We start from the raw sequence: 57,482 nt of genomic DNA, 5'->3' as shown, positions 1-57,482 counted from the left end.
GCCACCAGGCAGGTAAACACTGGGGGAGGAAGGGGGAACACTCCAGGCATCCTGGGCCCCAGCTTGGTTGTCCCCTGGGTTCTGCCCACCTGTTCTAAGGAACTTGGGCAGAGGTGACAGGCACAAGAGCCCTGGATTCCAGTCTTACCTCTACCAACTGTGTGACCCTGGGCTCCAGCCTCCCCACCGTACCATGAGCTAAACTGAAGGATCCCATGTTCACCCGCCTGGTGTGTTAAAGCATCTAAAATCACCTTATCCCATTACTCTCTCTCCGTAGTTCCGAACTGGGGCAACTTTGCTCCCCTGGAGACATCTGGCAATGTCAGGAGACATTTTTGATTATCACAGCTTAGGGTGAGGGGACCTTCTAGCAACTAGAAGGTAGAGTCTGGGGAAGCTGCTAACCATCCTAAGATGTACAGGACGGAATTACCATACACTGCATGATACAGAATGCAATACGGAATTATTCCTCACAATACAGAATTATCCGGTTCCAAATGCTCTCCCCCAAAGGAAAGATTGCTCCTCAGAATTCCCATGCTCTCTGACCTCTTTTAAACTCTTAATCATGCACTGATCAGGTGTGGAGGCCGTTGGAAGATACCAGAGTTGGATCCTGCCTCTGTTTAATAGCGGCAGCTAACATTTATTGAAGGGCTGGCCGGCACCATACATGGAGAAACTCATTTTAGTCTGAGAACAACAGCAGGAGGCCCAGGCACTGTTATGATCCCCATTCCAAGCATGAGGAGGCAGGCAGAGAGAGCATGAGTAATCAGCTCAAGGTTACACAGCTGGCAAGGATGGAGCAGGATGTGAACTGGTCATTTTGGGGCAGACCCACAGGGCAGAGTTGTCTCTGGAAAGGAGCCCACACAGCAGGGGCCTGGACAAGTCCTTTTCCCTCTCTGAGCTGCCATTTTTTTTCATCGATCGACTCTGTCATTTCACCCAGCAACGATTCTAGGAGGTAAGGCATCGTTATCACTTCCACTTCACAGGCTAGAAAGGTAAGGATTCAAGATTTAACCTCAAGGTCATAAGGCTAGGAAGCAGTGGAACAGAAATTTGAACTCAGCTCTGCCTGACTCCAGGGCCTATGATCTTAGCCAGATCACCTTCCCCCCGAGCCCCCGACCAGGTGCTATAAAGCAAGAGAGAAGAAGTTCTGACGCTTGGATGACTTGTGAAACACATTGTCAGGCCCCACCCCCAGAGTTTCTGAATCAGTAGTTGGCTTTTCGAAGAAATTCCCAGGTGATGCTGGTGCTGCGGGCCTGGGGACCACATTTGAGAGCAGTAGAGCAGTAGAGCATGGAATTGGATCACTGGTATCTGGGTTCAAATCCTGACTCTCTAACTTGGTAGTATTGCTTAGCCTTTTCCTCAGAAAAGCAGAAATACAGCAATATGTGTCACTTAGGGTTTGCCGAAAGGATTAAAGGTGAGAATGGCAAAGGGAAGGGCCCTCTTATGGTCCCAGCACCTAGTAAATATGGTCATATGCTCACCAGCGCCAGAATAATGATCCCCAACATAGGCAACTCCCTCCTCCCCTAGACAGACCAGAAGCTCCTAGAGGGCGAAAGACTAAACAAAGGACTAAAAACCTGCCTTTTCTCCTGTCTGCCAGCCATCTCCCCTGGCATGTACAAAGCAGGGCACAGAGATGACATCTCAGAACAAACACGTGGAGGGAAGGATGGTGGGATATAGCCCATATCTTCCAAGCATTCCAAGGGTCCTTTGCCCCATAGCACAAGGCCTGGAGTAGGGGTAGCACTGAAGACCTCCAGACAGACCTGGTCCCCAGCCTCTAGGCTCTGCCCCATCCCTGATAACCCCTTTTGAGGCAACTGTTGGACTCCCAAGGCCCTGCAGGGTAGTTTGTATACTCTTACCCAAGCATCTTTTTGGCTACCAACCAACTCAACTCACAGTCTTGCTATGCTGTGTGGCCTTTAGCCAATCCGTAGCCCTCTCTGGGCCTTAGTTTCTTCACCTAAAAAGTCAAACAAGAACTCAGCATAGTGGTTAAGGGTAGGGGCTCCAGCCCCAGAATAATTGAGTTCAAACCCCACCTCTACCACTTACTAGCTGTGAGACTTTAGGCAAATCCCTTCACTTCTTGGAGACAGCTATAGTTTCCTTGTCGGTAAAATGGAGTTGTCCACAGCTCACAAGGATGCCGGGAAGGTTATCTGAGATGACACATTTCAAGTGCCGAGCAGTTTCTAGAACTCAATAGATAACAGCTATTCCGTACAAACAATGAGAGTGTGTATCCTCACCATCAAAGCAAACACAATCTGTTGGCTGCCTTCACTCCCCTCTGGTCCCTCACATATTTAGCTCTGAGACCGTCTTCACCTTCCTTCCCAAAAGGGGCTGGAGAAGGCAACTGGGAACAGTCTCCCAGAAAGGGTAGACCTGAGCAGAAGCTCTGAAGAGGGAGGGGTGTAATCAATTACACTCTTTGATCTATTTCCGCATCTTTGTGCCCTGCTAGACTATAAGCCTTAGAAAGAGCTGCTTTTGCTATTTTATCCTCAGAGCCTATGACAGAGACTAGGTACTTTATAAATACTTGGTGTCTGAATGAAAGAGGGGGCTCAGTTCCTTCCAAGGACAAACTCCCCTCCGTGGAGGGCAAGTGGAAGAGTCTCCTGGGTGAGGCGTGTGGGGAGGGGAGCATCTAGGGACTCCCAGGTTCTGTTTTTGCATGCAAGAGCCTCAGACAGTTGGACTCATAAATTCTTTGAATCCTGGAATCTCTGGGTGGAGAGAAACTTTGGCTGCTGCCCAGCCCCACCTCCTCCCAGTAGTGCCCGGGGCTGGGCTGGGGAGGCCTGACAACCTAGCTAAAAAGGGAGGTGGAGGGAATGGGCAGGGCAAGGGAAAATTCAGGGTGAAAACCCAACTTTTTCACCAAGGCAGAAAATACACTCTAAGCTCAGAAAGGGTTTGATCTGGGCTCTGCTACTTCCTGGCTTTGTTCTCCTACGCAAATTCTTTCACCTCTCTGAGCCCTTAGTTTCCATATCAGTAAAATGGGCTGATAATAATAACACCTAATCACATGGAATTGTTGGGAGGGTTAAATGAGATCGTACACGAAATCAAGCCAAGCCCATAGTAAACGCTGAAAAATGTTAACTGTTGGCATTATTGTTATTGGGGAAGGCTACTAATTCACCAGGGACTCTTGCCCTACTCCTTACACCCATGCTCATCTCTGACAGTACCCCCTGCCCCCCTCCCTATTTACATAGCTGATTTCATGTAGCTTTGAAAGATCAGTGATATTCCAAGCAGATAGCAGACATTTTTTTCCCCATAAAGTGGCCTAAAGAGCAAATAATATGTAAAGAAATAAAAGCAATTGGAGTATTGTCAGCCTTGACCATTCAGAAAAGGCTTGATCCTGGTGTTTGGAGGAAAGAGGACAGGTAATTGGAAGGTGGGGATAAAGAGCCTGGGACTGAGGACCTGGGTCCAGGGCTAGGGTCAGCCCTGATGCACTGTTTGGCTCTAGGAGGGCCCCTGTCCTCTGGCGACAAGGAAAAGCTGAACTGAGGGACTCTAAGCCCCTTCCATTCCCCAAGTCTGAGATTCTTAAACCTGTAATGACCCAAACATGCCCCCTCTTCAGAACCAGGAACAGGCTGAGGTGAGTCAAAGACGTGCAAAGCCGGGATGCTGCCCCTCCTCCCCCTACTCTGGCCCAGGTGTTCCACATTAACCTAAGAGCCCCTGTGACCATGCCCACCCCTCCCGTGGCTGAGCCCCTCCAGGCAGGGAGCTCACCACAGCCATTAATCCTCCCCTGCACATCCAGAAGTGGAGAAAAACAGGTGCCAGAGATGATTACTAACTTGCTAAGCTGGGATGGAACCCTCGTGTAACACCCACCATGTCACTGCTGCTTTTTAAAAAATGATTTTAATCATCAGACCAATCCTAAGTATCTATCATCATTCCCATTTTGCAGGTGAATGGGTGTCATCCCCAACTTAAGCACTTTACAGTAAGGAAGTGGGCTCAAAGAAGTGGCTTGCTTAAAGTTAGAGCTGGAAGTGGAATCTAGGGCTATTACAGCACAACCTGCTGTGTGATAGGCCCCTTCCTCTCTCTAGGACTCAATTTTCTCATCTGTTGAATGGGGATGCTCACTCCAGACTCTAAGATCCAACTTGGTACTTTTTGCTGCTCTTAGCGCAGGTCCCCCCAGAAGCCTAGAACATCTCCGTGGGCCTGGGTGGGAGAGAAGGGTAGGTGTAGATGTGACTGTTCCACAGGCTGGTGGGTTGCCGCCAGACGACAATAACAGCTAAATAAATCAGGACCAGGAACTCCTAATCCTTCCCGGCTGTGGCGCTGCTACCGCTCACCAGGCCTGGGCCTCCATGGCCTGGCCCGCTCCGCGTGCCTGGGAGGGGGACATGGCGCAGCCAAGAGCGCGCAGAATGGGGCCAACAGAATCGGAGTGATGCCCAGCCGGCGTCATGTCCAACCGTCAAGACCGCCTGGGCTCCTGAGGTGGGGGGAAGGCCCTCCCGGCAGGGTGACTCAGGCCTCCCAGAGCCCCTCCTGGGTAGGCACGTTCCCGCGTCTTGGTCTATTTTTAGAGCAGGCTCCAGGCCTGAGCGCAGAGGGGTAGGGGAGGGAGGCCTCGTGGGGGTGCAGGCGCCTGACCAACTCCTCCCGCTCGGGGTTTAAGCCCCAGGCCCTCCAGCCGTCTAGCTAGAAAAGAATGGAAACACTTGAAACTGGGGGGAGGTGCAGGCCCAGAAAATGCATCCTTCCTTCCCCCTCCCGCTCCGCGATGCCTGGCGGCTCCGGGGAGCTGGGTGCGGCCTCCCGAAAAACGACCTCTGTGAAGTGCGGCCAGGAGCCTCCCGACGGTCGGTCCTTCCGTCTGGCTATTGGACTTGGGGCCAGAGCGGGCGGGGCTCCCGGGAGAACGCAGTGGTTGGTGCGCGGGGTAGGTAGGGAGAGTGCTAGGGTTGAGAGGAGATGCTTCCAGGTTCGGGAGACCCGGAACCCACCCCGCCATCGGCCACGCCCCTAGTCGGCCTTGGGCCACACCCACTGTGGCTTTCCTGACTCCACCCTAGGCCCCGCCTCCTATCTGACTCCGCCCGGAAACTACCTTGTATCCTGTCCCAAAAGTCCAGAGAGGCCTGGACGCCCGGCCTCTAACATTCTGGGGCTCGAGCTGGGCCTACCTTTGGGGGCGGGGACAGAAGTGAAAGGGATGGGGGCTTCCTCCCCCAGCGGGTGTCGGGGAGAAGGAGAGCGTCGTGGGAAACAATGGCGCCATTGACGGGGAGACGTATCTGTGGGAGCCGGCAGTCTTGGAGGCTGAAATGGTGGAGGCAGCCCGAGCACAGAAACACCCCGGTACACGCGGGCACAGAGCTGCGTGCAGAGGCACCTGAGGCAGAGGTCTCTGGCCTGATGCCCCTACTACTGGGCCCTAAAGACTGAGGGGACAGTCCAGGGGAGTGGGTACAGCTGATAGCCCCAAATACATACGCCTTCTTGGTGAGTTCAGGGACTCCGCGTATGGAGAGGCTCAAGTGGAGGCCTTCGCACTGAGCGTGAGGGACAGAGGATGGGAGGCGGAGCCGGTCTCCCAGCACCAGCCCTCCATCTAGTGGGAAGTTTGGGAATAGCAAGATGCAGAGATGGGGTGGGGGGAAGGGTCCATTGCACCCCGAATCCTTCCTTTCCTTGGCCTTCACGCCACCATCCTACTCTGCTCCATCTCAGGGATTCACCCCAGATACTCATTCGAAGATCTGTCCTCCTTTCTCCCCAAGTCCTGTCCCTTCTTCCTCATAATTATCTATGGGTAATGCCCTCTTCTGTCCATCATCACCACCTCCAGGGATCCAGGCAGCCACCATCCTTTGCCTGGATCCCTGCAGCTCCTGCCAACTGCTTTCCTGGCCTCCAATCTTACCCTATCCCCTTTCATTCTTCTACTACTAGCCAATAAAGTGGTTTTAAACCAGAAATCTGCTCGGGTCACTTCCTTGATTAAAATCGTTCAGTGGTTTCTTGTGGCCAGATGAACTCCATACTTTGGGTTGGGACTTAGGAGGCTCTTTGCCACCCAGTCCCACCTCCTTCAGTCTTAGCTATTCTCACAGGGCAATTGTCAGTTCCTCACACACCCCTGTTGGCTCTCACCTTGAGGACTTCATACTTCTTGTTTCCTCTTCCTGGGACACTTTTCCTTGCTGTCTTCAGGACCCCTTCTGGCAAAAACTTCCCCTCCTTGGAAGGCTTTTCCTGACCTTCTGACATGACTTGGGTGCTCCTTGTCTAAATTCCCACAGGACCCAGTGCCTGGATCTCTCATGACCTATCCACTTTTGTGGCAGGATAATTTATTAAGATTTTAATTATTTTGCTCCCCTCCCAGTTCCAAGCTGAAATCTGAGCCCTTTGATTTTTCTAGCCTCTGGGAACTTATATGGGGCTGAACACAAAAGCTGCTTGAAGTCTGATGGTTCATCCTGACTTTTGAAAAAGCTAACCTTCTGGAAGTGACTGTGCTAGCTGTTCCCAAGGGATGGGGAGAGGAGGGCAGCCAATGTGGACAGAGAAAGGACAGAGCGCAGCTAGAAGGGCCAGCACTGGGGGTCATGTGAATGGTGGGGATCAGTGTCCAGTAGCCCCTCCCCTGACACATGATGGTAGCTGTAGGGAGGAGGGGGGTGGAACACCTAGGGAGGCTGGAGCCCAGGCACTGGGGTACTAGTCTCAGTGCCTCCAGGTGACACAGGAAAAGCTGAGTTGTTGAACCTCAGGGGACCTCGTGGACTAGTACGACAGGCATCTATTTCTGTGTAACCAGTGTACTCAGGATCAGGACTCCAGACTTAGGCCCAAGTGGGATGGCAGGTCCTTGCACAGGCTTATGGAGAAAGCGGCAGGGGACCTCTGGGATGGTTGAGACTGAATTTTCTGCCAACTTGTGGGAAAGGGCTTAGAGTGAGAGCCAGACTGGAGCTGATTTAATGAGAATACAGAAATAGGGTATTTCTTGAGTTTGTGTGCCAAGATTCCCACCTGCTCCAGCTGTCTGTTGTATGCCACTGCTCAGCTGAGACTGGGTGTGCCTCATTCAGAATCGAATCCTCAGGCCCCAGCGTGGTGCCTGGCATATAGGAAGTACTCAAAACGTATCTGTTGAATTCATTTTTCCTCAGTAACTACAGAAATCTTTCTAAAGCCCAAGTCTGCTCCAGTGACTTGTAGGCAGCCCTAGAAACAGAATCCAAATCCCTCCCGTGGCCCACAAGGCCCACCGTGCTCAGAACCTGGCCCCTTTCACGGGCCCCAGCTCCACAGCCCATCCTCCTCACACTCTCCTCTCCACCCAAACCACACGTTTTGCTGTTCTCCAGATGAGCCAGGTTGTTCCATGCCTCTGTGCCTTTGCTTACATGGTGTCCTCCGCCTGTGGTGCCCTTTCCCCCTTCCCTGCCTGCTGAGCTTTCAATCTGTCTTCAAAGTTCAGCGCAAGTGTTGCCTTCTTTAGCCTTCCCTAACACCTCCCGGCAAAGACAGAGGAGATTCCCTCCTGCTCCAGGCCCTATTACTCATGTCCAGGTCTGGCTCCCTCTTCCCCAAGACCCGTTTTCTGGACTGTGGGTTTCTGTGTGTGACGTCCAGTGCCCAGTGCCAGGTACACGATAGGTTCTCTGTAAATGTTCACTGTTTACTGAGCTTTAGTCCTGATCGCCACCTGCCACCACAATGGACTCCTGGTGTGACCTCAAGCAACATTTTCCCTCTGTGGGCCTCAGTTTTCCTCTCTGCACAATGGGGACAGTGGAACTCCATGGTCTCTAAGGGCCCTTCCTTCCCTCAGTTGAGCTTGGAAATGATGGCATGTAAAATACAAATCACCTGTGTGCACTGCAGGCCGGCTAAGAGTAGAGCCAGCCGGGATAGGCAGCTGCACATGGTAGCACCCAGGGGTCACCTGGGAGCAAGCTCCTGCCAAAATAGCTGCACAAGACACGCTCATACACAAGTGGATGTGGCCTTCATCCCCAATCAACCATAGACCCTGACAGCGAACAATTCAGCAGCAGCTGGAGCTGCCAGGCCAGCAGCAAGTTAATATGCAAGGAAAGAGCCTACTGCAATATGCATGCCCCGAGGCTGGTGTCCCCTGGGGCTCTCGCCTTCCCAGGCCTGCTTGTGCAACACCCTCTCTCCAGCCTCAGATCTAGATGCAGAAACAGTCAGCCTGTGGTGGGGCACCAAGGGCCAGAGCTTTAACTGCTTCCTAGATACTTGCTTCTCAATGTCCTATGGGAACCTTAAACTCCACATTCATTCATTCATCCATTCAACATTATCCATTACGTTCCTATCATGTGCCCGGCAGTGGTATGTATATCAGTGAGTATCACCCTGTTCTGCTTTCAGGGGCTTCCAGTCTGGTGGGGGAGACAGACAATAAACAGGAAACACATGCTATAATTTCGCATTGGGAGAAGCGGTACTATGGCAGGATTAGGGTGATATGATAAAAAATGGTTCAGAAAGGCAAGGCATATGCAAGGAAGGCCTTTCTGAGGAGGCGGCATTAGAGATTTAATCAAAAGATGAGGAGATAGCAAAGCAGATAACCAGGGAAGAGCTTTTCAAGTGGCAGGTACAGCATATGCAAAGGCCCTGGGGTGAGAGAAACCATGAAATGTGTTCAAGAAGCACAAAGGAGGCCATGTAGCTAGAGCTCTGTCCATGAGGAGAAGGGTAGGAGACTCAGTCAGAGTGGTGGACAGGGACCAGATCAGGCCCCGCCTCTTGGGCCACAATGAGGAGCCTTAACTTAATTCTAAGAACAATGGGAGGCCCCTGGAAGGTTTTGGGCAGAGGAAACAAAATTCGTCCCTTCCCCCTGCTTCCCTCCTCCTTGGAATGCTTCTTAGAGACTATGTCTTCCTCATTTTTACATTGTCAGGGCCTGGCATGAGCTGGCATCAGATAATGTTTACTGAATAAATGACCAAGTCAAGCTCTCCTGGCTCAAGGCTTGACTGAGTGGCTCTGATTGGGTCATCTGGGCCGCTAAGGAATCTCTGGGCAGCTCAGGATGAGAGTCTTCTGGGCTAGACAAAGACATTTGCATGCTCTAGTGTTCCCCATACATAATTCATAATAGCAACCCATGAAGCATAATACTTACATGTTTGCTAAAATGAAAACGTCTTCTTTTGGGGTTTTTCAATTGCAAAACTCTGGCTAAGTTCATTGAAGCAGTATTTCTTCCTATTTATGTGTGTGTTCGTGTGTTGCTGCCACCTTGCAGGTGCCTGCTGGACTGTCTGCCTATTAGGTCACCCAGTGCTAGATAGCATGCCTGGCCAACTGTCCCCTTGGTGACGTGGTCTTAGCTCTTGAGCTCAGGATTGCAAGAAACACCAAGGTTGCTACAGTGGCCCAGGCCTAGCTGAGGACGAGCAGCCCCATATCAGCATGTGGGCAGCTTCTCAAGGCTGCACCTGGTGTGACAGCTGCTCAGTGCTGGTAATATTCCCGTGGGTCACCAAGGCTTGTCCCTACCCATCCCTGACCTTCCGGAAACTATAAAAAGTGATCAAGGCCCTGAGAGATTTCTCAGAAGGAGAATCTAAGGCTCAGAGAGGTTATTTAACTTGCCCAAGGTCGCTCAGCAAGGTGAGGACTGAGTTGTGGTTTGAGCACAAGCCTGGCCTCTAAAGCAAATGTCACTCCCTTCCTGAGGGTGGGTGGGCTGGGCTGGGCTGGTGAAGAACGCCAAGGAGCATAGTCTCCCTGCCCATACCTGGATCCACAGAGCTGACAAGAACAAACAGTGGAGCTTGAGGTGAGCCCTGCCTTCCCTACCACCTCTTTCACTGCCCAGCTAGGCTCTAGGCCTCTAAGTTCAATGCTCCCCCAAGCCCTTCTCTGGGGCCTAGACATGGACCCTCATCTCAAAGTCCCCATGTGGATTCCACAGCATCACATGGGCACAGTGCTGGGCAACTGGAAAGGGTTCTAGAAGCTTGAGCCAGCACAGCCATGGGCCTCTGGGTCTCAGGACTTGCCCTTACTTTTATCCCACTGTGGCTACTTCAGTTTCTGTCCTTCCTTCCATTGCTCAACCCGCAACCACACCTGCAGGCCAGTTTGAACCCTGCAGGGAATTAGACTCAGTCCCTGCCTGGGAGGAATAGGGATCTCCCTTCCTGTTTTCCTAGCAGAAGACAGGGCTCAGGAAACTCAGACGAAGTAGATCAGTGATTCTTAGAGGGAATGGGAAGCTCTGTGGCTCAGGGCAAGGCCTCTACATGCAGGCTAGTTTTCTCCAGCTGACCCCAGGCTGAGCTCTGCCTCTGCTGGGTTCCTGTACTGCCCCACCCCCGACTCCACCATGGGTGGGAAGTGACAAATGAGCTTGAGGAAGTGGAGTGGGGGGGTCGACGATCGATGGCATTAACATGTTGCCCAAATTAAATATTGACTTTCTCAGTTGACTCTAGGGATGCCTGGATTGATGGTTGAGGCTGTGCTGTGCCACCGCAGGGGATGGGGACATACCAGCCTGGAGCAGGCCCAGTGGGGAGCACAGGCTTGTGGGGAGAGCTCACTCATGCTCCTGCCTGGTCAAAAGGAACAGGGACGGGGGCTGCAGAAAGCCCAGGACACCAGGTCTGTTTCTTTGTCTTGTACCTGGGAGCTCCCCATGGAGTCCAGATTTCCCTCCTCCCAGAAGATCTTGGAGGGAAGGTTTTGTTGAATGCCCACCCCAACCTCCCCCACCCCTTTTCAGGAACCGTGGCTGGCCTGCAGCCCAACAAATGAATAGAATCAATCTTTGTGATGATATCCATTACCAGGTCTCAGGACCCTGCCTCCCAGGATGGTAGGGCTGGTTATTTTTGGTCTGTCATTATGTAGGATCTTGGGGAAGGGGAAAGGACAGCCTCTCCATTCTTGGAAACATTCCATCATCCTCTCCAGCTAATTCACCTTCAGAGCCAATAGTGGGCCCTGAGCTTTCTTTCCCTCTTTTCATAGCTCTACTTCAAGAACTGTCTAACCTGTCTGAATTTCCTCACCTCCCAGTCACTCTACTACCTGCTCCAATACGGCTTCTGGCCATGTCAGATACTCTAGCCCAGCCCTTCTCCTGACTTCTAGTCCTATATATCTAACCCCCTGCTTCCTACTTGAAATTCCCTCTTAACTATCTCCAAGGTATTGCAAGGTTAACACGCTCAAGGTGAAAGTTATGATTGTCCCCCTCCAAAGCTGGTCCTCTTCCTGGCCTTTGGATTCAATGGCATAGTCATCCATTCAGGTGCAGAAGATGGAAGCCCAAAAGTCATCCTTGGCTCCTTCCCTTACCATCCATACCAGGGGCTGACAATTCCACTGCTGCATACATGTAGATTCCATGCCCCCTACATAGCAACCCCCTAATTAAAGTTTCCTTTGTATGGGTGGTCTCCTCACTGATCTCTCTGCATCCCTCACTCTTCAATAACCACTCCCATCCACCCAGAGCAATCCTGCTAAATCTGATCATAGCATCCCCTGCCCAACACCCTTCTTGGCTCCCCACTAGTCTGAAATGCTAAAACCCTTATTGGAACCTCTCCTGCCCCGGATACTTAGCACATGTTTTGAGGGCCTGAAAGGGTAGGAGTGTTCTTGGAAGAGTGCAGGGAGGAATAATGGGGGGTAATGGGGACTGGCCCTAAAAAGCCTCAACTGTGGGACCCCATGAGCTGCCAGGGTGGGCAAGAGGAAACCTCAAGAGAAATCAGAGAGACAGAAGTTGGCAGCATCCTGCACTCAGGTTCTCCCTCAGGCCACTTGGGCCACCTAATTTCCTTTTAATTGGTGTCTAATGGAAGTGATTAAACCCAATTGAGTTTTAATGTGTCTGTTCAAGTGCCAGTCCTAACCTGCCTCCCTCCTCCCAGGTCTGGGGCTGCAGGTGGGAGGCAGGAAGACAGGCTGTGGGGCTGGTTGTAGGGGTGAGGGGAGGGGGGCACACTCTTCCCCCAGCCCTGCTGAGGTAGCCCTGATACCAATCCACAGGTCTCCTCAGGACCTTCTCCTGTTTCCCCAACACCCCTCCCCTGCCCACCTGTGTCCCCTGAATACCTGGATTCCGGGAACATTGACTTAGGACCTACTTGGTGCTGGCACTGTGCTAGGAACATTCTTTACATCACCTCCTTGAACCCTCACCATGTCCCAGCGAGGCAGGCAGTACTCGTACCTCCTTTTCACAGAGGTCACTGAATTGACTTGTCCAAGATCACCGCCTTTGTTCTGTCTAGAGCTGTGCTGTCCAATATGATAGCCACTAGCCATACATGGTTACTAAGGCCTCAGAATGTGGCCATACTAAATTGAGATGTGCTGTACATGTAAAACACGCTAGATTTCAGAGACGTAGTATGGAAAAAGAATGTAAACTACCCGGCCGGTAATTTCCATATTGATTATATGTTGAAATTGATAATATTTTTGATGTGATGGGTTAAATATATTATTCAAATGAATTTCACCTTTTTTTTTTTTGCTTTTAAAAAATAGCTACTAGAAAAATTTAAATTACATAGGTAATTACAATTGCATTATATTTTGTTGGACATTCCCCAGGGTCTAGTCTTATGAAAGTACGGATGGTCTTATGAAAGTCAGATGACCACCCATGATCTTGCCACAGCCCAGAAAGCAAGGAAAGGTTGCAGGTCTACTTGGGTGAGCTTCTCAGGCTGACCCGTTATCTCTTGGGAGGGTGACGGGTCCCTTTCAGCACCTTGGACAGCATCCAGGGCTGGCTTCCCACTTGGGGTCTAAGATAGCACCGAGGGCCAGGAAGGGATAACTGGGGAAGGGGGTGGATACCACCCACAAAATTCTCCCCAGGAATAATCTCAAGTCACATTCTGGATACCCCAGGAGGAAGGCTGGGTAAGAATTATAGTTATCCCCATTTTGCAGATGAGGAAACCAACATTCAGAGGGATTTGTGCATTCCATCTGTTCACCCAGTAAAGTCACTGATGCCTGCTCCACATGGAAACCTCGGCTGAGTACACAAACCCAAATAGAAGATAGCCATTCTGTGTGAGTAGTGTGAGAGTGAAAGTGTGTGCCAGGGCTGAGGGAGCCCAGAGAGTGCTGACTGCTGAGGCAGGGTGTTCAGAGGCAGCTTCACAGAGGGGGCCACTGGGTCTGGATCAGAAGGGGAATTTGCCAGCATGAGCAGATGGAAATTCCAGGCAGGAGGAATGCCATGTGCAAACGCACGGAGGTGAGAGATATGAGCCAGGAGAGGTAGGCAAGGGCCACATCACCAAGGGCCTTGCATTCTAGGCTAATTCTAGGGTCCTTGTAAGCCTTCTGAGCAGGGAGGGCAGTGGCCTGGACAGATCTGCATTTGGAAAGATCACACCTGGGCTAGGAGGCAGAGAAAATAAGTAGGACAATGAGATAAGAAATTCAAGTCCAGGAAAGACATGACAGGTTGTTAGATATTAGCCCACACGAAAGGGCTATCAGGCCTACAGATAAGGAAGCCCACGTCAGACAGGGCCCAGTGACCTGTCTGAGGAGACACGGCAGGTCAGTGCCTAGGGGAGTGGGGACTGAGGGCAGAGAGGAGGATAGCCCTCCACCCAGGAAAACTCTGCCCCGACCATAGAAGTGGTGAATCTCAGAGCCCCCGGGAGCCTCTGCTGCACCTGCGGTTGCTGCTGGAGCAGAATCAACAAGGTGAATACTAAACCTCCTCTTCAAACCAGATGCAAAGCAAGAAACTACAAGAGGGGAGGAAAATGTACATCATGGCTCAGCCCAAAAGGTCCCTGTGATGGCCATGGAGCCCAGGGCCAGGAAGGAGGGAGGCAGGAACACAAGAAAAGCAGTCAGAAGGCTTTAGGTGGTGCCTCAGAAAAAGGCCTGGCTCAGGATGTGGGGCGGGGTCAGCTGGCACTAGGTCAGGGATGGGGGCTTTGTTTGTGTGAGCCTATTGGCCCTTCTGGGAACAGGCCCCCCTCTTTTCGAGACCTACTCCCCCCCCTTCCCCTGAGGTTCTCAAGGGGGCTGCCAATCACAGCACCCCACCACCTGGGGCCAATAAGACCCCTTCCTTGGGGATTTTCTGATTGCAGTTCAAGAGAAAAGTTTCTTTCCCTCTGGGGGCAGAGTTGAGTGATAGGAGCTGGGAGAAGGAAGCCTGGCAGGCCCAGTGGAGTGAGGAAGCTTTCCTAAAAGAACGGAGCTGACACAGAAGCTAGAAGGGATGGGAGATCTGGCCGCATCCTGACCCTGGCTCTCATCACCCAAGGCCAGCCACCCACCCACTGCCCACTGCCCACCGCATCCTTGCTGCAGCTTGCAACTCCTAAGTGAACAGTTTCTTTCTGCCTGAGCTGGCAGGTACTGGGATCCTGCCACCTCACGCCACAAGTTCCAATATAGCCACTTCCAAGCCATGGGAGTTTGGGAAAGTCATGTCCCTTTCTGAGCCTTGATTTCCACATCTGTAAAATGGGAAAGTCACAATACCTACCTCAAGGATTCAAGTGAGGTGGTGCATGAGTGAGCACCTCATACCCATAAGTGCTGGGGCTGCCCAAAGGGAGGGAAGCCCAGGCAATGAGCGATCACATGCGGTTGGGGCTGGGGGATCTGCTCCCTCCTCTGACTGGGCCCACAGCTGGCAGGGTTCAGAGAAGACTGAGGGAGCCTGTACCACCACAGCCACCACTCCTCCAGCCCCTCCAGGAGGCCATTAGCTGTGATACCACCCTCCTCACCCCAGCAGCCAGTCCCTCTTCCTTCCTCCCCATCCAGGCTCCTAACAGCACCTAACCTCTCCCTCTGACATGTTGGCCACCCCTAGAGACAATCAGCTCTCTGAGAGCCTGCATCTGGGTCTCAGAGTACCTGGGGGCGAGGTGCCCTGAGGTGCCCAAGCTGCTAAATGACCAAGCCGAGAGCAGCACCTGTGGCCTCTGCTCCTGTGGCTGCCTGACCACAGAAGGGCCACAGCAAGATGTTTCCACACTGATCCTACACACTCTCTTCCTGGATTTCCAGGAACTGAGCAGGGTCCACTTATCCCGGCATGTAAAGGCTATGCCCTAGCAATCGCCCTCTGGCACCAAACCAGCCTGGTCCCTCCACCTCACACCTACCCTGAGCCCTGGAACCTGGGTCTCCCCCGACACCCAGCTCCTGCTGCTCCCTTGCAGCAAGGATGGTCAGATCCCCAGAGGCTGAGCTTAAGACTCCAGTCCTACCAGGGGGCTATTGATGAAGGTGAAGTCCCAGTCCTGCCTCTGACTGTGGCCTGGAGCAAGTCACTTCCCATCTCTGGCCTCATTTTCTCATCCACAAAATAGGCCACCTTTCCAGCAAGGTTTTTGTGAGGGGTCCGGGGCTGAGTGTGAGGAGCTCCTAGCACAGAGCACAGCATGAGACAGAGTGCCACAGACAATAGCTAACACTTAAAGAGCTTCCTCTGTGCAGGCACACCACGGGTGCTTTACATGAGTTCATTTGTTTCATCCTCCCAACAGCCCTATGAGGTAGGTCTATTACCATCCCCATTTCACAAATGGAGAAACTGAGGTCACTAAGCTCTGCCTGAGCTCCAGCACTGACAGTCTAGCCTTTAGGTCCCAGTGAAAGGCAGCCACTGGGGAAGGCCAGCTTCAAGGGGCCCCACCCCACATTCCCAATCTGCTTACCCCAGGCCCCAATAGGGGAAGGGATGGTTCAGGGTCACCAAGTGAGTCAAGAGCAAAGATGAGGTCAGAGCCCAGGCTGCCCTCTCCCAGTCAGGGTCAGCCTGACCCCTCTCCCAATTTGACGAGACCAAGAGACAGGAACCAAGGAGACAGAGGAACAAAGTCAGGGTCCCAGGGCTAGGCCTTCCCCTGGGGGAAGCAAACAGCTCAGCAGCAAAATCCACAGAGTGAAGTTTATTCCCAACAAAGTTCCCCTCCCCCCTCCCCAGCCCGGGACAGGGACAGACAGGCTGGGGGCAAAGATGGGGCTCCAGGGGCTGAGAGGCCTCTGAGAAACAGGGAAGGGCCCTGGCCCCCTGGCCTTGCCGTGTGTGTCTGGCCACCCCCAGCCTGGCTGAGTCCACTGTGCCTCCCTGCCCAGCCCTCGGGAGAGGGGAGGGGGCGCTGGCTCCTGGGTAGTTCCAAAGTGGAGTGTGAAAATAGAGAGATATATATATTTATACGCAGTGGGCAGTCCGGCGTGGCACTCACACCTCTGTCTGGAAGTCGCCATCCGGTGGTTCTGTGGGCTCCCAGGCTGCTGCCCGATGTAGGGCCAGCCGTTCTCGGGGCTTAGGGGGCAGCGAGCCCAGCGTCATAGACTTGAAGGTGCTCCAGCTCTGATGTCGCCGCTGCTGGGACAAGCCTGGACGCTCCCCTGGGCTGGGCTTCTCCTGTGGGGGAGAGCGGGAAAGGCCCGTGGAGATGGGCCAAAACCCTCTCACCCATTGTACAGAAGAACAAACTGAAGAGGCCCAGGGAAGGCCAGTGATGCCCAAAGTTACCGAGAAATCAGGTACCAAAGTGAGGTTCAAATCCAGATCTACCTGGCTCCAGGGTTGGGTTCCTGACCCCTGTGCTCAGAGTGGCCCCCAGAGACCGTGTCTCCTTTCTGCCCACCCTCCTCAAGATCCTGGTGGAGCCCCCACCAATACCCCATCATCTCCTGAAAACCCAAGACTGTTGCTTATGCCATGGGCAGGCCCTTGGTGAGGCAGGCTGAGGTTGCCCAGGCTAGAGAGGAGGGCAGGGATGGAGGGAGCGCCTTGCAGCCCACCTCACCCCCAACCCGGCCCGAGGGACTTACGCTGGACACGCTCCGTTCAGCCGCCCCACCCGAGGACACACTCCACCGCTTCTCCCTCTGCAACGGGGGCCACGGGTCAGGGTCTGACCCCAGGGGCCACTGCACCAGGTTGGGCCCCGAGCTTCGGGCAGGAGCAATTACAAGAGGGGCCCTCACCTTGGCCGTGGACTGGCTATGGTAGCGGTCGAAAGTGTGGAATTTCTGGTTGAGCTCGTGGTAGAGTTCTGAGTGCCGTTTTCGGGTATGCATCACCTTCTGGGAGCCACAGGGCGTCAGCATGGGGCACTCAGCATCCTGGGTCCCACACCCCTGCCTGCTGCTGGCCCTTCTGGGCCAAGGCCTGGCTCTCTCTTCACCCCAGAGCTACAAGCTGGGCTTGGGCAGTGAGGGGGATGTCATGGGGTTAGGCTCTGCACTCAGGCTTGGGCTAATTTTAGAAGGGGACTCTCCAGGGACAGACGGTTCCCCCCACCCACCCACCCACACAATCCAACACACACGTACACTGCAGCCCTTACCTCAAAGTCCAGATCTGAATACCGTAACTTCTTTCGCTGGGAAGGAGCAACAAGGAGGCAGTGAAGGAGAAGAAAGCTTTTTACCATGTGCAGGCGCTTTAGAGACAGGAAATCTCTGGCACCCCAGGGTCTGTCCACTGCACCTTCCCCCAGTCCAGGCCCAGGAGTTAGGAATCCTTAAAGGGCAGCCCATGAAGTTGAGGAAACAGGTTAAGGCTGGGAGACAAGGCGCTGAGGCACTCCCTGCCACAGGTCTGCAGCTCGGGCCCCAGGCCCCCGCTCCCTGCTGCCCCTGCAGCGCACATGGCCTGAGGCAGACACCCACCGAGGGGCACATGTGTAGACGAGCAACTGCACATGGGCCAGAAGTCACAGTGCAGACTTCCAACATGACAGGGACACAGAGTCACAGAGCAGACCCTCTTTCCTCTGTGCCCTGGATTCCACCCCTCTGTCCTGCCCTATCTTGCCCCATCCTCTCTGCCACCAACAACAGGCTGCTCCTCCCTCCCCAGAAACCTCCACTCGTCCTGCAAGTACAGGACACAGGGTTACAGAAACCTTCCTTTGACCCCACCTTGTCCCTTTTCCTGGGCCCTGACTCCCTAGCCTCCCTCCCACATATCCCTCTCCTGCCTCTCAGGGGCCCAAGACCAACTTCAAGGCCCAGATGGGAGCCTATGTAGCCTCTGGTGCTGCTCAAGAAGGAGGCCCTAAAGTCTTAGTATATCAGTGTGGGAGCATTCATGCGACCAAGGCCAACTTTCCCAGGCTACCCAGGCGGAAGCTGAAGTCTAGGGAGGAGAAGGGATTTGGCCCAAGGTTCTCAAGGATGCTGCTAAAACCACCATCTAGATCACCCAAGACATGCTCACCACCACTGGCATCCGTGACACCCCTCTCCTGGTCCTCACACCTCCCCACCTGCTCTTTCTCCGCCACCCACCTGGCTACTCCAACTCAAGGCCCTCTGTGCTCTGCCCTGGGCCTTCCCCTGCGCTTCACCATGAATGTACACGTGTCCTCCTTGTTGCCATGTACCACTTTGTGGAGACAGCAGGACACCACTCCCTGCCCTGATGCCAACAAGAACTATATACATGGCTGTGTCCAACTTAATCAACTCGAAATTCCCCCTCCCAAACCCGCTCCTCCGCTCCTGCCCCACTGCAGTTGCCCGCACCAGAATTCTAGACGTCATCCTTGACCCCTCAAGATGCTGCCACGTTTACTGCGACCTTCCACACAAGGAGCCCAGCACTAACCCCTCCCCAGTGGCCCAAACACAGGCAGGCGTCCACAGAACAAAACCTGCCATGACGCTAGGCGCTCCCCTCCCCAGTGCCCCTGTCGAGCTTTCTTTGTTATGCCTTCCTGTTTTTGCCATCTGCAGCAGGAGCAGGCACCAAATGTTCAAGAAACATTTTGGGAGAAAAACTAAACTTGCAAACCTAGCTGCTAACTTAGTTTTCTCTGGGTTGAGGATGGGGAGCAGGTTTTTGAGGCCGAACATGAGCAGCCAATGGTGTCTGAGCTGTGGCTCCTGCCCCTTTGCTCATCCACAGCCTCCTCATCCCTCCAAAGAAAGTTCTAGAACATTCTAAAGTTCTACAGTGGCCACTACCACCTGCTTGTTGTCAGCAATTCCCTTGCAAGGAGCAGGCCTGAAGAGGCCAGAGGGAAGGTGGGGCAGCCACAGAAAACACACAGGCAGGGACAGAGCGGCTTACACTTCTCAGGAAGAGAGGGGCAATTACCACAGGCCTACGGGCAGTGCCTGAGGCTGCCTTCGGGGATGGTAACACCAGCAATCCCTAATTATCTAGCACTTTCTACCTGCTCCACACAGAGAAAATGTTCCATTTCAATTAGTCCTTGCAGCAACTCTACCAAGAGGCTGCTATGTTATCCCCGCTTTACAAATGAGGAAGCGGGGGCTCAGAGAGACGAAGATGAAGAGGGATCACCTGGGTCTCGGGGTAGAGAACACTCCAGATCTCACTGCTGATCAGCAGCACCCAGATCCGAACTCAGGTCTGGGGGACTCAAAGGCCCAGGCACTCAGCCCCTATGATGTGGCCTCCCCAACAGTACAGCACCTGGCCAGGAAGCCACAGGCCCCTTAAAGGAGGGCCCATCTTAACCAGTCACCCCAGAGCAGGCACTAAAGCAAATGTGAGTGCTTCGAGAAGTGCACCCTCAGCATGTGAAGTCCAAGCCCGTGTGAAGAGCTCAGAGAAACCAGGGTTCGGCTGGAACTGCCTTGAACACAAACCGAGGCGAAACACACTGTGAATACACTCCCTGGGACGTAGAGGTTGTTGCCGGCTGTCCCTTCCCAGCTGCTGCCTGAGACTCATACACAGTTACAGGCACAGGGGGGCAGGCCTCCCACCCCAACCCCGTGCCCTACAGCCCCTCACCTCCAGGGAGCCCAGCTTCATGGTGGAGCCGGGCACAGTGCGGGGCATGGTCCGGCTGCGCTCCCCCGGCTCGGGCACTTGGCGGGCGCTGGGCGTTGGCGGTGGCGGTTGAAAGGTCATCCCGTAGGGGTTCTGTAGAGACCCGTAGGCAGGACCCAGCCCCATGCTCGAGTGGTCCACAGACAGGAAGCTGGGGTAGGCTTCAGTGTGGGCCAGTGCCTTGGCGGCCCGCCGGGGGGTGCCCTCGGGCCGGGCCCGCGGGGGATCTTCGCCTCCTCCGCCCCCACCGCCGGGCTGTAGGCTCAGAGTCCTCCGGGGCAGCACCATGTAGTCCCCCTCGGAGCCGGGCTCGGTTGGCCGCAGCCATGTGAGGTCCAGCTGCCGCAGGCCGCCCTCCCCACACATGTACACGGGGTTGGCCTCCTGAGGGGGTGGCGGTTCCCCAAGCCCCGGTGAGGCTGCCATGGGCACCAGAATGTTCCCAGGCAGTGGTGAGAAGCTGAGGCTGCCCTCAGGACCCATGAGGCAGGACTTGGGCTCCTCGTCCTCATCCAGGGACAGGCGGGACAGTGTGCCCGTGATGGTGGACGGGTTGCAAGTGTTGACCTCCTTGAATAGCACTGGGGGCAGGAGTGGAGGGAGGTAAGTTCTGGGGAGGAGGAGTCCCCAGATGCCCTTGCCCAGGCTGGCAGGTACCAAGCCCCTGAGCCTGGGCAGTAGGGAACTGAGTCCTGGAGTGATGGCTGCATGGCTAACACAGGCGTTAAGAAGATGACTAACCCAGAGGCCCACAGCCAGGCAGGAACTAGGATGAAGCCAAGGCCCAGCTCCACAGTGCCCAGGGGCAGGTCCTGACCTCTGACCCTATGGCCCCAAGGTTGTCAAGAGGGCCCGGGTCCTCCCCACTCCCTGGGCAGCTCCTCCCCAGGAGACAGAACTTGAAGAAGACTCTGGACAGAATCAGGGAAATGACAGAATAATATGACAGCCACTTTGTGCCAGGCACTGTGCTAGGCACTTGATGCCTCCTAATTCATTAAGGGTCCCACCCACCGTGGGAGGAGGACAGATTTCCCTCCTTTACAGCTGTCTTAACTGAGGCTCGAGGTGTATGCTGTTTGCCCAAAGTCACACAGTGAGTGATGTTCACAGCCTTGAATCCAACTCAGGGCTCCCTGGTTCTAAAGCTGGACCCCACAGCCAGATCCCTGTCAGGGCCTCAGGGGGTGGGGCTGGGGGCTCTCCCTTCTTGCCCAGCTCTGGGGCCCATCTCCACTCTGCCCTGGCACACTCACCTGTCTGACAAGCCAGATCCACATCCTTTTCAAAGTCTGACTATAGGCAGAGAGGGAGAGAACAGATGGGCAGAGAGAAGATCCATGTATCAGGGTGTGGGACCCGGACCCCACCCTACCCACCCAGAGGTTCTGCCCCCGGCACACTGCCCAACAGAGCAGAGGAGCCCCAGACATGGTCTCCTCCAGCCCCACCTGACTGGAGGGAAAATGAGTTGGGGAAGGACTTGCTCAAGGTCATCCAGCTATCAGTGGCTGAGCTGGAACCAAACCTAGTCTCTGTCTCCTCCCTGCCATGGATGAGGAAGGTAAGGGGCTGTGGGCAGGGGGCCAGGGGTGGCACTCAGAACCCACTTGTGCCTTACCCAGGCATCCTCACTCACCAGGATCTGGAGCTGCCCGTTCTTACATGAGTCGGGGGAGTCTTCACTCTCATCAGCCCGGCACACACCCATCTGGCACTTCACCACGTCCTGGACCTGGGGGTAGCAGGTGCCTATTGGGCCTGAGGCGGCCTCAAGGCCCCTGGCACGGTTGGCAGTGCCTCCCATCCCCGGAACCCAGGCAGGTGTGGAAGGAAAACACATCCAGCTTAGGGGATGGGGGAAGGGGCCCCAGGAGGTTGAGGACAAGGCCAAGCTGGCGGCTTGGTTGGAGCCTTAATCCTCCCTGTCTTTACCATGGGGAGAAGCAAAAGACTGGAGTGGTCAGGGGTGCATGGGGTAGGAGAGGCCCAGCCCACCTCTCGGCGCAAGAAGCAGTGCACAGCCGTGATGACAAAGCCCTGCGCGGAGTTGAAGACAGCGAAGAGGGCCTGGAAGAGGACCGAGCGGCGGTCCGTCATGGCCAGGACAGCGGACATCCAGGTGAGTGCCAGCAGGGGCAGCACCACACAGGAGCTCCAGAGCGAGGCCCTGGGGACAGCAGCGGAGGATCCATCAGCAGAGGGTCCATCAGGGTGATATTCCAATGCACAAGCTGGGCTGAGCCAGGGCCTGCACTCAGCCTGGGGCCCTTAAGTTACCCTACTACAGGCAGGGCCCCCAACTACACGACCTTGGTATCGCCCCGGAAGCAGAGAAACAGAACAAAGACAGAGCAAGCGGAGACCCCGGGGGGACCAGGAGAGGTGGGAGGGACAGACACTGACAGTGGAACTGAGCCATTGGCAGCGGCAGCATCAGGGGACAGAGATGGAGAAGGTGGAAAGAAACAGTGCGAGAGAAGAAGAGGGAGACAGATGCAGATGCTGTGAGTTTCAGCCCCATTGTGCACAGAATCGCAGGTCTGGACCATATCCCTAGAGACTCTAGGAGGGGAGGAGAGGAAGAGGGACACAGAAAGACAACAGACATGGTGAGAGAGGAGATGAGATAGGCAGAGACACATGGGAAGATTAAACAGGCAGAGCGCAGAGAGAACGGAGGACATCACAACACGTATCTTTGGGGAGAAGATGGGGCCTGGGGTGGCTGAGGCTCCTCCCCCTCAGTTCCCCAAGGAGGAGGTGCCAGGCTCCCAGGGGCTGCTCAGAGCCTTGGGCAGAAAGATCAGAGCTGAGGCTAGGGGTCAAAGCCACGGTCAGGGCCAAACCCACACATCCCCTGCCTCCTTGGCAAGGGAGGGCAGAGAAAAAAAAGCAGAGGGGCCCCGGCATCCAGCCACCAGTGCCAGCCTGGTGACAAGCTACAAGGCACAGTTGGGCAGTCTTGCCCTACTGGGCCAGGTGCCACACCCAGCCTGCTCTGTCTCATGAACAGGCCCAGTGGGAGAGCCAGGCAGGGGTGGGAACAGCTCCGGACAAGGCAGAGAGATGGGCAGGTGGCCAAGACTTGCCCCAGGAAGAGTGGTTCTGGGATGTTCAGCCGGGCAGGAGGCGGGCACACTGGTCTCCACTGCCCCCGGGGGCAGAGCCAAGACTAAAAAGTGGGCCTAATCACAGTCATGAGAGCTCCCATTGATTAACCACCAATTCTCTGCCAGGCACGACACGGAATACTTTACATACATTAGTCACACTGTGACCGAAACAACACCAATAAACAGGCATAGGGATTATTATCCCAATTTACAGATGAGGACACTGGAGGGTGCCCAGCTGGGCAGACAGAGACAGAGCTGGGATGCAAATCCAACTTGGCTGCCTCCGAAGCCCAAGGTTTTAACTGCCAGTTCTGAGAGAGTGGGTAAGAGAGGCAGACGGCAGCCCAAGCGAGAGGGAGCTTTCTACCACGTGGAGCTTCCCAAAGATGGCGCTAGCCAGTTTCAGAGGCAGTGAGCTCCCTAACCCTGGAGGTGTGCAAGCACAAAGCTTGACCCCTCATTGGTCAGGGAGGCTCAGATGGACTTCCAGCCCTGCGTGGGAGGTTGGGCCTGAACCCCTTGTGGATTCCTTCATTCACTCTACTTTTGTGCAGCTGGGATTTTCAGAGTCTCAGCGGCCAGGGGACGCCTCTGTGAAATAATTCCCTACCTCCAAGTTTCTCTGTCCTCCAACTGATTGTGAGATTCAATGCCTCTGAAATTCTAAGTCTCAGATTCTATGACAGATGATAAGACTCTATTATTCACTCATTCTAACATTCTTAGCTTCTGATTGTCTTATTCTAAGATTCTATCATTCTAATTCTAAGATTCCATGGGCTCAAAAATTCTAAGGGCCGAAGCTTCTATAAGCCTCCGAAGGTTGGGGGTGTAAAAAGGAGTGTGTGGCTGTGCCTGGATAAATGTAAGCAGGGGGCGGGGGGTGGCGAGCAAGGGGTGGGCACAGGAATCTAGCATTTCCCAAGAGGCACAGACATTCACTCCCTGAGGCCCCTCTGCCACCATGTGTCAAGCCCTTGAGAGCATGTGGCAGTTGCCGGGCAAGGCAAGCTTTCCAGGGCACTGGACTGATTCCCTCCTCCCCCCACCACGGGCACTGCCCCCCATTCTTTTGCCCCCGCCCACCCCCCTTCCCCCCGGGGGCACAATGGGGGCACAACTAACATGGCGTTCCTGGCCGAGGCTGAGCTGAGCAGGGGGCTGGGGACCGCTCCGCACGCTGAGCAGGGGAGGAGCAGGCTGGCCCAGGGGCACCGCTCCGACCTCGGGGGCGGCACAGACATGGGAGAAGGGGGGAAACACATGGGAAGTGGGAAGAGATGGGGCAGTGTGAGCCCCAAATGGGGTGGGAGGGGGAGGGCAGATGAGAGAGAGAGAGGTGGGTTAGGGTGGGCGAGGGGCTACAGCTGAGCACGCCAGGTGCCCACCTTGCCTGCACCCTTGATGCACAAGGTCAGGGAGCCCCGGTCACATCATCAAAGGCCCTGAGTCTCCGAGAGTGGCCGTGGCCCTCCCTCCCTACATCGTTTCCCGTGAGGCCAAGTCACAGGGACCCCCCTCCCCTTACCCGGCCCTCTGCTTCTTGGACTTGTCTGAGATGCCATCACGAGCCATGAGCTTATTGAAGACGATGATTCCGATGAGCATGTTGACCTGGGGACCCAGTGAAGTGGGAAGGGAAGACAGGATCACCAGGTGCCCTCCTGGCAGGGAAGGCTCCAGGTAGAGGAGGTAGACTGCCTGGGGCCATGCCCATCCCAGGACACCAAAGGGGCACATACCAGGACAATGACCGCCGCAGGGCCCACAAAGGCATAAAGCAGACCACCCTCCAGAGAGAGCCAGCAGCTGGGGTTGGGGGAAAGAAGGGGCATCAGACACCCAGTGTCTCGCTCCCACCCTCAAACACCATCCCTCAGTGCTCCCTGAGCTGCCAAGGCACATCACTCACGGGTCCGGGAACCAGACAAGGTGAGAGTGAGCCCCTGGCTCCTGCTAAGCCTTGGTCTCCCCTCTAACAGAGGCCCTGGGGCTACCACGGGCCTTGAACAGGGCCAATCCCTGAGCTTACCAGGCCTGGATTCTCCAATCCCAACACATCCTTTTACAGTCAGGGAAACTGAGGCTCAGAGACCCAGGAGAATTTGCCCAAAGTCCCACGGCAGGCATGGGACAGGATTGCAGCCTGAGAGCCCTAGCAGGTCCATGAATCCCCGCTGCCCAACCCGGGAGGCCCACGTACTAGCTGGATGTACCGTATCCTTTGGTGCGGGTAAAGCCGACGGACACGGCCACCACCAGGGCAGGCAGACCTGGGGGAGCGGGGAGCCAGAGTAAGATGGCCGCCTGTCCTCAAGGTCCTTCATCCTCCCAGACCCCCAGCCCAGCTGAGTCCTGAGCCCAGAGCTCAGGGCCAGGGCCAAAGCTCAACCTCTCTTGCTGCCCCTGTCCCCAAGGCCCAGTGACAGGGTCCAGCACGGGCCCTGCTCACCCCAGCCCAGGCAGAGGAAGCGCTTGCGGACGAGACGGGTGCGCATCCGTCCAATGACAGCCAGGTAGGACTGCCAGGCCTCGGTGAGCACCCAGCAAAAGGAAGAGAGGAAGAAGAAGTGCAGAAAGGCGGCCGTCATGGTGCACACACCCTGCAGGAAGAGGGAAAGGCAAGGGGGTGGCCCTGAGCAGCCGCCAAAGTGGGAGGCGTCGGGCTTCCCACGCCTGCTGCCGGGCGCTGCCACGGCCACCCACCCGAGCTCCGCCCCCCACAGAGCCCTGCCAGGCACCCCCGTCTTCCTGCACCCACACACAGCACGACACAGGCCCGGTGACACGCACACGGCACTCGGCATCCGGAAGGCGGGTGGGCCGACAGCCCACGCACAGACGGGGATGGCAGGGAGGGGGACAAATAGGAGCACCTGCCACGTCATGGCCGGGCAGGCCCCATGCCTGGCTCCAGCAGGGCTGGCGCTGTACAGAGAAAGCCAAGGGGGCATGAGGGACGGCCAGCACAGACCAGAAGCAGGCAGGTGGCACAAAAGGCTTCACCTGGACTCCCACGTGCCTGCCAGCACCACCGACACATGCGCACACGGGTGTTTGGCTCACATACACGTTCATAGATGTACACAGACATCCGTCCCTGGTGTCCACACCACCTCCCACTCCAACTTCCTCATGTATGCTCCCACACACACCCTCACCCAACACACAACTTGAGTGTCTACACACATCTGGCACTTAAGTTCATACACTCGAACACACACGCCATTACCTGCAAACACTCCACCTTGATCCCCTACACCTGTTTTCACACCCCAGCACCCCTGTGAGCCTGCACCTGCCTTGCTTAGTACCCGCGACTGGCCCACGAGGATCAGGATGTTGGATGCCAGGATGGACAGGCAAAAGTTCAGTAAGATGATAGAGCGTTCAGATTTTATGAACCTGGGAGGGCATGGGGGCAGAGACAGAGGAGCTAGCTGCCCTGCCCAACCTGGGGTGGTAGGCCACCTCCCGCCCCGCCCTGCCCTGCCCCGCCCCGCATCCCCCCTACCTCCAGAAGGCAGCATAGATGGCGAGGAGGGTGAGCAGCGCCATGCAGGACACAGCACAGCCAATCACAAGGGGGACCGAGGGGGAACCCGCCAGCTCCAGGGTCTAGGGTCAAGGAGCAGACAGTCAAATGGGTCAGTGGGACAGGGTAGCTGCAGGGGGGCCCTGGCCCTCCCCACTTCCTGCCTGGGACAGACTGGCACCTGCCCCGTGTCATACCCACGCACAGAAGGGGACTCCCCATTGCATTCACACGTGCACGGAGCAGATCTAGTCACATATGTGGATGCATATTTATGCTGTCACCCGCTCTTCCAGACACACACACGTGTGTACATGCATGCAATCGCCCACCACCATACACCCCTGGGCGTGTGTCATCACTGTGAGCATCCCAGGGCCACATCCTTGTGCAATCTCACCAGTACACCTACTTAAACACCATGTGGGATCACTCAAGTCCCCGCCAACACCATCCCAAATGACTGCTGGCAACTTAGGAGCGTCCTCTCTCACCCAGTCCAGGCCCTTCCCTCCCACTCACCAGGTCCTTGGGTGGCTGGGCCAGCACAGCAAAGGTGGACAGGTGCTGGCACTGGCAGCGGGTGTGGGCTGCCTGGGTCTCCAGGGTCTGGCAGCTCTCGGTGTCCCAGTCCCCTGAGCTGGCGTCTCTTGGGTGGGGGGAGAGGTGGAGTGAGCCTCAGCCCAGCTTTGCAGCCCCAGTTCCAGCCCCAGTACTGGCCACTACTCAAGGACAGGTGAAACTCAGGGCAGGGCCACATCCAAGAGGCAGGCAGTGGGACTCCAGGATTTGCCCTTGATCCCTTAGGGGAAAGATGGTACCAAGGAACCCCCGCCACTGGCCTTCCAGGCAGGACATCCCCTCCTGAGGGAGGAGTCCCAGGGCTGCACCCTTCCCCACAGAGAGCCCCTACCCAACTCACGCTCTGGAGTAGTCCCAGCTGGCACAGTGGGGATCCGTGGTGCCCTGGGAAGCAGAAGACATGAGTGCAGGGTGGGGTGGGGAGCTGACCACCCCCGACCACCACCCATCCTGCCATGGTAGCCTCACACAGGTCAGAGGTTCAGCCTGCTCTCAGGGAAAACCACCTCCCCATCAGACAGGCCTTTGGCTGCCCTTGCTGGGTCCACCCAGGGTCCCTGCCTGGGCCCCCACTCACGTTGATGATGTACGAGAGCTCCACTGTGATGAGGGGTTCAGCTGGTGGCTGGGTGGGGGGCCGCACAGTCACTGTCATCACCCTGGATGTAACAGCCAATGGGGGCCTGGGGGACAGGTGCTGAGGTCAGTTCCTGCCAGCAGGTACCCAGACCAAGTCAGGAACCCTGAAGGTGCTTTGGATCAGGGGCAGGAAGCTACAAGGGGGCCAAGGCCAGGGGAAGGCTGAGTTCAGTGGGGCCGAGGACTTTGGGTGAGGTCCGGAGCTCAGTCCAATATCCCCTGGACCCCCTCTAAAGCCTCTAGGAGCTGCATGGATATCTCTGAGAAGCACCTGTGTCCAGAGCCCGGCGAGGGGTCCCCAAGGCTGCAGGAGGCTATAGAGGGATCGCTCCGTGGCCAGCACAGGCTCAGCCCTCCTTCTCTCACCTGGATCTCCCTGGACCCTCAACAGCCCCATCTGCCCCTCCCAGGTGCTTACCTGGGGGGCGGCAGGATGAGGCCGAGGGTGCGGTAGAGCACAGCACCAATCACAAAGTAGGAGGAGGACTCATCAGGGTCCACAGGGAGGAGGCGCTGGTGGGAGTGGCCTGGGCCAGGGGGCACGGTTCCTGGGCCTCTTCCCCTGATGGGGCTGCCTGCTGCCCCAGATGCGGCTGGCTTCCCTGGGGAGGAAAGGCTGAGCACCTCCTTGGGGAGGAAGAGGCGGTCCTCCGAGTGCCGCACCCAGTCCTTCATGCCCCGGCGGCCCCGCATGGGGAATGTGATGTCGCTGGACACAGCCGAGATGGGCTCTCGCTGAATGCTGATCACTGCAATGGAGAGACAGAGATGGAGGGGAAGGTCACCAAGGAAGAGACAGATGTGGGGGACACAGACAGCAGGAAGGCAGATGCAGACACCAAGGATGGTGCAAACACAGAGGTAGGGGGGACACATATATACAGAAACAACACAGAAATGGAGGACAGGAAGAAACAAGGAGAGGGGTACAAATAGAGAGTTAAATGATGGAAAGGCAGGGCCCAGAGAAAGAGAGAGAAAAAGGCAGAACTCCCAGAAACCATCCCTCCCCGATGGCAGACTAGGTTCAGCCATATCCAGCACCCCCACCCCGGCCTGTCTCCCTGTACCCAGGTTGTCTGTGACAATCAGAGAGCTCTGGAAGGCCTTGAGAGCATCGCCCACCAGGTGAATGAAGTCCTCCACGACCCGGAGCAGGTGCACAGAGCCAGGAGACACCTGGAGACAGAAAGGGTGTAAGAGTCCAAGGAAGGGGTGGGTCATGGGAGAAGAAGCCTGGAAACCCAGCCCCTCACCTGCTGAGCATCGTCCCACTTGTCCTTGTTCTCTGCATCCACCATGAAGCTCACCACCTGGAAGAAGCGCTGAGGAGAGAGCAGTGGGTGTCAGGGAGTCCCAGCCTCAGGGATAGTAGTTTCCCTGCCACAGCCACACTTGCCGCCCCCAGCAGACTCTGCCATAGGGGCCTGGCCTCCCTCTTCAGTCTAGGGCTTCTGAACCCTCAGCCCTCCTTCCTCTTTGTGGGGCAGAGTGGTACCTGCACGTCATCAGCCGAGGGCACATAGGTGGCCCTCTTGAAGGTGTCGGTGACATTCCTCAGAATGTCCACGGAGAAAAGCAGGTCCCCACTGTAGTAGGTGCGCCGGGCCAGCAGCTCCTGCAGACTGCGCACCACTTGTGACATGCCCTCGCCTGCCAGCATGCGCTGCCCCTTGGCCAGGTGCTCCCGAAGCTGCAGGGGACAGATGGGCCCCTGTCACTGGAGTGTCAAGAACTGCGACCAGCCCCTGGCCCATCCCACTCCAGTCCACCTACTGCTTGCATCCAGGGGGAAAGGTCAAATAGAGATGCTCTGTGGGGAGACAGAGTCTAAGAAAGAGACACATAAAGAGAGAGAATCCCCAAAGATACTTCAAAACAGACTGAAATAGAAATAGAGAAGGATGGAGCTCAGATGTACATATAAAAGATGATAACCACAGTTCAGGGACAAGGCACCTCCCTAATCCAGAGGTGTCCTTGCACTCTGGAGTGTAACTCTCCCTCTCTTTCTCTCTCTCTCTCAAATACAAGCTCCAAGCATACAACAAATACCAATTACAGTCAGACAAGTACATACAGGCCACATTCGCTAACAACATTCTTACCCCATGGCAGGCCCTGGACTCGGCACTGGGGACACAAACACAATTTCAACTTTGTCCCTGCCTTCAAGGAGCTCCCAGCCTAACAGGACACATTTTGATGAGCACTCGTAACACCTAATGACTGAGAAGCTCAGGGGGCTGTAGGAGCACAGAGGTAGGCACCAGGGATAAGGGAAGACACTTGAGAGTCAGGCATTGAGGGATAAGTAGGAGTTTACCAGACAAGGAGAGGCACAGCCAGGCGGAAGTGGGCACAGCATATGTATGCCAAGGTACGTGGGCATGAGCAGAATCAACTCCCTCCACCCCCACCAAAGTCTAGGACAGATCCTGCGTCGCCCCAGCCCAGCAGGGCGCACTCACTGACAGATACAAGTAGCGGTACTCGTGGGAGATGCAGCGGGCAAAGCTGGGCAGCCCCCAGTAGGCCACGCCCTGGGCACTGAGGAGACAGCGGCGGCTGGCAGACCCTGCCAGGGGACAGGACAGAGGGTTGAGTGTGGGGGCCGAGCTCTCACCCACTTCACTTCACACTTCAGGATGGAGGCTCAAAGAGGCTGGGGACTCAGGTGGCAAGAACAGCAGGGGTGGGGGCCTGTGGGGAGGGCCACCCAGCCCTCACCTGAGGCATTGGGGGGGCACTTGTTGTAGATGATCTCGCCAGCAGCTGCCTTCTTCCACGTCATCAGCATCACGTACTCGTCCCTGCACATCTCGTGGAAGGCTGCGGGTACAGCGGAGGGGCTCAGCCAGGCCCACGCGCTTGTCCCCCAAGCCCCAGAGTCTGGCAGGCAGTACCTGGACACCTCTTCTCACTGCAGGGCTTCACCTCCTCTCCGGTGCCCTCACAGGGGTAGCCCTGAGCGCCTGTGGCCTGGCACATGCGGAAGCGGCGCTGCCAGCCTGTGTCACACGTCTTGGAGCACAGGCTCCACGCGTTCCACGGGCCCCACTTGCCATCTGAGGCTACAGAGAGTGGAGCGGGGGCGTGAGTGGCCCCAGGCACCTCCCCCCACCCAGGGCTAGGGCTGCCACCTGCCACCCCTGCGCCACGCACTCACCAGGGCACTCAAGGTTGCCGCACTCTCGGGTGTCGGTGAGGGCCCCCGTACATGTGGCCCAGGCTGGGCCCGCCACACTGCACTTCCGACTGCGTTGCTGGGTCCCATTGGCACAGGACGTGGAGCATGGGCCCCAGGGACCCCATTCTAGCCACTGGCCTTCCACTGCATGGGGAGACACAAGCAGGGTTGGCCGTTGAGCAAGGGGTGTGGGGACAGGTGGGGGCAGAGCACCGCAGGGAGATGACAGAGCCTCCTAGGTATTCAGACTTCGAATGGGGCCAGGCCTACTGGAGAGGGGTGGATGAAGGGGGGCTGGGTGAGCTGGTCGTGCCTGGGCCTGGGCCTGCCTGCCTGACACCAGCTCCAGGAACGCAGGACCCCTCTCCAGACAACACCGAGGCTCACGCTCTCTTTTGGCTAGGTGCAATGGGCCCCAGGCTATCTTCTGATCTTTGTCCACACTTAAGCCCAGCTTTGTGTCCCCTCACAGCCCAGCTGGCCATGAGTACCAAAGTGCTATGAACAGCAATGGTGGCTCAGGGCTCAGGGGAAGGGGCACTGGCAAGCAGCTCCCTTCTGATGGGGTCACAGGGTGCCAACTCCAAGTAAGGGCTGGGCCACATCACCTCCCACGCTGGCAGGTGGACTTTGCCAGTCTCCCCATGCTTGGTCAAAGTTTATGCCCCCACCCCCAGGGACAGGGCACTGGACCTGACTTCCTCCCCTCTCCCGACCCCCACCCGACTGAGCAGCGCCCGCCTGGAAGCCCACGGGTGCTACTGACCCGGGCAGGCGGCCATACTGCAGAGCTTAGTCTGCAGCTCGGGACCCTCGCAGGCCTTTCCGCCGTGCTGGGGGGGCACGCAGGTCCGCATCCGACTCCGGGACCCCCGCCCGCAGCTGCGGGAGCACAGGCTCCAGGACCCCCACTCCTCCCACACGCCGTGCACTGCAAGGAAGCACGTGGGCGGTGGTTGGGCTGCACCTTGGCCCCGCCCACTGCCATCCGCCCACCAATCAGGAGCTCTGGCAGCTCTGCCACCACTCCTCATTGGCTCTGCCCTGGGCCTCAGGACTCCGCCCTTTGGGCCAGAGGTTAAAGACACAGACTTCTAGTCCCAACTCACACTGGGTGCCACCTGTGGACACCAGAACGGGAGACTAGAATCAACCCAGGAGGGGAGCCAGGGTTCCTCCTCTCCTGGGGACACATGAAAGCCCGGGAAAGGACTCAAATCTACCCCACCTCACCCCCCAACTCCTCCCTGTCCCCAGACCTAGAGCAAGAATCCAACATGGCAGGCCTGGGGCAACAGAATGCCCCTCCCAACCCCAAGCGCATGGACATACAAATAGACATGAACCTCTACATAGACACTGACACAAAGAGCTCACATTCTAGAACATAGCTTTGCCCCAGCCCTTTGCAAGCTCCTGGCACACACCCAGTTGCCAAGACCCCTTCCCAGGTAGCCCTACTCTAAGTTCCCAGCCAGGAGCTGGTCTGGCCTAGGCACTACTTCACTCCCTTGCAAGGAGCAGGACCCGCTGAAGCTGCCGCACCCTCCTGGCAAATAGGCTGTCCCCACAGGCACATGCGCATTCTCAACAACTCCATGCCAAACTGAGGAAGGCTTCAGGGTCTAGGGGAGGCTCCCTGAGGAGTGGGATGGGGAATCAGATGAGGGAGGGAATGGTCAGGAAAAGTTTCATTTTTTTTTAAGTGACATCTACCTTAGATTTTTCAAGGACAGGCTGAACTTTAATAGCCAAGGTGGAGGCAGGGCAGGGATAGGATGAGAATAAGCAAGTGCAGGGATGTGGGAATTGCAAGAGGGGCTGGTGTAGCCAGAGCACAGGGAACATGGAGGGCAGTGAGGGTAAAAAGACGAGCCTTGATTACCACAACATAGGCATCAGGGGAGTGATGTGTCCAGAACCAAGCCAGCTAGCGCGGGCCCTGGTCTGATTCATCTGTGTCCCCAGTGCCCTGTGTGGGGCTAGGCACAGTGTGGGGCACAGTCAAGTTTGCTGAATGAAAGGAGGAGGTAACCAACCATCTGTGGAAGATGAACTTGCCCGAGTCCCAGGCAGGACCTGACCCTGCAGGCAGACCAGACGGGGAGGACGGGCATACCTGGGCAGGTGGCCGAATTGTTGCAGGGCCGGGTCTCCCGCAGGGGCCCGCTGCACAGGGTCCCATAGGGGGAGGACACGCAGGAGCGGGTCCGCACCTGCAGGCCCTGCCCACACGTCAAGGAACACACGCTCCACGGGGACCACTCCTCAGCTGCCGGGTCGCCTACAAGAAAGGGACAGCGTCGGCGGCAGGGGGCATCTCGCAAGCCCTCAGTCTCATGGACATCCTCCTACCCTGACCCCAAGTGACAAGCTCTTCAGGAGGCAACCCCGCCCTGCCCACAGGCCTCACATGGCAGAGAGACACGAATGAGCTCCAGGACGTAGACACAGACGGGCACACGCCAAGCACACATGCCACCAGACATCACATAGTCGGGCCCCCGCCACAGAGGAAGAGGCGGGCCCGAGTTACCTGTCTGCGCCATGTATAGCCCAGGCTCATCTGCAGACCTCGGCCACTGGGTTTTCACCTTCGGTTCCTCTTCTGGCTCCTCACCTGGAACATGGAGGTGGTGGCAGGGGCTCAGCAGAGGCCAGCTCTGTCCTGCCAGTGTGGCGCAGAGAGGGCAGCCTTGCTCGCCCTCAGCCTATGGGTCTGGAACCAACTGCAGGAGATGCTGAGAGAGCATCATGTCCTGCCCCCTGCCCTACCACCACCATTTTACAGATAAGGAAACTGAGGCTCAGAAGGCCACACACAGGGCTCGCCCTCGGCCTCACGACCATCTTTTCCTCTTGCCTCAGCCAGACTGAGGGAGACTGGAGAGGAATGGCTGCTCCTATTAATGAGTTCTGGAAGGCTTCTGTGCCAAGTGCTATCCACACCTATTGCCTCTAACCCTTTCCTGGGAAATAAGAGACAATTCCCCTCCATTTAAAGATGAGAAAACTGAAAACCAAAGAGGTGAAGTGACTTCTCCAAGATCACACAGCTTGGTTAGCCTGAAGTCCAGGCTCTTTTCCCTCACAGGGATGACTCCTAGGACGGACAAACAGCCAAGCTGGGCAGCAGTGACCACCCCGAAAGCCTGCCTCTGGGACACGATTCATGCCAAGTCAGGGGCTGGGCCTGGGATACGGATTCCGGATTCTGCTTCCCAAGCAGCATTGGACTATGACCTGGAGGCACAGGTCAAAACACTGCTCCACTGAGACCCAAGGGCATAGGGCAGGTGCTCACATCCAGCAGACTCTACTCCCCATGGCCCTGTGGCCGGATCTGCTGCTGCTGCCTTGGCCCCTGCCTCACCGGGCTCTTGGCCGCCCTGATTATGATGTCTGGTCTAAGCCTTGGAAGCACCACCAGCTCTGGAGGAGGGGCTGGAAGCTCCCATTCTCCTCCTGCTCAGACATGAGCTCATCTGGGCCCTCTCCCCCAGGCTGGGTAGTGGCGATGGAGGCAGACATCAGTCCAGACGAGAAACTCCCAGCCCAGGTAGAGGCTGCTGGGCAGGTGGGACCAGAACAGCATTTTGGGACAGGGCTCAGCCCATGCTGCTTTCAGACTAGAAGGTACTCCTCTCCCCGACCCCTAGGCTGTCTCCCATTTCTGAAAGCCAGGCCAGCACTGAACAGGAACTCTGTGTTTAAAGGAATCCAGCCTATCCTCTTCCTGGCCCCTGCCGCCCAGTCTAGGCTCTGCGTCTGAGAGAAAGCTCTTCTTGACTAGGATGAAGAGTGACCACTCTGAGCAAACCTGCTGTCCAGGGGGGCCCTGAGCTGCCCCTCAGCCCAGCTTCTGTCTCATCCATTCCTGAGGCCTCCCTCCACTTCAGCCACCAGTCCCAGGACCTGATCTTCATCATACTCAAAACTTCTCCACCATCTCTGAAACCTAGGCTCCCTCCCCTCAACCCCAGACAGCTTCAGTGTCAGGCAACCCTAGTCCCAACTGGGGCGTGGACAGCTGTGTGACCTTGGGCCAGTGTCTTTGCCTCTCTGATCCTGTTTTCTGACCTCTGTAGACCAATACTCAGAAAACCCGCTACCCTGAGGGCTGACTTGAGGATTCCCTGACTGGAAGCCATGAAGCCCTCAGTGCCCTGCTTGGATGTGGGGATGCTCAGAAGGCAGTAACTATCTGGCTTCTTTTCACCATCTCCCCTCCCCTCACCACCTGCACCCCTTCTGCACCCTCACATGCCATCACCCTTCAGTCCCCTGGGCCCCCTCCCTTTGAACAGCATGTGCCATTCCCCTTCCCCCTGGCCTCACTTTGGGCCCTACCTGTATCAGGACCACAGAGTTGCTGGTGCCATACCTGGCAGCTCCTGAACCCCCTCAACCCAGCCCTTCTACCACACCCGCTCAGCCAGTCCCCAGCCCCAGAGCCCTGTGACAAACCGCCTTCTCCACGTCCACACCCAGCCTGCTGAAGAAATCTACAGCCGTGCCCAATGGTACCACCATAGATTCAGGGCCGCACATCCGTTGGGTGCGTGGGGCCAGATCTTGCCTTCTCCCCTCAAGCCCATCTCTGCCTACTCCCTCTCTGCGAGGAGCTCCTTTACAGAGAAAGCGGAGGCCATGGCTGGGAGCCCCCCAGCTTCTCGCCCCACCTCCCCTACCCAACACTTTCCTGTAGCCCTTCTCCTCAGAAGGGCCAGCGCCTCAGCCTGGTCCTGCATCTAAGCCCTCCTGCCTTCTCAGGAGACCTCCATCCATCATCCTTTCTCCCCTCAGTGCTTCGTCAGCATTCTCCTCTCCTCGGGCAGCCTGTGAACAAATCTGGGCCCCTTCTGGTCTGGAGGGGCACCCTCCCTTGACCCTCCTGCCTTCTCTGGCTACTGCCCTCGGCTTCTCTTCACCAACCCTCAGTGGTCCACAGCTGGCACTCCCATTTCTTACCTGCCACTCACGTACGTCCCAGCTCAAATGTCACTTCGCCTGGTAATCCACTGCAGTCTGGCTTCTGACCACATCTTTCTGCTGAAACTGCTCTTGACAGAGTCATCAGTGCCCTCCTTGTTGCTAAATCCTAGGGACACGTTGCAGGCCTCGTCCTGCTTGACCCCTCGGCAGCACTAGGCCCTGCGGACTCTCCGGCCTTGAAACCTTCCCCTCCCTGGCTCTCTTGGTTTCCTCCTACCTCTCTGGCTCCTCTGTCCCCGCCTCCTCGACTGTCTATCCTCCTGCTGCTTCCCCCATCTGGCAACCACACTTTATCCTGTTTTCACAGTACAACACCCTCTCCTCCAGGCTTCACTAATCCCCCCTGAATGGCTGCTCCCAAGTCATTGTCCCCAGGCCCATGCCCCATGCTTTACTCTTCTGTATAGTTTCCTGCCTCCTGAACAGGTCCCCTGACGGAAGCCCTCAAACTCAGCATGCCCAAAACAGGGTCATCATCTCTCAAATCGGCTTGTTCCTCACCTTCTTTGCCTGGAAAACTCCTAGTTAACTTTCAAAACCCACCTCAAATGACCTCTTGTATATAAGTCTTCCTTATCCCTCACTCCCCTGGCAGAGTTGGCTACCCGTTCTGGTATGTACCCTCTCACCACAGATGAGTCCATCTTCTGAGTGTCTGAACTTCCCCTCACCCAAGAGCCCTTTTCGAAGGAAAGCTGTGTGTGAGCCATTTCCCTGACCATGGTGGACACAGGCACAGAATCTGGCTGGGAGAAACATCAATAAACACCAATGAACACACAGCTCCTAGCTTCCCCCTACCCCTTGGGGGTCACTAGAGTATCAGCTCTGCCCTGCAGCCCTCCACCTAGACCATCCCCAAGTCTGACACTGATTTATTAAACATGCTGGAGATGCCATTGGACTTGTTGCATATCCAGCCAGGAGTCTTCTCATCCAGCTTCTTTTTGGCATCTTGGCCATTACTGCTGTCTGTGGCACCCCGCACTCCATCCCCCAGCCTGGCATTCAGTAACGCCATCAAACACGGCCATGGGAGAGACCAGCCTGACTTGCTAGTCGTGGACCCACATTGCTTCCTGTGATGCCCACGTCCTCTACTTTTGCTGGCCAGCCCCACAATATCACCAGAGGTGGTGTCAGTGGTTTCTAGAAGCCACCCCATGTCCCAGGTCCAGCTCTCGAGTCCTCTTCTAGCCTCCTGGGCTGGGCCAGAGAGGGGAAGGGACAAGCCCAAGGCCACATAGCTGGGGCCTGCACTGACTACTCTCCCTTCCTCCCAACCCTGACTCCCTCAGAGGAGAGACCAGCAATGTATTTGCCCACCGGTGAAAGCCAGTTCTCCCTGGGGGGACGAAGACACCTGAGACCAGAGACGTCACCTACTGAGACAAACAATTACTCAGCATACACCACGTGCAGGCCCCAGGCAGCTCTGGACCCAGAGCAGCGGGACTGTGAGAGGAAGCTAGGCCAAGAGGACAAGGAAGGGTCCAGGAAGGGGTGTAAGCACACCCAGGCCCCAAGCGTCCTGCCCAGTGAGCACCGTAAGCTGACTGGACGAGGGGTTCTGATGCTCACAGTCCTACAAGCCACCAGCCTTCCCACCTGGCTGCTGCCTGGGACCCGCTTTCCCGCTCAGCCCTGGATGATCTCTTAACTGTTCTGTTCTGTTTTGTTTTGTTTTGAAGAAGGTAACATTTCATACACAAATCCTACACGCCAGTCACTGCGTGCTCCACATTGCCTCATTTAATCCCCCTTAGGACGGGCTCTCCCATTTCACTAATGAGGTACAGGTTCCAAGGGCTTATCCTGGAGAAAGGCCAATGTAGGATTCGAACCCTGGCCTGCCTGATTCCGAAGACTGTGCTCTTTCCACTGAACTGTGCCACTTCTGACAAAATGCAGCTCAACTGCGACCTCCTCACAGATGCCTTTCCTATTTCCCACGGGATCTCAAGTTACTCCCTTACCCACCAAAGCCCCCCAATACTTGCCTCTATTATCCTGTTTTCTCACCACTCTCCCATTGTTCCTTTGCACATCTACTCCCCCCTCTTCCCCAGGTAAGACTGATTCTCTGCAGCCTCCAAAGTGATCCCCTGGGGCCCAGCTCCAGCCACATACGCTCTGCTGAGGAAACTTCAGTGGCTCCCCACTGCTACAGCCACAGTGTAAACCTCTGAGCCTGGCATGCCCTGGCCCCTGCTGACCTGTTCAGTCCTGGTTCCCTCTCCCAACCAGGCATCCAAGCACACTGGGAGGCCACGTGGGCCAATGGGAAGGACACAGATCTGAGAGCCAGACAGATGTAGGTTTGATTTCCAAGTCTGTACAGTCTTGCTGTGTGTCCTTGGGCAAGTCGCCTCACCTCTCTGAGTTTCAAAATGTCCAACTGAAAATAGAGATGACGCTTCCTACCACAGGTTCATCATGAGAATAAAAGATGAGAGATATGGTCCACCTGGAGCATAATAAGTTCTCAATGAAAAGGGGCTGCCACCCCTGTCATTATCCATTGAACATGCAAATGCTTTCTTCCCGCCACTCATCTGCTAATGGTGTCCCCTCCTCCTGGAATGCCCTTCCTCAGCCTCAGTCTGCCTGCCAAAATCTTCTAGACATCAAGTGCCACCCCCTCCAGGAAGCCTCCCTAGGCTGACTGCACAGAGGTTTGGGTGTGTGGGTTCCTTCTCCTGCTACAGCTGTGAGTCTCCTGGGCTCATCCCTCTCCTGGGTCCTGAGGGAGGGTCTCAATCTCCCTTGACCTTCTAGCACAGATGGCCCCACTCTGAGCAGCCAGACACAAGATGGGCATTTAGCAAACATGGGCCAAATATCCCTGAGGGTTCCTCCACCCCAACCACACAGGGCCTCTAGTCTCACCCCTGACACTGGGTGGGCACAGGCGCTCCGCCATCTGAGCAGAACTGCACACACCTGCTATGCCGTGCTCTGCAGAACCTGCCCCCTAAACTCCACACAGTCCAGCCCCCTCAGCCTCCTTTGTCGTGAATGTGTTAAAAATAACCACGATAATCATCACTTCCACGGAGAGAGAGCAGTGCAACTTACAAAGCAGTCCTCCCTTCCTTGGGCCCTCTGCGTCCTCCCTAATGCAGGCCCCGGAGCCCCAAGCATCAAACGATCCCCTTGAAACCCTTCTGTCATGTCCCTCCTTGGCTCTCACCCTCAGTAGTGCATTAGTGGGACAGGGGCAGAGGAAGGTGGCTCTTGTAAATTCCAGGCTCTACCTCTGCAGTCCAAATCAACTAGGTACCCCCAGCTTGGATGCCAGTCCCCCTCTGATGACTTCCTCCCAGAGCTACTGGCCTATCTGCCCAGCCTCCCAACAGAGCTAGCTGGGTCCCTGCCACCTCCAACATGTGGCCAGGAGCTCCTAGAGAGCAGGGACCACATCTGACTCATCCTGCCTCCTCCATGATGCCAACTTCTCGCTGTCTGAAAGCCCTTGGCCAACAGGGTGAGGTCCCAGCATTTGGGGGCAGCAGTCAGAGCCTCGGGCCCATCTCCCACCTCTGGGGCTACTTTCTAGTAGACGTCAGTCTGCTACAGCTCCCTGCACCCAGCATGTTCACACTGTATACCCCAGCACAGGCTGTTTCCTCTACCTAGAAAGCCCTTCCCCTTGCACCAGGAAATGATCTGGGGAGGCTCACAAACGTGCCATGAAACAACACTAGGCCGTGGTCTGAGGAAGTGATCCCCTTTCCAGGTCTCTCTTTAATAGAGTGACTATTTGCCAGTCTGCCTGTGATAGTGCAGTTTGCTCCTGCCACCTTGATGTAATTATAATCTGGAAAATATTCTGGTTCAGATGATAAAGTATACGGCCACCTTCCTTTTAATCCTTCCAAATGCATGAGAAAGAAGGTCTCTGTGCAGTCTGAGACTTTAACATACCCCCATCACGTGCTAACTTCTCTTTCTAACAGGAGAGATGAGCTTCTAGCTAGAATTTAATATCACTGTTTTCAGTGTGTTGTTTCTCTGGTTATCATCTATTTCAGACAAGTGAAACTCTTTTTCCATTGACGATATGAAATTTCTTTTTAATACGTACAATTTAAAAAGCAATTTGCTTTAAAGAAAAGATTCACAGGCTAGTGAATTCCTATTTACTCCTCAAAACCCCTCAGAATCACCTTCTTTGTGGTTTAATCCCTCACTCTTCCTCCTCCCTTGACATCTGGCTTACGCACATCATACCTATCACATGAAATTATGACAACACACAACTATTTATTAGGGATTGACCACGTGCCAGGTACAGTGCCAAGCACTTACCCACCTTCTTTTGCTTAATCCTCATCATTACTCAGCAGAAGAGCTCTGCTATCCCCCTTTTATAGGTGATGAAATTGGGGGGAGCAAACTTGCCCGTGGTCACACAGCTAGTCAGTAGTGGTGTCAGGGATTGAACCCAGGGCTGAACCCTGTGGCCTTGACCACCACTGTACACTAGTGGTCACTCTCTCCCACCAGATGGCAGAAGGTGTGTCTGGTTCACCTCGGATCTCATTCACTCGGAGCCGGTCCAAGGCCTGGCACCAGCTCCACTCTGATAAAGACATGAAGACATGTGCGATGAATGGGATAGGACTCGATCCCCACTCAGATGTCTGGGGGAGTCTGTGTCCCACTCCCCATCCTGTGATGGAGCACACAGATTTCTGGTAGCATAGATACGGGCTGGAAGGATCTTCCAGGAAATGTACAACATGAGCTAGGTCTCCCCACGACCCCACTCAGAAAGGCCTTGCCTCCCCAATGTCTGAGTCCCATACAGGAAGGTAGGGCTCTGCTTCCTGCCCCAGACCAAGCTGGCCAGAGGAAGCTGGCAGGGCCTGAGCAAGGAAGAGAAAGCCAATCTAGGACTGGGTTGAGCAGGTGAGAGGCAGCTTCCTAGAGGAGACAGGGCTTGAGCTATGCTTGGAAGGATGGGACAAAGGATAAACTGGGGTGAAGGGCATTCCAGGTGAGGGAAACAGCCCAAGCAAAGGCAGGGAAGCCAGAAAGCAGGGAGTTCCGGGGCCAGTGATGAGCCCGGGTTAAGAGAGTGAGAGAGAATCAGAGAGAAAGCAGGTAGCAGCTGGGTCAGGGGTGGGGCTGAAATGCCAGGCCCAGGAGTCTGGGCCAGTGGAGAGTCACTGGGGGCTGAATCAGGGGAGTGACACCCAGAGAGATCAGGAGGAACCACTGGGCCAGCACCTTGTCCAAGTCACGCAGCCGCAGTGGCAGAGGGGGGATCTGAACCCACTCTTGCCTCCCAGGCCTGACACTCAGGGGACCCGAGACTCACCTGGTGGTCAGGCCTCCCAAATGGAGCCTAGATGACAGGGAGGGTGACTAAGCAGCAAACAGCCAAGGGTGGGACAGTGCCCCTGAGGAGGACGCAGGGAGTGTGGCAAAGGAGGAAGGAGGCTGTAAGAGTGAAAGACTTTCTCCCAAGTGTCACCCCACACAGCCACATCTCAGGACCAGAGGGTCGGTGGGCAGGAACTGCAGGTTGGCGACCAGCCCCCAGGAGCAGGGCTCTGCAGCTGATCCCACTTCCACAACTACCCCCCTACCCCGGCCTCAGCCAGCCTCCGTGCCCGTCCTCCATCAAGCTCTTTCCTGCCTGCCTTCCCTTTCTTCCTCTCCCCCCACTTAACAGATTGCAGCAGCAAGATGGCACAAATTTATGGCTCAACTCACCAAAAATAACAAGAGATCTATCAAAAGCAGTTTGTGTGAAATTAACAGGGGCCTGTACCCTCTTGTCAAACACACTCGGCTCTGAGAAGGGCGAGGGCACTCTGCTCCCAGCCTCACCACTCTGCCAGTACCAACCCAGCTCCACCCTGCCTGGCCTTGCCATTGGTCCTACCCAGGATGTCCCAGAGGTGAGCCTGACTCCGCTGTCCCAGTGCCTGGCAGAGGGGCTGGGACGAGGGCCTCACTCTTCTTGTTCACCACCATCCCACCAATCTTGTTCTCAATCTGGCAGCTCCATGTGCCAGCCAGTTCTCCTGCAGCTGGTACATGTGTCCAACTGGCCCAGTGGGGAGGAGGTGGAGGGAAGCATGGAGGTGAGGCCCAGGGTTTGGCCAAGGTGGTGCTGCCACCAGGCAAAGTGTTCAGGCCCTGATGATGCCACTGGCCCTCAGATGCCATGCGCTGCATGGAACAAACTGAGTTGTGTGCCTGTCAACTCTTGCCCCTGAGAGGCTGGGCAGACGGAAGAAGTGGCAAAGAGGAAAAGCCTCTTGCCTGCCACAGGAGAGGAAGGGCTGTGCCAGCCCAGTTCTGGGCACCAGTGCACCCTGTGAGCCCACCTGTGATGCCACATCACCCCACAATGCCCCACAAGAGCCCTCCCTGCAGGCAACCCCATGGAGCAGCCAGGAAACATGCCAAGCAGGACAAGGGGCATGAGCTGGGAGTCCAGGGCTTCCTGCTCAGAGAAGATACCAGGCCCCATGGCCAGGGACAACCGGCATCCAATGTCCACCCACCCTCAGTCCCAGAGGCCCCTCAGAGGCTCTGATGACACTGGGATGATGGTGCCCTTCCTGTCACCAGCCCCCTCTGACCCCTAAAGACACCCCGGCTCCCAACCAACTCCTGCTTCCGGCTTCAGCCAAGCCCAGCTGGCTGCTCCTGGCTCTGTGCTCCACATGGCAGCCTGCCCGGATGGTGCCCGCCCAGGAGGGCAGAGCCTTGCTCCATCCACTGCAGACCACTGGGCCGATGGACTGCAGGGAAAGCCAGACAAAAGAACCCGCCCTCTGCCGAGCACAATGGGGAAGGCCCCCACAGAGTGACAGGCAGTTGTGGCCAGGCAGGAAGAACCATAAACCTCCTGATATACGCCTGGCACTCTCCGCCGATGTTCGACAAAGAAGCAAAATTCAATTTCTTCCTGCAGGCACTAAATCCCAGGCCAGCCTCCAGGGCCCATAGCCTGCCCATGGCCTGGCTGTCACTCGGACAGCTTCATCGACCGCTGTTAGAGGCCAAGCTGGCCTAGGGGAGAAGCCAGAGCAAGGGCACTGGGCACCTGCCATGGGTGGGCAAGATGCCAGATGTCTCATGGGGGAGACCAAGAAGCTCTTCCCCCAAAGCATTGGGAGAAGCCACTGGCATGATAAACACCCCTTCTAATTAAATCAGGGGTATCTTCCCATTTTACAGATGAAAAAACTGATATATATAAAAAAAAAGGATCTACTCAAGGTAACAAAGGCAGCTCCCAACTCCCAAGAGGCATGGGAACAGATCATATGCCTCCAATACCCCAGCAGCCCTCACACAAGATCCCCTGTAAACACTCTGTCAGATCCTGATGCCCCTTCTGACTTCCATTCCCGTGTGACAACCTCATGATGGTAGGCTAGCACCTAGTATCCCAAATGGAGAAACTGAAGCCCAGAGAGGGGCAGGAACTCCCTGTTAGTACCAGAGCTAGAAACCAGATCCCAGATCTGCCTCCCTACCACCCGCTATGTCCTAGGCCCACTGGACAGTCCCTGGCCCAGCCCTATTCAGCAGGCATGTAGGACCCAGCTGAGGGCGTTGGAGTCTTGAAGCTGCAGGAAGGAGGGTCGGCAGAAGGTGGCCATGGCTGAGGGAGCTGGGGTGGGAGCAGGAGCAGGCAGGACTCAAGGGCTCGGAGAGCTTTCGCCCAGTCAGCAGGAAGCTCTAGCAGCTGGCAGCCTTGGTCCCAGAAGAAGACGTGGGTCCAGAGTGGGGACACAGGGGACACTGGGAGCTGAGCCAGGCCAGCCCTCTAAAGCAGCCTCGAAGCTCAGGCCTCTTCACCCAGGCACATTCTTCTGCGCCTCCCTCTGCCCTGACCCTGGGGCCATGGCCAAAAATCACTGACCCGTGTGGGCAGAAGACATCCCTGCTCCCTGCCTCCTCCAGCCTCCAGGCAAACTTGTCAATTGCAGTGCCAGGGCCTGCCACAATCATTTCCAGCTTTGGGCCTTTGTAAATACTGCTCCCTCTGCCTGGATTGCCCTCACCACTCCTTTGGTTTGGTTCACTTCCACTTGTCCTTCTGATCTCTGCTCCTGTATTACTTCCTTCCCTGACTGTCCAGTTAGGGGTCCCCTCCCTGGCTTTACCATGCTGCATTGCCTGATCTATGCCCCCATTCATCCACTCAAGACTGCAAACCCTTCAAGAGTGAGATCTAACCCCAATCCACTTTGGCGACCCCAACACCTGGACCAGGCTGGACCCAGAGGAGACATCAGTGGACAACTACCTGAACGCTCCAGGACCCACCAAGATGGGCACCATCAGCCCTCTGGACACACCTACCGGTCCCAGGCCCTGCTCATACTCACCATATCTCATCTCTGTTGTGAACAGGTCATTGCTGCTCCCCGAGTGCAAATCGGCCTCAGCAGGTGGGGCTGGGCCCCCAGGCACCAGTGCATTGGACAGGGTGTGGGCAGCAGGAGGACCTGGAGGCGTGGTGGCAGCGGGGCCAGCCCCCGCCTCCCCAGGGCAGCTGCAGCCTGGCTGGGCGAAGCCACAGGCCCTGCCAGCAGCACGGCCGCACTCCTCGCTCCAACGGCAGAGCACGCCGCAGGTGAACTGGCTAGAGTTGTTGTTGTTGATGAGCAAGACCTCAACAAAGCGGAAGGCCAGGGCAGCGGGCGCCAGCAGGCGCGGGGCCTCCGAGGGCTCGGCTGACAGGCACAGCTGCACGAAGTTCTTGTCGAAGTGCAGGAAGGTAAAGGGACCCGAGCCGCCGCACAGCTCCAACCCCGCTGCCTCCTCCTCTTCCTCCGGCCGCCCCAGCTCTGACTCTGCCTGGGCCACTGCTTCCTCGGGGCTGGGCCGCAGGCAGGTAAAGTTGACCAGGTAGTGGTCCAGGGGCAGCAGGCGGGGGGCAAAGTGGGCGCACACCTGCTCCTGGCGGTTGAAGCGCAGATAGAGGGAGTACTTGGTTGGGTCTGGGTTCTCCAGGGTCCAGGAGCAGCCTGAGGCGATGGTAGGAAAAAGGTCCTGCAGTGAGAAGGCCCCGTAGAGCACGCCCGAGGCCAGGGCGGAGCAGGCGCTGGGGGCAGGGTCGAAGGCGGCGGCCAGGTGCAGGGACAGAATCACAGATAGTAAGAGGGGACAGGCTGGGGTCATCCTATGTCCCTTGCCCTGTGGAGAGAGACAGTGGTCAGTGGCCCCAAGCACAGCCAACATGGGCTCTGAATCTCCTGTGGCTAGCCGCAGGTCACGGGCCCGTGGTTAAGACCGCGATAAGTCACCCAGGTCCACCAGTGTGATCTTAGACAAGGGACTTGACCTCCCTGAGCCTCAATTTCCTTTCTTGTTAAATGAAGGCACTCAGGAGAGTGTCTGGAATCTTGTAAGCTCTTAAAAGACACATCAGTTGTGATTATTATTCTGTGGTTCCTCTGTCAGTCCCATCAACTGCAAACATCTCGGCCTGACGTTCAGATCCAGCCCCATCCCCACCACCCAACTTGTATTCTCCAGAGCTGTTGCTCTCAGTCGCCATGTGTCGTGATCAGCTGCGAGGCGTGTCACACATAACCCAGCAGTAATCGTCAAAGCAGCGATGTTTGACAATGATTTGCTTTTTTATAAATCAGAGCAATTCAAGTTATTCCCAGAACAATGTCATTCTCACTCACTCGCTTAACTGAGTGGGAGAGAAAGGGGAGGAGTTACCGCCTGCGTGTGCCGGGGACTGTGCCCAACCTGAACCACGCCCACAGGAGGGCATCGCGAGTATGAACGTGATGACTATTGCTGCTGTGGCTTTCCTGGTGGAAACGAGGGGGTCAGACATCTGCAAAATGGGTGCGGCTGTTCCCCTCTAACCTTCTTCTCCTCCCACCATGGGATTATCCTCCAAGGCCTGGCTCAGGGCCTGCAATCCCCCTGGGGAGGCTACCAAGCCATCTCCCTGCTCTTAGCTCCCACAGCCCCCACAGCAGGAAAGTCTGCATCACCCAATTGTGATCTCTATCCCTTGCTATCTCCCTAGGGCTAGCTCAGTCATCTCATGAGTCTTCAAGCTCCTAAGATTGGAGACCAGTCTATTGATTTCTACCTGCCCCCAAAGCACTGAGCTGAGCTCCCAGCAGGTGTGAATGTACACCAGGTATGGGAGGGCAACTGGGACCCAAGCCCTATGCTGACAGACACACAAGGCAGTCAGGCCAGGGTGGACAAGGAATGGGGGAGGGGGGACTGCAGGTGCCCTCCCACCCACCTGGCCAGGGCAGAGCCACTGCCCACAGCCTACACATCCTCCACCCCAGCTGCCCAGAGAGCAGAGTTCTGCGCCTGGGCTGGCTCAGCCCCACTTCCAGCCCTGCCCCCAGGAATGCCTGCCTCTTTCATGTCCAAAGCATCACTCACAGCACTGGACGGGTCCCTAGAGCCTCGCTGTTCCATATTAAAGAAGAAAAGATGAGGCTCCAAGAGGGGAAGCAAGCTGCTCAAGATCACCCCAGGGAAACCAAGCTAGGACTGGAGTCCAGGACCTGAGGCCCCAGCCCGCTTTCTCCATCTTCCACCCATAGCCTTCTGCACTGTCCCCCTTCCTTGCCACTCAGGCTTCAGACCAGATGGACAAGCTATTAGCTCTGGGAACTGAATCACAAACAGAGGATAATTCGCAGGTGTGGTGAGATTGTCCCAAGACACAGCTCCCCTGAAGCCAGGGACCCAGGGGACAGGTTTCCCATGGCTGTTCAGGAATCTAAATAGTGGCTGGAGGTCGGGGGACAGGAAATGAGAACCCCAGAACTCCAATCCCGTTGTAGCATCCAAGGAGTTCCTCACTGTCCCAGATCCCACATGCTGCCACTCTGAGCCAGGCCTAACCCCAACTACAGATGCGCACTTGCCCCTTCTGGGCCACAGTGGGGTGCGGAGGTAGGCTCAAGGCAGCCCCACTTTCTGGGGAGAAGCCACCCCACCCCATCCTCCAAAGACCCGCCTGGAATTTATTCAGCAGAAACCGGGATGGGGTGTCTCCACTGCCCACCCTCCCAGAGCTGAAAAAGGGACCAGACCCCTGGCCTGCCCCACCCCACATCCTCCCTGTCCCAAACCATTCAGCCTGCCCAACCTGGTGTGGCACCAGCGAAGCCAGCCACTGATGATGAGTGACATCCAATCCCCCTGCTGCCCCCAATTATTTTTAAGCAGGCTGCAAAATTCAGGCCATGGCTGTAGCTCAGCGGAGGGGAGGTGGGGGCTCATTAAAAGCGGCCTCACCTCCCTTACTTAAGAGCAGGCAGGGACTCTCCAAGCACAAACACACCAACAAGTGTGGGCTTGGATATTCCTGGGCCCTGCACACATACATACAGAAGCATGGATGCACAGATGCGTGTGTAGCCAGGTGTCCTGCATGTGAAGAGATACACATGCACACAGACATGCACAGAGATTGGTGTAAACCACAGGTGAGTAAATTCAATGCACACAGAGTGCACATACTCACGTGTACAAGGCTGTCAAGTGCCAGACACTCGTACACATGCGCACAAATGCAAACGTACTTTCTAGTGTGAGCACACACGGGTGTTTGGTTCTTTGAAGCTCAGCATATGACAGCCAAGTATCAGGCAGGATCTGACCCATTGCTCCTTCCTCTGTATTCCTGAAACTGAGGGCTCAGGCCCCCAGCCCCACCTCCTGAGTATCCACTGCTCCCTACTCTATGGCTCCAACCCATTAAGACGCATTAGGTCCACATCCTTCAGAGCCACAACCTGACTTATTCAGGACTGAGCCACCTCTAAATTCTATCCAAGTCCCCTCTTCCATTCAGTCTCCTTCAGACATCCCCTTCACATCAATTCTGGTATTTCACCTTGGGTATGTGTGAACCTCATTGTTCTTCCTGTGACATAAGATGTTTTAGGGGCCCCCTTTTAGATCACTATCCATCCACGAAATAAGGCAAAGAGCCCAATTCCAAGTGGTCAGAGAGCACCTCCTTGGGAAGGGACCTGGAAGGATCCCTGCTTCACAGGCAGCTCAAGTGGTTATTAGCAGTGAGTAGCCTCCATGAGCCTCAGCTTCCCCCTCTGTGGAGAGGCGACACAATCCCTACCCTCAGGATTACAAACACCTTCCCATTCAGCCTCCGGGTGAGCTCCCAGCACAGGGTCTGGCACAGGGAGAGCCCTCACACCATCCTCTCCCCCTTCTTCTCAGAACTTCACAGTCTCTCTTTCCTGCTGCGGTGGAGGGTGCTGCCTCTGAAGGCTCTTTGGGTTAAACCTCAGGGTAGCTTTGCTACCTGCAAGCCCAAGAAGACCACAAACCCCTCCAGGCACAGAGCTGGACAGGAGGGTATGGAGCTCAGCTCTGAGGAAGAACCTCAGTCAGGAGGATGATGCGGAGGATAATCAGAAGGCCGCCTCCCTCAGGACCCCTCTGGGATGAGACAGGTGACAAGCTGCTTGGAGTAATCTCAGGGTCTCAGGGATCCCCTCCTCCAGCCACGGGCTCCCTTCACCGCATGCCCCCTGCCCCTGGCAAATCTGAGAATCCCACCCTCTGCCCAAGCACACTGGGGACCCCTTCATCCCAGACCCCACAGGCCTGGGGTTCCTTTCTGCACCAACGAGGGAATCCGAGGCTTTCTAGCAGCTGGAAAGGCCAAGACAAGACTGGGATGGGAGGGAGCATGGGTTGTCAAGCGGTGGGGAGGGGCACTTCAGGGCAAGAGCTGGGTCTCCAGGGACCGCAGAGATCGACCCCATCCTCCTGGCAGGCTGGAAGCAGGGGCACCGGGCGGCCTAGTGCCAGGAGCCTGGCATTCAGACTGGGGAGGGGCCGCGGCTGGGGGAGGGGGCGCGGCGGTGAGCACATCCGTCGCGTTTATCCACCTGGCAGCTCCAATTCGCCCACCCGTCACTCACCCTCTGCCTCCTGGGCTCTCGCTGTGCGGTCAAGCCCAGGCCAATGCACGGCCAGGGACCCCCCACGCGGGGCCTCCGGGTCCCCTGCCCTAGCACCAGCCGTGGGGGCAGGGTCCTCAAGGATCCCCCTCTGCTGGAGCTCTGGCACCCAAGAGGGCGCACACCCTCCATCCGGCCTCTGGAGCTGGTGGGCTGGCCCGAGGGGTGGGGGCCACCCTCCCACCACAAGGAGCAGGATGAGGGGCGGCCCCCAGCCCCCGGGGGCGGTGCCGCGCGGGTGGCGGGGGGAGGGGGCGGTGACTCAGCCGCCCTCCGCCCGCCTCCCCGGAACTTTGCAGCAGCTGGAGCCGCCGTTGCTACAGGAACCGAAAGCTTTTGTTCCCCAATGTCAGGGCTGCCCCGGCTGGCAGGAGGCTGGGAGGCTGGGAGGCTACCACTCCCGAGTGGGACCCAGGCCCAGCGACACCGCCCAGAGGACTTCCAGCTTGGCAGAAAGTCACGGATTCAGGCCCCCCTCTCCTCCTTGTCCTGCAAAGCGAGGTTTCTTCAAACTCTTGGGGCCCTCTGGTCAGATCACCCCCTAATTCTGACTTGGAGCACTAATTGCCCTAGAAAGTTCCTGATGGCATCTCTCCTGTGAGGAGGTAGAGGCTCCCTTGTGCCCCATGTGATCCTCTGTGACTGAGTTTCCACGTAGGCCCCCCTAAAAGGGAGCCTACCTTTGGGGACTTGACTTGGGTTCCTCCACCTCCCTAGCCTCTACACTTGAACCAGGACCTCAGAGGCCTTGGCCTTTCACCGATGATCCTCTGGCCAGAGCTGATCCCAGAGGAGTCTAGTGGGGTGTTGAGACCCATATGGGCCTGTTTATCTTCTAGCTTTATTATCATTGAGGTTGGAGTGATGTCACTAAAACCCATTCTGCACTTCTACCCTGGGATTAGGAGTGGAGTGGAAAGGGGCCTAACGTTGGCCTTGAGAAACAGCCCAACACACCTATCACTGTTAAGCATTACTTGGTGCCAGACACTATACAATCTAGTATCATTTCTCCCAGAAATGATGTAAGGCTATTACCACTGACCCATTTTATAGAGGGCCAACTAAGGCTCAAAAAGGTTCTGTAGCTTGCCCAGCTCACACAGCTTTTGAACCCAGGTCATCCAACCAAAAGCCGAGTCCCTAACTACTTACTCAGCTCCATGACCTGGGGGTTGGGAGGGAGGGAAGATGACAAGAGACAAGCTGGGAACTCACTCTGGGTTATACAAATGCCTATCACATACACATTCCAGTCTGGACCTATCCCTTCCTGAAGAGTGATGGGGGGAGGAGGGGAGGAGAAGGAAAAGAGAAGGCAGAAAAGGGAAGAAGAGGGGGAATTCTCTCTGCCAATCTTAGTCCAAGGAAGATCCTCCCTTATGCCCCCACACCACCACCAGGGCATCCCCTGCACAAAGTCCACACTGACCCTCCCCCATGTGGCTCAGGGGATGATCCCTAGGTTCCTGCTCTGTCCCAGGGCCAGGTGGACTCCCTCACTGCCTACTCCAAGCCCAAGCCAGACAGAGCCCACCTTTGCCCCCAGCCTCCACCTAGTGTGTACTGCCCTGGTGGAGACAAATAGAGGCTCCCTGGGGACACCCACCCAAGCCCAAACAAGCCCAGACAGACCATCTCAAATCCAGGGGTCAGTCCTGCTGGTCTGTGCCCGATAGCTCAAAGGGCTCCTGAATTGCTGCTGGGTTAAACTCTCCATCCCACCCCACATCCCATCCCCAGAGCATATGGCCAGACAACCAGGAACTGTTCTGGCACCGTTAGCACGAGAGGGCACCCGGCCTCGCCCACCAACCTCCTCTCCCCAGGGACTTCCCAGCGCCAGTCCCGCAGCCACCGCTGCTGCTCCGGCTGCGCTGCGGAAACCTGGAGCTGCCCGCCGGAGGAAAAGGGGCGGCGGGTCCAGGGCTGCGGGCAGGGGGCGCCAGAGGACACCCAGGGTCCCGGCCAGCAGCTGGCGAGGCGGGCAGGCGGGCAGCATCTCTCTGCCCGGGAGCCCCTCCCCCCGCAGGCACCAGACCCTTCGCCCGCTCTGCACCCGCCGTGGCGCGGAGGACTTCCCTCGGACGGAGCTGACTGCGGGAGTGGCCGCCAACTCCACAACCTACAACCCGCCCCCCCCCAAAAAATGCTTGCCCCCGGAGCTGCGGGAGGGTGCGTTTGGTGCCCGGCTCCATGCCCCGGGGGTGGGAGGAGAAGGATGGGGGATGGATAGAGAGACTCCGACCAAAGATGGACAAGGGAACCAAGGATGCGGGGCACGTCGAGATCTCTGATGGAGAGGAAGGGGCTCGGAGCAGACATGGGGGACACGGCCCCAAGTCCAGGCTGAGGGGGAGGGGACTTGCAGCAGAGATTGGCGAGGGATAGCGGGACACCGGGCAGATATGGGGGAGGGGGCAATCAGGACAGAAGTAAGAGGGGAAGCATGGTCGGGGAACCGGCGCGGGGGAAAGGCAGTAACTATGGGCAGACATGGATGGGGACAGAAAGGACTCCGTGCAGAGATGAAGTGGAGGGGAGGAGAAGGGTCCGGCATCCAGACGAGGATGGGGGAGGATTCAAGGGAGAGACACAGTCGAGCTGCAGGTTGGAGAGAGGGGCTCTAATCAAGAATGGGGGCGCACCCCGGGATCCAGGCTTAGATGGGGAGAGACTCGAGACAGCGATGGAGGTAGGTCTGGGTCAGGACCGGGAGAGGGCGAGGGGCTTTGGCAGAGATGGGGAAAGGGAAGGGTGGCAGAAAAAGGACTCACCAGAGATGAGGGGGACCTTGGCCCCAGGCTTGTAAGTTCCCAAAGAGATAGGAGTGGGTAGATACCGAACGAACTCAGCTCGGGCGGGGGAGAATTCAGCAGAGGTAGGCGAGGGGAGCGCCCCCAGTCTGGACTGGTGCGGAAACTCGGGACCGCGCCGGGGTCTGGGGCCAAGCACTCACCTGGGCGCCGTCAGCAGCAGGAGCGGGGGCCGGCGCTGGCGGAGGCGGCCACGGGGCGCAAGTTTGCCATCCCTAAGGCGGGGGCTTGGCCGGGCGCGGGGCAGCTCGCTGCAGCCGCGCGGAGGGCCGAAGCTCCCGCTCCGGGAAGCGGCGGGTGCAGAAAAGGCGCCGCGGAGCAGCGCGGGGCGGGCGGGCGCCGGGCCGGGCACGGGCTCCTGCCGCCGCCTCCTCGCCACGCCGCCCCCCACCCCCCGCTCCCTGCTCCCCCGCCCCGAGCACCGCCCGCGCCGCGCGCCGCCTCCTATTCGCGGGCGGCGGCCGCAGCCCCGGGCTCTAGAAGCCGACGCCGCATCTTCCTCGGTCTCCAAATGCCGCCGCCGCCGCCGCCGCCGCCGCCGCCGCCGCCGCCGCCGAACCGGGTTCCTCCGGCCGCTCCGGCCGCTGCCCGCAGCGCGCGCCGGGCCGAGTGACGGCCGAGGCGGGACGCAGCGCCTGCGCGGGCTGGGCCCGGGAGGGGGCGCGCGCCGGGCCGGGCGCGAGGAGCCGCGGGAGAAGGGGCGGGGGGCGGGGGCGATGCGCGCCGCCTCCTGTTAAAGGGGGAGCAGCACCAGCCGAGCCAAGCACACCCTCCCCCTCCCCGCCTTGGGCCCCAGGCGCCGGCGCGGGAGAAGCCCCGGGTAAGCCCCCGCCCCGCCCTCGGCTTCCTGGACCGCAGGATGAAGCGATCCGCGGCACCCCTCCAGCGATACCCCAGGCTGAAGGCATCTCGCTCAGCCAGGGTCTCCCCGGCCCTGAGGACTGAAGCATTTGCCCCCTCCCCCATGTGCACTGCAAATTGCATATCCCCGTGCATGCAGGTGCCACTAGTGTGCCCTGAACTTTGCATATGCTTATGCATACAGGTGCCCTATGTGTGCACTGCATTGTTGCCTGGCTCTGTGCATGCAACTGCTACACACATGAACAGTGCGTTAACATGTGCTCAGGTCCTGAATGCATGTTGCTTGTTCCTGTGGGTAGGAATGCTATATATATGTGCAAGCTTACAAGTGCCACATATGTGCTGAATGCTGTGCGTCACTTGTATGTGGGAGCCACAAATGTACACTGCAGTGTGGTATGTTTGGTGCATACTCTGGTGTAAACTCAGCAACGTTGCATATCCCTAGGCACGAGGATGCTACACGTGTGCAGTGTGTTACATGTTTTCCTGAGCGCCTGTCTATTCCCACAAGTGCCTTTCCCTGTGCCAGGGGCGCCCCCATGTTGCATCTGTTTGTGTAGAAGCGGCAGAGAGGTAGAGACCCGCCCCCTCCCCATCCGGCGGTGCGCCCAGGGACAGTTGGGTGGGGCCAGAGCCCACATGGTAAAGGCGGTATTCAGGGCGATGCCCATCGTTCAGGGCCCTGGTCAGGTGGCTTGTGGCCTGGGCATGTTGCCACCAGGAAGGTGGGCAGTCCAGGGACGCACCACTTCCGCCAAAGACAAGTGGGTTAATCAGACGGCTATGGTCCGAGGAGGAGCCAGCAGGGGGCAGCTTTGCAGTGAGGGTGGGATGGTTTCAGGAACTCTACTTTTTGAAGGTTTTCTGACCAGGAGGGAGCCAAATCTGGGGAGCAAAGAAGCCCCCAGTCCAACCAATCCCACTCCCATCTCTCCACTGAAGCCCCTTGAGTTGTGTCTCCCTGGAGACAGGGCAGGATAAGACGCAAGGCTCCCTGGGGGCAGTACCAGAAAAAAAGCCCCCTGTTCCTCCCTTCTATCTTTCCCCTCTCCAGCAGTCTCAGTGACATTTGTCGTGAGTGATTGTGGGAGATTATCGACTTTAATGGAAGGAGGTAATAAGGAGTGATGAAGGAATCTCACCCGTCACCTTAAGGGAATTTATGAGACTATGAGGCAGGGAGGAGGGCTGGCACCTTTCCTTTCCCAGCTGGAGCCCAAGGAGGCCTATGCCTTGGGCCTAGCACTGGCAGGCAGGACTCTTGAATTCTTACTGGGCACCCTCAAGCACACCCCCGCCAGGGCTCAGCCACTGCTCTGAAAGCCAAGTCAGGTGGGCCTTACCATCTACATAGTGTATTGAGAGCCACCCCAAGGGCAGTGCGAGATCCCAGGCCTCCTTACTTAGGCATTGTGAGGGGCAGTGGGATTGCTGGAATTGAGGTCTTAAGGAGATGGGCAAAGGTGGGGAGAGAGGTCAGGACATGAGTGGTCGGGACATGGGATACCCACAAGGATGGAAAGACAGGCCCTCAGAAGCCTCCAGGACCCTGTCCTCCACGGTCCAGCCCCTTCCACTCCTTACAGGGAGCCTGCCTTCCTCTCTGAATATTCATAACATCAACATACTAGAGACCTAGCATCCAGAGAAAGGTCTCCTGCAGATGTGATACAGCTGGATCCCTGAGGTCCTCCCCCTCCCTGCAGGATCCAGCTGGGTGCAGGGTAATGGGAGGGCTGGCTTCGGTTAGACAGCAAGGTTTTGTCTGTTTTCTCTGTTCCCTGATAGCCCCCAGACTTCTTTCTTTCAGCCACAAAAATGTGTGCCCTAGAAAAGACAGGTGGTCAGACAGAGTAAGGGACTGACAGAGATGGTACCCCATACCTGGGAGCTCCCTGGGGCAGGGTGGGGAGATCAGCAAAGCAGGAGGGGCTGTGGGAGCTGGGTGGAGAGAGCAGGCCTTCCCAGGGGTTGTGCAGAAGCAGGCTATATTAGGGCGAACCTCTGGAAGGCTCTCCCCGAGGTGCCTCCCTGCACCAGGGTTTCCCCACCTCCTTTCCCAGGAGCCCCTGCCCTTCCAGACTCACTCGCTGATAATGCCGCCCAGGAGGGCTTGGAGTAATTACAAATCGTTTCCATATTCAAATCCAGCTGGTTGAAGAGAAATTACTTCTCTGACAGCCCAGGCGGGGGTGGGAAGAACAAGTCTTAGCCCCAGGAGAGGCCTCCAGGGAGCCTGGGGCAAAACCTGGGCAAGGCAAGGGGCACCAGCCAGAGCTTAAGTGCAGAGGGTTTGTGCAGAGTAAAGAAACATCCTCCTGCCGGCCTCCACCCCACAGACTGGACGAGGACAATGATTCCAGCCCTTGAGTCCCCTCGGGGCCCCTTCTGGGACCGCTGATGGGATGGAAGGGACCAATCCTACCATGATGTCAGGCTCTCTACCCGCTCTCATACTGCCAAGCTAGGGGACCTCAAGAAAGTCCCTTCAGCTTTCTGAACCTCTGTTTCCTTATCTGTGAAATGGTATAAATAATCTCACCTGGGCCCCAGTAGGATAACAGGGATTAGCAAGAGCTATGCCCCTGAGAAGGGCCTTTTACAAATAGTTATTTTATTACCAATTAATTCATATTTTTGTCAACAGTAACCACCAACAGTGGCCCGGTCGGGAGGCAGCACAGCCCTTAGAGGGGCAGCACAGGAGAAGCTAGTGGGTTGAGGAGGGGAGCAGCCCCAGCCTTGCCCGCTTGGCCTCAGCCCTGCCTCCCGCTGGGCCAGCCACCGCTATGCTTCGTTGCCCTTTAAACAGATGAGAAAATGTTCTTCTTCCCTTCCCAATGATTTATTTGGCCCAGAGCCTGGACAGGTTTCTTTCCAGCCAGTGGGACCTAGGAGCACCCTTCCCTCAGCCCCTGCCCTTTAGCCACCCAGCCAGGCACCTACAGCAACCCATAGCTCTGGATACCAAGTCTCCTTCCAGCCCCCCACTCCTACCCCAGACACATATCAGAAGTTCATAACATTTCCCCAAAGATACTCAAATCCATGTGACAATCTTCCACCAGGGTCTGCCCTAGAGCTCATACGACAAATACCTCAGTGCTCTGGATGTCACTGATCCTGGTGGGATATCCTGAAAAGATGGACTGGCCAGCCTGCTCTGCCTGCAGGAAGGCCTGCATGTCTAGCTTCCATCCTTCCTGCTGCAGATGCCAAATGTGTAAGGAGCCTGTGGCCACCCAGGCTGGGTGTTTGTCATTTTCTTGGTGCAATGGATTAGGGGAAAAAGGGAGGATTAATGGCTCCCTTGCTAAATCTTCCCAGAAGGTCAGTGCCTGGTTTGTGTACAGCCCTCGGGGCAGTGCCTGCATTCTCTGGCCCCTGGGACAGAGGATAGAGAAGAACTTTAGGGTTCTTCTGAGAAGGGCCTTTTACAAATAATTATTTTATTACCAATTAATTAGTATTTTTGTCAACAGTAGTGTGGGTGATCTTCATACACGTCATACTGGAGGGTGTGCACAGAGCCTGGCACCAACAAGGTGCCTTCACTCACTTCTTCAGCAAACATTTATTGAGTGTTTACTATGTTCTAGGCACTGCGATCCAGGCCATGAGAAAGTCCCAATGCTTCTACTTCCCAAAATATCCCAAATCTATTCACTTTTCACATCCCTACTGCCAATACCAGGGTCCAAGGCAGCAACATCTGGCACCTGGACTCTCACTTATTTAATCTCCAGGCTTCCACTGCTACTTCCCCATCCCAATCCATTCTTCTGGAGCCCACTGAGCTATCTTTTTAACATGTAAATCAGAGCACCCTTTCTTCAGGCCTCCAGTGGCTTCCCACTGCGCTTAGCACCATGACCTTCCAGGCCCTGCAGGACCTGGCCCTTACCAGCCTCTCCAGAGCCAGCTCCACTACCCCACCCCACCCCACCCTACCCCCACCCCCACACTATGCTCATCTCTTTGCTATTCTTAGAAAACTCCAAACCCATCTTCCCGTGCACTTCCAGTGGCTGACTCCTTCTCATCCGGAAAATCTCAGTTCCAATATCACCTCTTCTAGGAGGCCTCCCCTGATGGCACTTCTAAAGCAGCCCTACCCCAACCGACCCCCTGCTCCAGTCGCTCCATCCCATGGCCTTGTTGTGTTTTCTTCCTAGCACTCATTACCCTGAAATATGTTGTCTATTCCCATGTACGTTAATTGTTTCCCCTACTGGACTATGAGTTCTGTAAATGCAGGGACTTTGTCTATCCATTCACCATTGGGTCCCCTGGCACGAAGCACGATGTACACAGTAGGTATTCAATAACTGTTTGTTGAGTGAATGAATGGTGAAAGGACAAGCACAGAGCTTCCTGTCTGTGATCCTCAATCAATGTCTGTCCAATAAAACAGTGTTCTACGGTTTCCCATGTGATGAACCAGGAAGAGTTCAGGCCCTGGGATCACACAGATCTGGACTTCTGCCTCTGTTCCTCCGTGGTTGTGTGACCTTGGACAAGTCATTTATGTTCTCCAAACCTCAGTTTTCTCTTCTGTAAAATGGAAATGGTCCCAACCTAGCAGAGCTGATGTGAGTCACCTGAGGTGATAAAGACGAAGCGCCTCACACAATGCCAGACACAGAGAGCTGTCATCTGCATGAATGTGAGCCCCTTTCAGACATACTCGGGGCTGTGGGCTGTTCCAGGTCCTGCGGACAGGGAGATGACTCAGAATGGGGCCTTGACCTTGAGGCCTTCCTAGTGTCCCCTCCCCCATCCCATACCAGCTGGGGTTCTAATCTGCTGAGGTTACTGAAGTGAAGGAGGCAGCCAGAGCCAAGGTGTGCCTGGGACAGTGTGCATATATGTTCCCTTCAGAGAAA

General features: G+C 56.5%; 1 protein-coding gene and 2 long non-coding RNA genes across 3 annotated transcripts; 1 reads left to right on the top strand and 2 right to left on the bottom strand.

The window, feature by feature from the left end:
* Positions 1 to 631: 631 nt before the first annotated feature.
* On the bottom strand, positions 632 to 2,271 carry LOC140700942 (uncharacterized). The gene is made up of 3 exons (XR_012079702.1): positions 2,101 to 2,271; positions 1,945 to 2,008; positions 632 to 969 (listed from the first exon to the last, which is right to left on the bottom strand). It is a non-coding gene; the product is annotated as an uncharacterized lncRNA (long non-coding RNA).
* Positions 2,272 to 15,998: 13,727 nt separating this feature from the next.
* ADGRB2 (adhesion G protein-coupled receptor B2) lies at positions 15,999 to 48,990 on the bottom strand. Its single transcript, XM_006196911.4, has 31 exons — positions 48,875 to 48,990; positions 44,309 to 45,119; positions 33,487 to 33,570; positions 33,070 to 33,234; positions 31,717 to 31,881; positions 30,930 to 31,094; positions 30,667 to 30,834; positions 30,491 to 30,592; positions 30,232 to 30,338; positions 29,259 to 29,453; positions 29,017 to 29,085; positions 28,831 to 28,939; positions 28,179 to 28,509; positions 27,699 to 27,804; positions 27,462 to 27,505; positions 27,062 to 27,188; positions 26,519 to 26,622; positions 26,307 to 26,409; positions 25,457 to 25,607; positions 25,208 to 25,277; positions 24,747 to 24,813; positions 24,533 to 24,618; positions 24,130 to 24,228; positions 21,884 to 22,055; positions 21,525 to 21,620; positions 21,142 to 21,181; positions 19,847 to 20,466; positions 17,424 to 17,459; positions 17,062 to 17,160; positions 16,906 to 16,962; positions 15,999 to 16,492 (listed from the first exon to the last, which is right to left on the bottom strand). Exons 2-31 carry the CDS (start codon positions 45,102 to 45,104, stop codon positions 16,307 to 16,309), a joined length of 4,719 nt encoding a protein of 1,572 aa, XP_006196973.2. The 5' UTR covers positions 45,105 to 45,119; positions 48,875 to 48,990; the 3' UTR covers positions 15,999 to 16,306.
* LOC140700734 (uncharacterized) lies at positions 27,803 to 29,016 on the top strand. Its single transcript, XR_012079344.1, has 3 exons — positions 27,803 to 27,870; positions 27,997 to 28,170; positions 28,835 to 29,016. It is a non-coding gene; the product is annotated as an uncharacterized lncRNA (long non-coding RNA).
* Positions 48,991 to 57,482: the final 8,492 nt, after the last annotated feature.

The sequence above is a fragment of the Vicugna pacos genome, chromosome 13, assembly GCF_048564905.1.
Source record: "Vicugna pacos chromosome 13, VicPac4, whole genome shotgun sequence".
NCBI classification, from domain to species: domain Eukaryota; kingdom Metazoa; phylum Chordata; class Mammalia; order Artiodactyla; family Camelidae; genus Vicugna; species Vicugna pacos.
The sequence above is the reverse complement of the archived record's forward strand: the minus strand, read 5'-3'. Positions and strand labels throughout refer to the sequence as shown.

What these genes read in the sequence shown, in the direction of transcription:
- ADGRB2 (XM_006196911.4), bottom strand. Translation starts at nt 45,104, where the DNA reads ATGACCCCAGCCTGTCCCCTCTTACTATCTGTGATTCTGTCCCTGCAC. An exon ending in ACTGCTTCTTGCGCCGAGAG is followed by an intron (nt 21,621 to 21,883) that starts GTGGGCTGGGCC and finishes TGCTACCCCCAG; the next exon opens with GTCCAGGACGTGGTGAAGTG. An exon ending in GGATCTGGCTTGTCAGACAG is followed by an intron (nt 20,467 to 21,141) that starts GTGAGTGTGCCA and finishes TCCTGCCCCCAG; the next exon opens with TGCTATTCAAGGAGGTCAAC.